We start from the raw sequence: 72,089 nt of genomic DNA, 5'->3' as shown, positions 1-72,089 counted from the left end.
TGAAAACCAATGCAAGCAATGCAACTGAAACCTGGGGTAAGGGAAAACATACCAGTCTATGGCTCATAGGGATCCCACATGGAAAAGAAGAAAGACAAATGGTTTGAAAAGATATTTGAAGAAATCAGACTGAAATTTTCTTAAACCAAAGATAGAACCAGCTATCTCAACACAGGAAGCACAGAGGGTCCAAGCATAATGAACCCCAGTAGGCCTACAACAATATATATTCTAATTTAAATGGCCAAATTTGATAATAAAGAAATGATTCTAAATGCACCAAAATAGAAACAAGTGCATTGCAAGAGAACTTTCTAATGTCTTCAGCTGATTTCTCAATAGATAGATTGGTAATTTTTTCTTCCCTCTTTCATTTTGTGTTGATCTCTATTCCAAGAACTGATGAAAGGCAGATTCCTTCAGTCTAAACAAGATGAGTTGGCAGAGATTCTAAAAGTGTTCAAGTTCTTGGAAGAGGTCATCAGAATCAACACATCTCAAGGGGCTTTTTCAGACAATACAAGAGACCATGCACCAAGCCCTGTTTATACTTTTCCCAGTAGTGGGCCAATGTATTAAGACTTGCTGTTCCTTCACACTAAACCAGCCATGCAGGTATACCCTCAGTCTGCTACTGCAGTTGAATTAGAGCCAGGTCCAATTTTACCAACACTGTAGGGAGAACCTGAGCCTGCTACTGCAAGAGACACAGCACTGTGTCCCATTTCACCAATCTTTCAAGGAGACCCTGAGCCTATTCCTGCAGGAGACTCAGAGCCAAATCACATTCCACCAGCTGTGTAGGAAGACCCCCAAGCCTTCACTTGCAATGGATCCAGGAATGTGTCCAATTCCACTAGCCTTGTAGGGAGATCTTGAGCCTATTCCTGCAGGAGAACCAGATCTCTGTCATATTCCAGCATCCCTCCAGGAAGATGCAGGGCCTCCTCCTGCAGGAGACTCAGGAATGGGTCCAATTTCACCAGTCCTGCAGGGAGACTATGAGCCAATTCCTGCAGGAGACCCAGGACTGGGTCCCATTCCATCAACCATGCACTAAGACCTTGAAGTGGGTCCAATTCCACTAGCCTTGCTGGGTGACCCACAAGCCTGATCCTGCAGGAAAATTAGAGATATGTCATATTCCAGAAGCCCTGCAGGAAGACTGAAACCTGCTTCTGCAGGAGACCCAGGAATAGGTCCAAATCCACCAGCCTTGCTGGGAGAGCACAAACCTGATCCTGTAGGTGATACAGAGCAAGGTACAATTCCAACAGCCCTGCAGGGATATCCTGAGGCCACTTCAGCATGAAACACATGACTGGGTCACATTCCAATACCCCAGAAGGAAGACTGTGAGCCTGCTACTCCAGGAAACCCAGGACTTCGTCCCATTCCACCAAACCTGCAGTCAAACACTGAGACTGCATCTGCAGAAAACACAGAGCGGGTCACATAACACCAGCCCTGTAGTGAGACTACAAACCTGCTCCTGGGGGAGACCAAGCCCTTCACAGAGAACATGAGCCAGCTCCTGCCGAAGAACAAGAGTTGTGTGACATTCTACCAGCTCTGCAGGTAATCCCTAGGCTTGCTCCTGCAGGAGACAGACATCCCAGTCCAATTCCATCAGCCTTTCCAGGGAGAACCCCAGCTTCCTCCTGTAGGAGAGCCAGAACTAGATCTCATTCCACCAACCCTGCACGGAAACACTGAGCTTGCTCCTGCAGGATACCCACAGCCAAGTCATATTCCACAAACCCTGCAGGGAGACACTGAGCCTGCAATTGCAAGAGACCGAGGACTGGGACGAATTCCACCAGCTCTGCAGGGAATCCCTCACCTGCTCCCATAGGAGACTAAGAGCCATCAGTTCTGGTGGGGTCCCTAAGCCTGCATCTGCAAAAAATACTACAGAATGGAGTCACATTCCACCAGCCCTGCAAAGAGAACAGAACCTGCTGCTGCAGGAGACACAGGACTAGGTCCCATTCCACCAACCTTGCAGGGATACCCTGAGCCTTGGACCAAGGAATGGGACAAATTCTGCTAACCTTCTAGGGAGACCATGAGCCTCTCCTGCAAGAGAACCAGAGATGGGTCATATTACAGTATTCTTCCAGGAAGACCCAAGGCCTGTTCCTGCAGGAAATGCAAGAACAGGCCCAATTCCTCCAGCCTGAAGGTAGAGTCCAAATCTGTTCTGGCAGGTGACCCAGAGATGGGTCCCATTCCATCAGCCCTGCAGGGAGACTCTGAGCCTACTTCTACAGGAGACCCAGGAATGGGTCCCATTAAACCAACCCTGAAGGGAGACACAGAACCTACACTTGCAGGAACCACAGAGCCATGTCACATTCCATCAGCCCTGTAGTGACCCCTGAGCTGGGTCCAATTACACTATCCTTGCAAGGAGACCATGTGCCTATTCCTGAAGCAGAACAAGTGAGGTGGTCATGTTCCAACAGCCCTGCAGGAAGACCTGGAGCCTGCTTCTGCAGAAGACCCAGGACAGGGTCTGATTCCACCATCCCAGCAGGGAGAAAACTAGCCTGCTCCTGCAAGTGACCAAGGTCTGAGTCATATTCCACTAGCCCTGTAGGAAGAACATAAGACTGCTGTTACAGGAAACTCAGAGCCATGTGCCATTCCAGCAACACTGCAAGGAGAGTTTGAGCCTGCCCCTGAAGGAAACAGAAACCCAGTCACATTCCACAAGCCCTGCAGGGATACCTGAGCCTGCACATGCAGGAGGCCCAGGCCTGGGGCCAATTCTACCAGCCCTGTGGAAAGACCCTGAATCAGCTCTGGCAGGAGACTAAGAGCCATGGCACATTCCACCAGCCCTACAGGTAATTTATCAGCCTGCTCCTGCAGAAGACCCAGAGCCAGGTCACATTCCATGAGCAATGCAGGGAGGCTTAGAACCTACACCTTCAAAAGACCCAAGAATTGGACCAATTCCAATGGCACTGCAGGGAGACCATGAGCAGTGTCCAATTCCACTAGCCCTGCAGGAAGGCCCCGAGCCTACTCCTGCAGGAGAACCTGAGATTGGTCATATTGCAACAGCTCTAAATTGACCCAGAGCCTGCTCCTCCAGGAGACCCAGGACTATGTCCCATCCACCAGCCCTGCAGGGAAACCCTGAGACTGTTCCTTCAGGAGAACCACAACTGGCTCACATTTCACCAGCAATGCAGGGAGACTTAGAGCCTGCACCTTCAAGACACCCAAGAATTGGACCAATTCCAACAGCACTGCAGGGAGACCATTAGTCAGGTCCAATTCCACTAGCCCTGCATAGAGACCCCGAGCATGCTCCTGTAGGAGACCCAGCACTGGGTCTCATTCCACAAGGTTTGCAGGGAGAAACTCTGCCTGTTTCTGCAGGAGACCAACAGCTGAGTCACATTTCACCAGCCCTGAAAGAAGACCCCAATCCTGCACCTGCAAGGGACCTAGGACTGGAACAAAATTGACTAGCCCTGTAGAGGGACCCTGAGCCAGCTTCTGCAAGAGAATCAGAGATGGGTCATATTCCATCAACCCAGCAGGGACAGTCTGAGCCTGCTCCTGCAGGTGATACAGAGTAGGGTGAAATTGCAAAACCTTGCAGGGACACCATGAATCTGCTGCTGCAGGAGAAAAAGGATGGGGTCTCATTCCACAAGCCTTACAAGGAGACCCTGAGCGTGGTCTTGCATGAGATCCTGAGCTGGATCCTGCAGGAGACACAGGACTGGGTCCCATTCTACCAACCCTGCAGGGGAACCCGAACCTGCACCTGCAAAAAACACAGAACCGTGTCACATCCCACCAGCTCTGCAGGGAGACTGTAAGACTAGCCCTACAGGAGACCTAGAGACAGGTAACTTTACCAGTCCTGCAGGGAGACCCTGAGCCTGATCTTGTAGCTCCTCCTGCACCTACACACACACTTCTATGAGACCCAGAGCCAATTCAGGCATCACCACCCCTACGGGCTGAGATGCCTCTGCAAACACCAACACTGTCATCTAATTCTCAGAATCAACCCACTCCCAGACCCAAACTTTTCTTCCCTTCTCCTGGCATCATTTTTGTTTGTTTTTACTCTAATTTCCTTGTTTTCTTTCATGTCATTTAGAGTATCATCGATTTTTATGTTTTAAGTTTACAATAATAAAATTTAGATGTTTTTCCATTTTAAATTGTGCAATTCAGGAGCATTAAGTGCATTCACAATGCTGTGTAACCATCATCACTGTCTAGTTTCAGACTGTTTCTTTCCTCATAATAAAACCCTGTATCCAAAGCACACATTCTCTTTTCTCCCTCCCCCAGCCCCTGACAAGCCCTAATCCTATTTCTTTTTGTGTGTCTTTCCCTACCCTGGATGTTCCCTATCAATGAAATCATACAAAAGGTGGCTGTTTGTGTCTGCTCTCATATTTTAACAAGGGACTGGTGTTTTTTTTTTTTTTTTTTTACTTGAAGTAGCATTTTGGTTATTTGAAAGGGAAACCCAGGTGGATTAAACATGAGATGTACAAAATGAAAATTTTTAGTAACTATGTGCATAATCTCGAGATAGGCACTGCTATTCTATGTGTGAAACCAGAGCCAGAAGGGAGATGCTTAGCTCTTCCTGTGGCAAAACATAACCTACAAAATAAAAAATAATAATACTCAAAAGCCATGAAAGACAAACCACAACCTGGAAAAATCATTTTTCATAACCTAAAGTCAGAGAAAGGTTTCACATCCCTGTGGTCCAAAAACTTCTTGAAACACTGTGTTCTAAACAGAAACAGAACAAACACATGCAATTCCAACAAGAGGCAATGCAGGTGGCCAGTGTATATTAGAGGTGCTTGACCTCTCAAGTGAGGATGCACACAGATGTACACACTTTGGAGACAGCATTGGTCACCATCACACTGGCAGGACTTTAGCCTGGTGACAACCAGCTCTAGTGACAACATGAGGAGGCAGAGGCCACAGTAGATCCCCTGGAGGGAAGAGTGAGCAGACACTCCTCTCTGGGAGAACAGTATGCAGGATGAATTACAGTTCCACAAGTTCACCCCTTTCCGAGTAGTGCTGATGCTTAGTGTTGATCATACTAAAATTCTTGCACAATTTTTCAAAGATGTCTTTTCAAGGATGTTCATCACAGTTCTGGTTTAACTAGTAGGAGATTGGAAGCAACACTAATGTTCATGGAGAGGGGGTGGGATTCATCAGTTCTGGTTCACATGGAGGAATGATTGTTGTGCAGCTGGAAAAATGACTGCTAGGTCTTTACCTGATGTCAAGGAAGCCCTCAGTTTGGATGCTTGTTAATCCATCATCTACATCCCAGATGCCATCTATGACCACATATGTGTCAAATCATCATAGATTTAAATGAATCTTGTGGTGTGTGAGAGACAGAGGCAGAGAGAATAAGAGAGATAGAGACTGAGAGATGTTCACCAAGCCATTCATGACGGTCACTTCTGGGGGTGGGATTTGCAAATCTCTGCACTTTTCCTTTAGGCAACATTTCAAGTGTTCATAATGTATCTATATTGCTTTACTAATTCTAAGGTATTTAAAGCATATGTTACTTGAGATTCATTCATATTGAATCCACAGCATAAAGTTTATTATTTTTATTTTAAAGTATTTGTTACAAGTACAATCAGCATTTATGAGAGTAAAATGATAAATTCTAAAGAATGAAGAATCAGATAAAGAACAAAACCTTTTGGTGACTCAGACACAGGCCAGCTAGTTGGCAGCAAATGGCAGGGTGGGACAGGTTTCTCTAGAAGGTTGTGTATGTTCTGAATCAGCATCCAATAGAGGCAAGGAAAAATTACAAGACATGTACGCTGGAAACTACAACAGCTTGTTGAGAGTAATTAAGAAAGACCTAGCCCTATTTTAAAATTTGAAGGAGCCAAAGTGACAGAGTAGACAGACTCACAGCTTGACCTCTCCCACAAATACACAAAGAATTACATCTACAAAAACATTGAATTGCACAGAAACCTCCTGAACTCTGACACAGTGTCTCTCATTTTGAAATACAGGAAGATTCTCACAAAATATGGTAAGGAATAAAAAGAAAAAAGACAAATTCAGTGCAGGACTGATCCTGCAGGGAAAAAGTAGCATAGGAAGAAAGGCACCCTCACACTGGGACACAACCTCTCTAGCTGGGAGATCAGCTAGGAAAGAAGCAGAGCTTCCAAGGTTTGGAGGAGACAGTGGCAACTGCATGGCAGGCAGAACTGGGGAATACTGACACAGAGGGTCCCTGTGATGACCAGCCCTAGACATGAACTAGCAGGGATGAGCCAGGACTGGCTACTGGAGTCAGTGAAGAGCCCAGGCAGAGGGCTGGGTCACACTGCAGAGAGGCAGCATCAGGAAACTAGAGTGCAGTGTGAGCTCTGGCTGTGTGTGTGTGTGTGTGTGTGTGTGTGGAACAGAACAGACTGAAACTCTCATAAAAAAGCACCAATGTTGGTATAATGGGGGAGGAATGATGCATGGCTGTGCCAAAGTCACTTTCTCCACTTGGCTCCATTGTTGGTGTGTTCTCATGAGAAGAGAAATGGGGCTTGGTCATAGCCAACACTGCTGCACAAAGGCAGAGCTGAATGTTGAATCCATATCCTGTGCCATTGCAACTTCATAGGTGGGACTGAGATTTGTTTACAGCCCCAGGCAGAGAGGGTGGATTTGCTCTCTCTGGTCACTTTGTGGATCCACACCTCTGGGACTTACAGGCAGTGAGTGGAGTTCTGACTCAAGAAGGGTGGCCAGTGAGGGTATTTACAAGAGGGTGGTGTATGGTTCCATATGTGGATGCGGGATTGGGGTTTGAGCTGAACCTGTAGTGGACCACAAATTCATGTGTGTGACTACACACTTCCTAAGGCAGGTCCAAGGGACTGACACTGCTGGATCTGCACTGATGTTTCCTGGGGCTCAGAACCTGAGGGGCACCAGAGTAGGTGGCTGACATTCCCAAAGCTAAAGCAGGGATAAAGCCAACATCAACAAATAGTACTTTGTAAGTCTGCATAACAAGTGACAGACAACACCACAGAGGGAACTCCCCAGTGGAAATCTCCTGCCTATTTTTCTTCACAACTGAAGTGCTCCCACCCTGCCTACTACACACCACAGCTCAGAAACGGGTCTAGAAGAAATACATAGAGCCAGAGAAATATAAGTAAATAAAGAAGCCAAGGAACCACTTTCAATTAAAAGAACAAGAGAAATCCCCTGAAAGAACAAACAGTAAAATAGACTGATAGTCTACTAGACTTCAAAAAGGGAATGATCAACACACTGAAAGAACTAAAAGAAACTATCAATAGAGACAGAAAACTTTGAAAAGAAAATTTAAACTATAAAGAAGAGCTAGTTAAAAATAGAAAATTCAACTACAGGCAATGAAAAACAGACTAGATAATGCAGAGGAATGAATAAATGACTTAGGAGACAAGATAAAAGAAATAACCCAATACAGCAGACATAAAAGCCAATAAAAACCAATTAAAGCAAGATAATATAAAGTGTGCCAGCCTATGCATAATAGTGGGTCCCAGAAGGAGAAGAAAGAGAAAAGGGGATTGAAAAGATAGTTAAAGAAATCATGACTGAAAACTTTCCAAACCTTAAGAAGGAAAGAATTATCCAAGTACAGGAGGCACAGAGGGTCCCAAACAAGAAGAAACCAAACAGACCTACACCAAGACATATTATAATTGAAATGGTTAAAGTTAAAGATAAAGAAAATATTCTAAAGGCAGTGAGAGAAAAACAAAATGTTAGTTACAAGGGAGCCCCATAAGCATTCAGCAGATTTCTCTACATAAAAACTTCTGGCCAGAAGGGAGTGGCAAGATATATTCAAAGTCCTGAATGAGAAAAGGCTGCAAACTAGGATATTCTATCTAGAAAGACTCTCCTTTAGAACAGAAAGAGAGAGAAAGAATTTCACAGACAAGCAAAACTAAAAGAATTCAGCAGTACTAAATCTATGTTAAAAAAAAATTGAAAGTTCTAATCTAAATAAAACATAAACAGGAAGCTATAGAAATTAGGAAACCATAATTGGAAATGCAATAAATACAGTGAATTGCAAGGGAAAACATGAAGATATAAATAAGCCAGTAAGTCAATAAAGAAAGCAAGAAAGAAAGAGAGAATAGCAAAATCATAAAAGGTGAAAGAGGAGAGCAAGAGAATATAGATTTTGTTCCCTTTTTTTTTCTTCTTTCTTTTTGTCTTCTTTCTTTTTAGGATGCACTTGAGCCTACATGACTATCAACTAAAACCAAACAGATGAAGTAAGGGGTTACCATACTTGAAAGACAAGATAACCACAAATCAGAAGTATATAAAGAGTCATAAAACCCAAAAAGAAACCAAGCTTATAGAAAAGAAATTTATCATATGACAAAAATGAAAAAAATTAAAAGAAACAAATAAGAAATACCAAATCAACTGGAAAACAAATTTCAAAATGGCAATAAAACCACATCTATAAAATAACTACTATAAATGTCAATGGACTAAGTGTTCCAATCAAAAGAAAAAGTGAAGGAGGAGGAAAGATGGTGGAGTAAAAAAGATGCTCAGAGCTCACCCTCTCCCACAAATTCACCAAGAGTGACATCCACAGACACACCCACCACCCAGAACACCTGCTGAACTTTGACAGAATATTGCCTTCTTCAAAAGATAAAATTTTCCACAAATCTGGTAGGAGAAAAGAAGAAAAAGGAAAATAGTTCAGGACCATTCCAATGAGGAGGAAGCTGCAAAGGAGTAATAGCATTAATACACTGGGTCTACCCAACTCCAGTGGCGAGTTCAGCAAGATGGAGAGGGAACATCTGTGGCTCGGATCTGTACAGAATAGCTTTTGACTGACAGAACTAAGTTAATTGGGCACAAAGAGTCCCAATGATCCCCAGCCCTAGACATGAAGCAGCAGAGGTGGGATGGGACAGGCTGTCTGAGTCAAGCAGAGGATTCGGGCTGACTGTACAGAGGAAACCTTGGGGGACTGCAATGTTCTGTGTGCCATGGCTGGGAGAGTATACAGATTAGAACAGCCTGGGTCCCCCATAAAATCCAAAAAAAAAAAAAAAAAAAAGGCAAAGCAACACTGCTGGTGTGCCCTGGGGGGAAGGGGATCCGTAGCCTTTGTGTCCACAGACCCACAGTGCCATTATTGGAGACTTCTTGGGAGAAGAGAGTCAAGGCTCAGCCATAGCCACCATATTTTCTGGTTCATGGTTCTCAGGTGAAGGAGGGGTCAAAAGCCGAATCCCTACCTAGGGGCTCCACAACCTCATAGGTGGGACTGAGATTTGTTTACAGTCCCAAGCAGAGGGGACCATCACACACCGATGCCTCTCTGAATTGGCTTTTCTAAGACAAATGGACAAGAAGCAGTGTTCTGGAACAGAGCAGGGGTGACGGCTAGTGCAGCTGTTTTCTCTGAGTCCACCTATGAAGCATGGACCTAATGCGGCAGGGAAGCTACCTGCCAACTACCTTGCACAAGTGTGGTGCTGGGACCAGGCATCTGGTGGGGGTGCAGACCACCCACAAACTGATGCTGGGACACAGACCAGGAGCACGACTTGAGGGCCTCTGGAACCAGCAAGTGGAGTTTTCACAGCAGGATATGGGCAGGAGTGTGACAACCACAGGAAAAAAAGGAGCTCCTGCTCAATAGCCAGGGCAGACTCAAGCCACCAGAACACCAGCCACACCACCAACAAAGGGGATAACAGGCAAAAGGCATGGAAGGAAGACTTGGCAACCACCCATAATTAAAAACAACCTTATGACAAAATTATTAAGAGTGCATATTCTTGGAGAAAGGCCAAGATAGTGGAGTAGAAGGATACTTGTATCTTATCCTCTCCAATAAATACACCAAGACTGACATTCACAGACACACCCATCCACTCAGAACATCTGCTGAACTTTGATAAAACATTGCCATCTTCAAAAGACAAAATGTGCCACCAATCTGGTAGGAGAAACGGAAAAAAGAAGGAAGAAAATGCAAAATGGCTTGGGGTTGGTCCTTTGAAGAGGGAGCAGCAAAGGAGGGATAGTGCTGGTTGACTGGGTCTCCCCCTTTCCAACGGAGAGGTCAGCAGTTTGGACAGGGAACCTCTGAGGCTCAGATGTGTACAGAACCGCCCTTGACTGACAGAATTAAGTTACATGGGCACAAAGTGTGTCAACAACCCCCAAACCTAGAAGTGAATCAGGGATGGGAAGGGACAGGCTGCTGGATCCAGGCAGACTCTGGTTGACTGTACAGAGGTAACCCTGGGGGACTACAGTGTGCTGTGGACAACTGCTTGGATTGTATACAGATCAGAACAGCATGGGCCCCCCATAAAATAAGAAAAAAAAATAAAGCAAAGCAACATTGCTGGCTTGCCTGAGGGAAGGGGAGTTTTGTCCTTTGTCTCTGCTGACCCACAGCAACATAACTGGTGATTTCTCAGAAGAAGAGAGATGAGGCTCAGCCACAGCCATCATACCCACCCAGGCAGAGGCAGGGTTGAAACCTGAATATGTACCTGGCAGTTCTGCAGCCTCATAGGTGGGACTGAGTCTTGTTTACATCCCCAGACATATAGGAAGGTTCTGTCCTGGTGCGTCTATGAACTCGCACCTCTAAGACAAATGAACAAGGAGCAGAGTTCTGGCAAAGAGCAGGGACTAGGGCTGGTGTGCTCATTTGCCTCAAGCCCACCTACAGAGTGTGGAACAGATGTGAAGTGGGGAGTAGCACTGAACAGGGGAGCAACCAACCCAACTACTGTGCAGGACTGCTGCACCTGGACACGGCATTGGGAAGGGGCAAACCCTGCCCACCTACCATGCAGGAGAGCAGCACCAAGATGCAGCATTGGGAGGAGATGTGACATGTCTACCTACAGGCACTGGGAGCAGCACAGACCAAGGGTGTGACCAGAGAGTCTCTGGAACCAATGAGCTGAGTTCATGAAACAAGGCAGAGGCAGGAGCTGTGACAACCACAAAACAAATAGGAGTCCCCATTCAATAGCCAGGGTAGGCTCTGGTTAACAGGTTAATTGCCACATCCGTAACCAAAGGGATAACAGACAAAAGGCACAGAAGTAAGACTTGGCAACCACACTTATTTAAGAAAGAACTCTTGATAAAATTATTAAGGGCACACAATCTCCACGGGAACATCCTCTCTTCTTTTTCTGTTCCATTTTCTTTTACTTTTTAAATGTTACTTCTTAAATAATTTTTATATTTCTATTTTTAATCCCTTTTAAAATTTTCTTTTAAAATACTAATATTATTATCTTTCAATTTGTCCAATTTCATTTTTATCTTTGTTTTGTTCTTCTGTTATGATGATACTCTGTTCTCAAATATTTTTCTTCCTTTAATGTTTTAAAAATTCATCCCAACTCAATTGTTATCTTGTTTCAATATGTTCTTCTGTTATTGATTATACTGCTTTTAAAACTAATTTCTTTGTGCTTAGTTTTATTTCTGCATCCACTTTATATAAATAAATAAACTCCTAAAGGATGACAGTAGATAACTGATACTCCATAAGCCATAGTGCCAGAGAGATATAAGCAAGATGAAGCAGAGCCACCTCTCTCAATTAAAAGAACAAGATAAATCCCCTGAAAAACAATCAATGAAATAGACATTGATATTCTACTAGATGATTTCAAGAAAGGAGTGATCAAAGTACTGAAGAAACTAAAAGAGATTGTCTATAGAGACAGAGAATATGTCAAAAAACGAAATTGAAACTCTAAAGAGGAGCTAGTGAAAATTGGAAAACTCATTTGCTGAGATGAGAGTTGAGCTAAAGGCTGTAAAATGTAGGCTAGATAATTGAGAGGAATGAATATGTGACTTAGAAGACAGGACAACAGAACAGCTGAGAGAAAACAAATAAAAACCAATGAAAGCAATATAAGGGACCTATGGAATAACATAAAGCATGCCAACCTACTCATAATGGGGGTCCCAGAAGGAGAAGAAAGAACAAAGGGGATTGAAAAGGTATTTGAAGAAATCATGACTGAAAACTTCCCAAACCTAAAGAAGGAATCAGATATCCAAGTACAGGAAGCACAGAGCGTCCCAAACAAGGAGGTCCCAAACAGACCCACACCAAGACATATTACATTTAGGATGACCAGGGTTGAGAATAGGAAATGATTCTAAAGGCAGCAAGAGAAAAAAAAAGAATGAGATACAAGGGAACCCCCATAAGATTTTCAGCTGATTTCTCTACACAAACAGTACAGGCCAGAAGGGAGGGGCAAGGAATATTCAAAGTCCTGAATGAAAAAATGATGCAGCCTACGATACTTTATCCAGCAAGGCTATCCTTTAGAATAGAAGGAGAGATAAAGGACTTCACAGACAAGCAAAAACTAAAAGAATTTAGCAACACTAAACCTATGCTAAAGGAAATATTGAAAGACCTACTCTAAACAGAAAAGAAGCAGGATGCTACAAAAAGGAGAAAACCATGATTGGAAAGGTGATTGCTACAATGAATTACAACAGAATAAACATGAAATCATAAAAGAGGACATCTAAATCATTAAGGGTGGGGGAGGCGAACAAGAAAATGTACAGGTTTCTCTCTCTCTCTCTCTCTCTTTTGTTCTTGGTAGGATGAGTTTGAGCTTATATTACTATCTGTTTAAAACAAACAGATATAGTAATGGGTTAATATATGTACAAAGTAGGGTAACCACAAGCCAAAAAGTTACAATAGAGTCACAAAACTAAGAAGACACCAAGATAATAAAAAGGAAAATTATCAAACCACAAAAAGAAAATGAAAGGAACAAAGAGGAAATACAAAATCAACTGCAAAACAAAGTTCAAAATATAATAAACACATATCTATCAATAATTATTATAAATGTCAATGGACTAAAAGCTTTAATCAAAGGATATAGAGTGCAGAGTGGATAATAAAGCAAGTATCTACAATACACTGTATACAAGAGACCCACGTTAGGGAGAAGGACACACATAGATTGAAAGTGAGAGGATTGAAAAAGATATTCCACAAAAATGGAAATGACAAGAAAGCAGGAATATCAACAGTGATTTCAAATAAAATAGACTTTAAAACAAAGATTATAAAGAAAGATTAAGAAGGACATTTTATAATGATTAAAGGAGTCATAAATGAAGATATTACACTCATTAACATATATGAACCCAACATAGGAGCACCTAAATACATAACAGATAAAAAGGGAAAATTTGATCGGAATACAGTCATGGTAGAAGACTTTAACTATCCATTAACATCACTGGACAGATCTTCCATACATAAAATTAATAAGACAACATAGAAATTAAATGATAAAATAGAACAATTTGTCTTGGTTAATATTTTCAGAATATTATATTTCCCTAAAATAGAATATACATTCTTCCCAAGCACACGTACCACATTTTCTAGGATAGATCATATACTTTGGCACAAAAGAAGCATTAACAATTTGAAGAAGATAGAAAATATTTGAAGCAACTTTTTCTGAACACAATACCATAAAACTAGAAATTAACTACAGAAAAATAAAGGAGAAATAAATGACAGCATGGAGATTAAACAACATAGTACTTTTAAAAAAAAAAAGTGTGGATGATGAAATCAAAGAAGAAATAAAAAAACACAGTGAGACAAATGATGATGAAAACACAACCACACAGAACCTATGGGATCCAGAAAAGGCAGTGCTTAGAGGGAAGTTTATAGCGAGAGAATCAGGTCTACCTCAAAAAAGAGGAAAAACTGCAATAAACAATCAAACTTACCACCTAAAAGAATTAGAAAAAGAAGAGCAAAAAATAACAAAAGTAAGCAGAAGGAAGGAAATAATAAAGATCAGGGAGGAAATAAATAAAATAGAGATATTAGAAACATTTGAAAAAATCAAGCCAAGAGATGGTTTCTTGAAAGAGTAAACACAATTGACAAAATAATGACAAAATAATGCTCTATGCTGGAAATTGACAAATCAATGCAAACTGACTATAACTCAATAAAATAAAAATTAAAAAATAAATATATTAACAAAAGAAAAAAGAAAAGGTAGTTTCTACTCACCAGACTGGAGGAGGGGACTGCACCCCATGCAGGGTCACACACCATGGGAAAGCCTGGGGTCAGGATTGGAGGAGCAGGGTGCTGTGGACAGGATCTGTCACAGGGTTTCTGCAGGAGGGGAGGGTGTGGCATGTGAGCAGGCTGAGGACTGGCCATTTGAGTAAGTTCATGGGCTCTAGGGTGGAGGGGCTCCCCCAAGTGTCTGGACTTGACTCTGGGTGAGTTGGGCAGGTGGACAGTGGCTCAGTGTGAGTCCAAGTCCAGTGGAGGAGGTAGTGCGTTAGATCTAGAAGGACTCCTTCTGGGGTGGGAGGGCCCACAAGGGAGGCAGGAGGCCAAGTCCAGGTGACTGAGAACAGGGTGTGTCCTGCATAGCCCTGCAGGGCAGACGAAAGCATCCAGTCTACAGAAGGTGGAAACACGGTCCATACAAGGGCTCAGCTCAGATGTCACCCCCTCAGAGGAGCCTTCCCTGCCTGCACAGTCTACAGGGACAGCCTTCTCCACGCACATCTCCCCAGCAGACACCTTCTCCATTTCCTGCATAGCATTCAGGACCCGGGCCCCTGCTCCACGCCCAGCCATGGTTCCGCTGCCCTGAGGAAAAGCCCTCACAGGAGCCATCAAGCCCTGCAAGACCTGGGCCCCACCTCTCTGTCTCTTCTGCCACCACTGTCTCCACCTGGCCCTCTTCTCCTCCACTCCTGCACTCCTGACTTCCCCCAGCCCTGTGTGCTCTCCAGAGCACGTGTCCCTCCTAACATGCTGTGTGTGCTCACTGTGTCTCATCCACTGCATGCCTCCCACCCAGGTCAGTATCCAGTGCACAGTAGGGCTCAGTAAGTAGAGAATGAATGACTCTTACCATCACTGCTGGGAAGACTTTTGTCTGTGGCCTACAGTGATCACACACCCGTCACACATTCGCTGACGTCCTACTGTGTGTTGGGCGGGTTCCAGATACCGGGCATAGCAGGTAGTGAAGCAGGCAGGTCTCCATTCTCATGCAGCAGACAGCCTGGTGGGGGACACAGAGAAAATTAAGTAAAATATGCACAGTGTCCGGAGGTGATATGTTCCATGGAGAAAAATAAGGTCAGGGAGGACATTTGAGCAGATTCCTGGAGGTGTTTAAGAAGCAGGCAGAGAGAGATCCTGGCTGAAAGAGCAGCCAGCTCAAAGGCCCTGAGGCCACAGTGGGATGCGCGTGGAGGTTCTTAGTTATCCGTGTGAGTTCTTAGTCCTGCCGTGAGTATGTATGTTGCTTTTATTTGTAAACCTTGATTTCACCTTTATAGCAAATTAACCTGCATCATCAATCTGCATAATTTAACCAATTCTGTTTCAGGTGTTGTGGGCACAATGGCGGGCTAGTTACTTGGGTTGGTAAAGAATTACCAGCGTCTGAGAAGGGTTTAGGAAAGTTTAATAGGGACACTGCTATAGGCAACATCAGGCCACACAGGCAAGAGGTGCCTACACGAGGGCCAAGGTTGAGTTTGTGGGGTCTGTTATTGGGGGGGTGCTGTGCACACAAGGAGGAGGGGGCTGCATGATCAATTCTTGCACAGGTACCTGGTTGGTTGTGAGATCTGACAGGGGCTTCTCTGAACAACAGGCTTTACCACTTTAATAAGGGCAGGATGTGAGGCCTCTCTTCCTAGGGCAATGAGTTTTCATAGGGTAAACACACAGCAAGAGAAGATGTTTTATAGCTTGTGGAAATGCAGGTGTGCAAAGGGTCCTGCAGTGGGGAGTGGGAGGTAAGGTGCCACTGGGCTCTAGGCACACAGAGAGCCCAGGGGTGATGGTGTATGACTCTAAAGAGTGCCAGCTGGCTTCACACCAGGGACTTTATGTGGAAACAGGAGACTCTAGGTTGTCAGCACGTGTCTAATCAGTGAGCTCCCTAAGTCTAGCTCTGCCAGGCACCATGTGAAATGAACATGAAGGTCCCCACCCTGAGGACCCCAATGAATGAACATCTTGACATCCTCAAGCCCCTTACCCTGCACCACCGCCCCACCTCATCTGGGTCTAAGGCTCTGACCCTGACATCAGTGGCACCTTTGTTCCCTATATCCAGCTCCTCTGGACGTCTCTGTGATGAGCTGTTCCATGTCAGTGAGCCCCAAACTGAGCTCTGCCTTTACCCCATGAATGCTTCCTCCCTGTGAAGCCCCTTGTGAAGGAGCCACCACTAGCAGGATCCTTCAGCCCTGAGTCTCTGCCTTCCCCACCCCTCCGATTTCCCCCAGCCCATGACCCCCTCTGGAGGTCCCTATTATCCTCTCCCTCCCACTTCAGTCTTGGGCTGCACACCAAATCCGTCTTCACAATCTCCCACAAGACTGGTCCAGGTCCACTTGGGGACACTGAGGTGACACAGGTGGGTGTTGCTGGGAATGAAGAGCAGGATCCTGGAGCAGAGGAGAGGCAAGGGCTCCCAATCCACCAGAACAAAGGCTAAAGTGGGGGCAAGACACCCATAAAGAGTGAGGCAGGCATCACACTGCAGCCCCGCCCTCTGTTCCCCCAGGGTGCCCTGTGTTTCCTGCTTTGGCCTGGGGGACTTCCCCCCTCACTCTCTGTTAGAGGGGTGCCCATTCATTCATTCACACCCTCATTCACCATGTACATGGGTCCTGCTCAGTGCTAGGCCTCAGCTGGATGACAGCTCATCCTTGGGGACACAGCTCAGATCTCACCTCCTCCACGAAGCACTTCTGGATTCCCACCCCTCCTGAAGTTCCTCTGGCCTCAGTTGGGACCACTAGGGCTGAGACCACAGTCTGATTACCTCCCAAGTCTGTGATCTCTGTGAAAGCCCTGGGCTCAATGTGGAAAGAGACTCAGAAAAATGGGGCCAAAAGGGGCTAAGAAAAATGTTACTAGTTCTCTATTACAGAGAAGGGCACTGAGCAGAGAGAGGGCAGTGTCCAACCAAAGCCACAGAGGAGGGTCTCAGTGAGCCCTCCCATTGCCCTGTTACTAGTTCTCTGTTACAAATGAGGACACTGAGCCACAGAGAGGGAACAGAGCCCTGCTATAGCCTTGGCCCCACAGCCTGTGTCCTTTATGACTAGCTCCATGCTGCCAGCAGGGGTGTGGGCCTTGAATGGAGGTTGAAAGCAGCCTGGCCCCCAGGACCCCTTCATACACAAAGTCAGTCTCAGGAAACACCCCTCAAGACCTACTCTACACCCCTGGGATTGGGACCTGATTGCTATTCCTGGAAGCTGGCTGGGCTTCCCTGTGAATTGGCCCAGGAGATGCTTGGGACAGACACAGGGCCCCTGAGGCTCCCTGTCCCCAGATGAGCAGCTCTGGTCCCCTTGACTGTCCCTGGCAGAGGCCTGATGACACGAGGTATTGGTCGGGTAGCCAGCTGTGGAGATGAGGAAATGGGAGCAACATGCAGGTACATGCAGAGGTTCAGGTATTCACTCAACAATCATTGATTCAGGCCTTGCAGTGTGGCTGGCCTGGGCCCAGGCCTGGGTGTCCTGTAGTGAATACAGTCAACCCCTTGAGCCTTCTGGGAAAGCAGTGCTCGGAGAAACGGGCCCTCAGAGCCCCCATCTTGCTCCCCATGAACAATCACACTGAGATGAGGCTGCAGCCATGGGTCCCAGTGGAGGGTGAAGGGAGGAAGGAAACCCAGAGTGGGCACTGACCATGAGCTTGGACACTGGAAACAGATGGCCTGGGCTCTGTAATCTGGGGTGGTCACCTCCCCTGTTCTCTCTGTGCCTCAGTTACTTCTGCAGAAATGGGTGATAACGCCTGTCCCTGCCCCACAGATTTTCATGAGGAGTCAGTGATCTCTTATGCGTGTAGGACAGTGCCTGGCTATGGGTCAGGATCCTGCTCACCTCACAATAGTCTGTCCCACTTTAAAGATGAGAAAGCCAAGGCTAAGGGGGTTATGAGACCAGCCTGGGCTAGCCCCCTTCTCATGCTCTGCTGTCCAGGTCTCCTGCTTTTACATCATCCCCCTGCCCCCATATCCACCCAGCAAAGTAGGTGCTGAGAATCTGAGCAAACCAGAGTATGAATGGAGACACACCCTCTCCCCAACTTGGGCTCTTGGGGCAGTGGGCAGGATGGGGATATCGGGCTCCCCCAGACTGTCCAGGAGGCCCAGCATGTCCGTCACCTCATTTCCACTCAACACGGAGGTGTGTGTCCAAGGGCCAGAGGGCGATGGAGTAACCCAGGGTGGGTGGATGCTAGGTAGGTGTGGGAGGCACAGAGTGGCCCCTGGAAGACAGTGTCCAGGCAGCCAAGGTGTGGGGAATGAGGGTGCCCAGAAGGGGCAGAGGACAGAGTCCAGCCTGGACACCACCCCCTGCTGGACCCTGATCTGGGGTGAGAATTGGGACAAGCCAGGGCCCCGCTAGGACTCCTCATCCAGCAAAGAGGTGAGGAAAAGTTAAGGAGACAATGGAGGCTGACCCCACCGTGCTCCCTGTGTGAAGGCGCTGCTTCCAGGATCCTGGAGTTTCCTTAGACCTTTGTGAAGTGGCTGCTGTTTCCAGCCCCATGTGGGCAGAAGGACTGAGGCAGGGAGGACAGAGTGACTCAGGACAGAGCTGGGATTCATCCAAGAGTGTGTGCTGGGCCTCTCGCTGAGAGCAGCCTCTGGGCATCATGGACTCAGGAAGTGTCTTGTCCTCCCTCTTAAGGCTCCTGGCATGTTAGGCAGCAAAGGTCCCAGCGCCCATACCTGGGCCTCTCTGGGTGATGCTGACATGTGGGATCATGATGGTCCTGGGAAAGGAGAGAGAATGTAGGCTGGGCGTCATGTCTGCATCAGACCCTAATGATGCCCCTAATGTTGTGTGAACTGGAAACTCCCTGACCTCTCTGTGCCTGGCTTTCCAGCTCTGACTCAGAGGACTGCTGTGCTTGGCACACAGTAGGACCTCAATCAGAGGAAAAAGCCAGCCCTTCCCTAGGAACCTCTCCTCTTACATGCCCAAAGCTAAGCCCATGTGCCACACATCACCAGAGCTGATACTTGACAAACAGGGCAAGTGAAATCCAGCAACCCCTCCCTCCTGCCTGAGGCCCTTCCCTCCTCAATGAGTGGCTCAGAGCAGGTCTCTGCATCCCAGAAGCCTGAACTGAGCCTTGTGACCTGGAGGAGTCCCTGTTCCACACAACTTTTTTTCCAGGTGCTTCCAACAAGACACAAGAACTCCTGGTCAGTCTCTTAGCTGCAAGGTCCTCCCTTTGCAAATTCCCCCATCACATCTGGGCTAGAAGATGTGAGTTCCAGGGCACATGACCATCCAAATGATGACTTCAGGGAAACATCCCTGCCCACACTGCACTCTTCAGAGCCCACCTTCTAAAAGAAGGGGTAGTGACCCACGGTTGTGCACAGTTTTATCACAACACAGCCCTCACTCACCCACCATTGGAAACATGTGAGAAGCAGAGATTCCCAAGTGCCTGGACCCCTGTCATCCAGAAAGCAGAGGTTAGGGTAACAGACAGAAGGGGAGAAAGTACTTTCATACTATGTATCTGATAAGGGGTTAACACCCAAAACATATAAATAACTCTTACAATTCAACAGCAAAAAAACAAGCAATCTGATTTAAAAAGTGGGCAGAGGAACTGAATAGACATTTTTCCAAAGAAGGCACACAGATGTCTAACAGGTACATGAAAAGGTGCTCAACATCACTCACCATCAGGGAAATGCAAATCAAAACCACAATGAGATATCCCCTCCCACCTGTCAGGGTGGGTGTCATCAAAATACAAGAGATAACAAGTGATGGTGGTGGTGTTAAGAAAAGGGAAACTTCTGCAGTGTTGGTGGGAATGTAAATTGGTTCCATCACTCTGGAAAAGAGTAAGAAGACTCCCCCAAAATTTAAAATTAGAACTTCCGTATGATCCAGCAAGTCCACTGCTGGGAATATATCCAAAGGAAATGAAATCACTATGTCAATGAGACAACTGCACCCTCACGTTCACTGTATCATTATTTACAATAACCAAGACATGTAAACAACCTAAGTGTCCATCAACAGATGAATGGATACAGAAAACGTGACACATATATATGTATAAATAATGGAATCTTATTCAGACATTAAAAAAATGAAATCCTGCCATTTGTGACAACTTGGATGGACCTTCAGGGTATTATGCTAAGTGAAATAAATAAGACAGAGAAAGACAAATACCTATGATCTCATTTATATGTGGAATCTACAAAATAAACCAAAACCCATAGAAACAGAGATCAGGTTGGTGGTTGCCAGAGGTGTGTCAGGGGGTGATTGAAATTCGGGAAGATAATCAAAATGTACAAACTTCCAGTTAGAAGATAAACAAGTCCTGGGGACATAATGTACTGCAAGGTGACTGTAGTTAACAATACTGTGCTGTGCATTTGATAGTTGTTAAGAGAGTACCTCTTAAAATTTCTGATCACAAGGAAAATAGTGTGTGACTATGGGTGAAGACTGAAGACAGACGTCAAGTAAACTTAATGCAGTGATCATTTCACAATATGCACATGTAACAAGTCATTATGCTGCACACCTAAAGCCAACAAAGTTATGTGACAATTGTATCTCAGGAATACTTATCCCAGGAAGCAGGGGTGCGAGCCTGGATTACATACTGCAGGAGCTGCCTTTGTCCTCCAACAGCAGAGGGTGGTAGTTGTGACAGGGACTGTAGTTCCCTCAAAGCCTAGAATGTTTACTGTCTGGACCTTCACAGGGAGAGTGTGCAGACCCTGCCCTGGAAGACGGTGGTCATGGCAGCAACAACGGCCTGCCTGTGTGCAGGCTCAGCCCAGACATCTCCTGTGCTCTGCTGTCACCGCATTTACTTCCCTCCACACCCTCAGAGGGAGAGGCTTCAATGTTCCGATTTTACACATGAGAAAACTGAGGCTCATTTGCTTTGAATTATTGACCAAGTGGTGGGGGAAGCTTTGAACCCCAGTGTTCTGATTTCAAAGCCACATCTCAGTCCTGATTTTTAGAAAGTGGAGGTCCAGGCACTGGGGACCCTCCACCTTCCTCACTTGTAGTCTTACTCTAGGGCTGCCATCCCCGAGGCGTCTGGGTGAACACATTTAATCCGCTTACTCTGCACCAGCTGAGCCCTTGGCTGCCAGTCCGTTGTCGCTGCCTGACACCAGCTGAGTTTTACAAGTGAACCATCACCCCCTGCCAACCCACCTGCCCTGCTATGTGGGGTAGACCACTCCTAGCCTGGTCATTCTAAACCCTTAGCTCACACATTTGCACAACTGCATCGAAAGGGCCCTACACCCTGTGTGGATGTATCGACAAGGGGAAGGGAGGGGAGTTTTGGGTGGCCCTTTACTCTGAAGGTGACACATGACAGGGACATGTTCATGTCCATAATGGCACTCAATTTGAAGCTAAGAACATGGTCACAACGAGGGGTAAAAGCTGAGAGGCTACAAGGCTGCTGAGAAGGGGGCTTGACTATTGAATTGTAAATGTGTAATTTAATTTAAAAATTAGCCCCCTGGGTGATAAGAATTTGCCCCTAAGGCCAGAATTGGCCACCTGACCCCTGGGAACCCCTCAATTCCAGGATGTAATCATCTGAGCATGGAGAGGGCTTAAATTGGGGTGCTGTCCTCTCAGTCATGGTGCACCAGCCCACGTATGCACCCATGAACTGCAGTTCTCACACATCAAGGCACCTCTCATGCCCTGCCAAGGAGGTCCAGGTCATAAGGAAGGGATGACAGACTGTGAGGTCACACGTGTGCCCCTGCAGGGGTGAATGTTGTATAGGGAAGAGCCACCCCCCACTCTCACCTCCAGGAGGGGTGCTGGAGGGAGCAGGACTCCTGAGCCCCTAGGCTTAGCAGGCATCCTGGCTGAGGGTGGGGAGGCTGTCCACTCTGAAGTCATAGGTCAGATGGTAGATTGGGATCCCACCCCCACAGCTCACCAGTGAGACCGTCTAGTCTGTTTTCTCTGTAAACTGGAACCCAGTCACCCTCACCCTCAGAAGTGGGGGCAGCCTGTGTAAATTAAAACACAAAGCCCTGGGCTGTTTCAGGTGCCCGGGGGTGTCCAGCCCCCCTAGGCCGGGCAGGTGGGAGAGGAGATGTATGAGTTAGCAGGTGTGAGAGCAGAGCTGAGACTTGGCTGAGTGCATGCACTCTAATATCCAGGAACTGCGAGCTACCACTAGCAAATCTGTTCACTGAGGCCATGTGTACTCTCCCTTGTCATTTACAATCCCCTGTTTGAACAGAGGCCTCTGGAGTCTATTAGCCACATGGTTGCCTGTCACCACACTGTTGCAGTTCCAGGGTCTCCATTTAGCCAGCTTGAAGGAATAGTCAAACTTTTTCTTAAAACCAGTGACCGAAAACCAAAGTGGCTTAAAGAAGCAAACAGGGCAGGAGAGAATGACTTACCTAACTGAGACATCCAGAGGGAGATTGCTTCAGGCATGGCTGTACCTGGTGCTCAGTGACATCAGCAGAAGTCATCCTTCCCCACCTCTGGGCTCTGCCACTGGTGTCATCTTCACATGGCTCTGCCTTTATGAGAGCAAGATAGTCACCAACTGCCACAGGCTGACGTCATCACCCCTCAACTCCCAACTGAAATAGAACTTCTCTGCTCCCAGGATTCCAGTAACTAGGCCTGACCTCCGTGGAGCCTGATTGGGCTGGTGCCCAGCCCTGAGCCAATCACAGTGGCCAGGGAGGATGGAAAATGCTGATTGGCCAGATCAAGGCCATGTGACCATCCTCTCCAGGAAACCTGTGAGCTGTTCACCTGTTTTCAGGTTGGGAGAGTGTGATGTCTCCCAGAGGATCCTGCTACTAGTACAACCTGCAGGTGGCACAATGAGCTGAAATGAGCCTGTCTGCTTGGTGACAAGTGACAGGTCACTTAGTGGTTCCCTGCTCCAGGGAGGGAGGCATGTCCAAACAGTATTGGGGCTTCAGAGCCAGAATGTAGTAGAAAAGCCTCCCAGTCTCCCAAAAGGTGGGAAAGTGAGCAGTGACACTGGAAAGGCACTCCTCTCTGTGGCCCTTGGCTTTCTCCTTGTTACAGTGGAGAGTGCAGTGTTGCCCCTGACAGCCCACTTCCCTGCTGGGAGGCCTTTGCAAAAGGTGGAGAGTGCTTGGAAAAGCCCACTTATTCTGAGGAACTGTTATTGCTCCTGGTGGCATTATTATTTTCATGTCACTTGTGAGGTGGGCCCTGAGGGGTCCCTGATCTGGGGGTACAGACACCCACAGAAACTTGGCCCAGTATTGCTGTTCATTCAACAATGACTTACCGAGCACCTACTGTGTGTCAGATTCCCAGGGTAGAGTAGTGGTGTGGACAGCACAAGCCCCTGCCTCACCTCATCTCTGCATCCCAGGTGGGGTCACCAGAATGGGAGTTCAGGAAGCAGAGGACATGGCTGAAGCCTTGTGGGAACCCCTGGGTTTTTCTCTGTGCTGAGGGCACTAGCAGCACACCGATTGTGGGACTCAGTACCCGCAGGACCTAGCATTGATGGGTAAAGGAGAGAGGCATTTCTACAAGCCCATCCTCACTAACCCCAGGCTCTGGAGGGCAGCTCCAGTCTGCTCAACCTCAGGGGGCATCTTCCACCATCCTGATCACCCTCTTGTATTACTCCCCGCTCAGATACACTTTTCCTTGTGGCAGCTACACTCAGAATATGTGTTTGTTTCTCTCCCATGTGGTTAAGTGGACTTCAGACACATGATAGTGATGGAGTGGCTAAGCCTCTGGGCAGATTGCTGGGTGACCCGCGGAAATTGCTGCACATGGTGAGCTCTCTTCTGCCAACCAATGGGCCAGGCCCCACCACTCTTCTGTCTGTTCTACCTCACTTAATCTGCACAGACACTCTGTGCAGGACATCCTGTTATCCCCCATCTCTGATGACCTTGGGTGGACAAAGCTTGGGTTTGAGAAAGTTGCCCAGGTCACATTGTTGACAAGTGGGGAGCTGGGGATTTGCACCCTGGTCCCAGGAGTCTGGATCATGGAAAGGCCTGGGTGGGGCAGCTTATTGCCAAGGGAAGTCCTGCCCAAGCCTCTCCCATGAGAGCCCACCCAACAGCACATCTAGCAGAGTCAGCATTTCCTGGACCAGATGGACAGAACCTCAAAACTTCTTTGCAAACAGATTGTTTCCATGTTCTTTTGCAAACACAGAAAGGCCACAGGCCAGGGAAGGATAAGGCCAAGAGTGTTTTCATTGGGGAGAGTGAAGGACAAGTGTGAAGACACACGGCACTCCCAGCAGCCTTCTCGGCAGAGCCTGCCACTGGGTGAGCAGCTACCATGACTACCTATCATAACACTGTGAGGTTCATGCCTGTACAACCCTGCCTGTGAGAAGAGCAAAGTGAAGCTCAGAGAGGTGTGGGGACACTCCAAAGACAAACAGATAAGGTGGGATCATCACCACCATGCTGTGCTGGGACAGGCAGTCACCTGTCACACTGCTCATGCATGGCCTGCTTGGAGTAGTGAAGGCCTGATAGGAGCACAGGAACACTGTTGTGAAGGTGATGTTTCTACCTGGGACAGCTGGTACCGGGGGCTCTAGCTGATTCTTCATTGTGCCTGCTTTGAGTGTCAGAATGTTGCAGCCTCATGTAGGGGAAGGGCTGTCTCCTTTCCACACCGGTGCACAAGGAAGAGCATGCACACACTGGCATCACCATAGACCACCGGAAGAATCAGGATCTGGAGCTCAGAGCAGAAACTGCCAACACCAGGAACTGGTGCAAGAGGAGGACCTGAGTGCTCCCTGAAACATTTCTAATTTTAAAAACATAATTAGGGGGAAGTGATAAAAAGTTGATCCCTTCAAAATATTCTGTTTTCCAAGGAACAATAGCACCTCAGCATTGTAAGAGGATTAACTCAGTCGTCAATAACCATCACTATAGGTATGAGAAAACAGTGTTAGGAGTTACAAAAGGGTCTCAAAATCATGCAGGTCAGAACTGAGAACCGTCCAAAGCATGTGCTGCATGATAGCCTCTCTAAGCTACCTGAGGCTTGGTCTGCTCCTGACACAGGGCAGATGGTTCTGAGAAAACCACACTCCTCAGGGGACCCCAGGGAGTTGACAGAGTTGAGTTTGGGTTCCTGATCATATTCTAAGTCTGGAATTTTGAGATTCTTCTGCACCTGTCCTTCCTCCAGAACAGAATCTGATTCAGGTGGGATTCCAAAGACTGAGGCATGTGCCAGGCAAGAGAGCAGGCGTGGCTGGATGAGCGCATCGCCAGTGCCATCAACAAAGAGGCCAGGGCACTGAGATTTCCAGTGATTTAGCATCCTGGCTGGGAGGGGTCATGTGTTCTACAGTGAGTTCTGAGTATACTGCACCGCCCTCGAGGACCTGCAGGGGGCGCGCGAAGCCAGCGTGTCTTAGGTGGCGGTGCGCATACGCAGTCCGCGTCAGCAGCCAGCATCTTCCCTGGGGGCGGAGCTTGTTTTCCTCAGGACTGAGCGGGCGGCGCCATGGAGGCTCCAGGACAGCGCTGCCTGCGTGTCTGCGGGAGGAGGACGCTCCCCGCCCGCTGTCTGAAGTTACGCCGGTTTCCCACTGCCTGCGCCCGCTTCCTGTCGGGGTGTGTGTGGACCTGACCGAGCTGGGGCCCCGGCCGGCTGGGCAGGAGGGGACGGGTGCGCTGGCGGGCCCGCTTCGACTATTCTCCTCGCCCGCAGGGAGCGGGTGAGTGTCCGCGCCCCTGGTCCTCACCGCCCGGGTCCCCCTCCCCCGTGTGATCAGGGGTGTGTACACCGCGGGTCAGAAGCGGGGACGCAGGTGTAATGGGAAAGGGGCTGAGAAAGTACTGAAAGATTTAAAGAGAAGTGTGTAAATCACATTATGTTAATTTTTATATTTTAAGCGTGTCAAAGTCAGAGTTTATCGTGCTTTTACTTTCTTGTCTTTAAAGGCATGCAATGATTTATTTTATACTTAAAATATGCTTCTCAGCTTATCTCGTTTTCAAGTCAAAATACTGCCATGGTTGACATTTTCTCATAATATAGTGACAATCTTCAACATGTGTGAATAGAAACTCATCGAAAAAATCTTGCACCATTCCATGGTGAGTAGTCTTGTTAAAAATAATATCCGGGCCATTACTAAATTATTACAAAAATATAAATTTTTTGAATCACTTTTAGAAGTTCCACACACAGTGGTATTTTTAAAACACCAACCACTGCATAGTGCTTAAGACCATTTAAGATGAAATATATTCAAACCTAAAACTTTAGAATACTCAAAAGGCAGGATAATGGCTGTTTTTTCATTGCAAATACATTTTTTCTTCGTAAGTGCAAAATACGAAGGTATTCAGCTAAATTTTGTATATCTTTATTCAAAAGGTGAAATTAGAATATAATCTCATTTTTTAAGGCTATATTTCCCATAAAAATTGGTATTTTTATCTGTAGGATCTTAATTGTCCATTCATTTGTTTTTTCTTTTGGTTTATTTTCTTTAACAGAGAGTGCATTTTTGTGTCTTGTTAAGAGTTTTTAATTCTCCTAACTTATTCCAAGAGACTTTCTGACACTGGTAGTAAATAAGGGGAGAGGCCTTATAGTAACTGTGCATCTTTTCATGTAGTCAGGATTTTTTTTTTTTTTGGATGACTTTTTTTTACAACTTCCACTTGGTTCACAATATTCCCATTATGACAACTCAATAAAAAATTGTAATCTATTTACACCAAGATACTTATGTCAGCACAGTGCTTTTGCTGATATGATTTTACATTAGATTATAATATTTTATTTGATTTACATATATACTAATACATATTTTACATATGTACACACATATATGAATATCTCCTAAATGCCATTAATTTGCATGGGGTGGTAGCTGGTAACATGTGATCTTTCTGACCATTGGTTATTCTTATGTGTGTCTAACGTACTTCTTAGAACAGATACTAGAACATCACACCTCTCATTATACAGTATTTTAAAGGTTATATTTTATTTTACTTATTTTTAAACATTTTTTATTGAGTAATAGTCATTTTACAATGTTATGACAAATTCCAGTGTAGAGCACAATTTTTCATTTATACATGAACGTACATACATTCATTGTCACTGTTTTTTTTTGCTGTGAGTTACCACAAGACATTGCATATATTTAAGATTCCACACATGAGTGATTTCATATGGTATTCCTCTTTCTCTTTCTGTTCTGCTCCACCTAGAATAACATTCTCCAGGAGCATCCATGTCTCTGCAAATGGCGCTATGTTGTCAGTTTTCGTGGCTGAATAGTATCCCATCATATAAATATCCCACATCTTTATCCAGTCATCTGTTGATGGACATTTTAGGTCGTTTCCATGTCTTAGCTGTTGTAAATAGTGTAGAGAAATCAGCTGAAAACCTTATGGGGGTTCCCTTGTAACTCACTCTGTTTTTCTCTTGCTTCCTTTAGGATCATTTCTTTATCCTTGACTCTGGCTATCTTGATTAGGATGTGCCTTGGTGTGGGTCTGTTTGGGTTCTTCCTGTTTGGGACCCTCTGAGCCTCCTGTGCTTGGATATGATTCCTTCTTTAGGTTTGGGAAGTTTTCAGTCATGAGTCCTTCCCATACCTTTTCAATCCCCTTTGTTCTTTTTCCCCTTCTGGAACTCCTATTATGCATAGATTGGCACACTTTATATTACCCCATAGGTCCCGTATATTGTTTTCATTGTTTTTTATTTGTTTTTCTCTCAGCTGTTCTGATTGGGTGCTTCCTGTTGTCCTGTCTTCTAGATCACATACTTGTTCTTCTGTATTTTCTAGTCTGCTTTGCACAGCCTTTAGGTCAGCTCTCATCTCAGACAATGAGTTTACTAGTTCTACTTGGTTCTTCTCTATAGTTTCTATTTCATTTTTGACATATTTTATATCCCTAAACACTATTTTTTTTAGTTCCTTCAGTACTTTGATCACTCTTTTTTTGAAACCTTGATCTAGTAGGCCATCAATGTCTTTTTCCTTGATCATGCTTTCAGGGGATTTCTCTTGATCTTTTAATTGGGAGTGGTTTCTCTGCTTCTTCACATTGCTCATATCTCTCTGGCACCGTGGCTTAAGGAGTATCAGTTACCTACTTAACCTGGAGATGGTGTGCCCTTAATGATTTGATCGACAGGTCTTTGTATCTTCACCCTGCTTCGCGAACTCAGCTTGCTGTTTCATAGGCCTTCTGTTGGCGCCCTCATCTGTGCTGCTCTCAGTGGCTGTTGGCTAGCAGATTGTGTCCCCTCCTAACACTAGGTCAGGAGCTGAGCTCTTACCCGGTGGGCGGGCAGGTCACTCCCCCTCCTGATGCCACAGTCAGATGCTGTGATCAGGGGGAGGCAGGTGGGCAGATCACACCCAGTCCCAGCACCATGGTCAGGTGCTGTGTTCCTGCCAGGAATGGGGGTGGCTGCCCACCTGCCCTCTCCTCATGCTGGTCACTCTGCTGCTCTGTGCAGCTGCCTGCTCTGCCTTGGGTAGGCGGTCTGTAGGTGGGCTCGGGGAAGACTGCGGAACAGCCCCACCTATGCTCTGTGCCAAATCTTAGCTCCTTGTTTCTCTTGGCAGCACAAGTTCTCTGACGTGTCAGGGTAGAAAGATCCTCTCTGCCTCGGGCTATAAACAAGTCTCAGTCCTGCCTAGGAGGTTGTGGAGCCCCCACGTGCAGATTCAGGCCTCAGCCCCGCCCCCGCCCAGGCACTATGCACAGGAGGAGATGGTAGCTGTGGCTGAGCCCTGCCTCTCTTCTTGCGAGATGTGCCAGTAATGGCACAGGTCTGAGGAGACAAAGGCTACAGCACCCCTCCCCCCAGGGCACATGCCTGTTTACAGTTTTGTTTACCTTCTGAGTTAAAATTTACCTGACAATGAAATGTATAAATTAGGCTTTTGAGGTTCATCCTTCTATCAGTAGTTGATTCTTTTTTATTGTTGAGTAGTATTCCATTGTTTGAATATACTATCATTTGTTTTATCCATTCTCCTACTGATAAATACTTGGGCTTTGGATATCTTTTTTTGCAAGCAAACTTTTTTTTAAAAAATGCAAATATAATATACATGCTTAAATGTGAACACATCTTAAGTATACAGCTCAGTGATTTTTCACAAAGTAAACACATCTATGTAACCTTCATCCAGTCAAGAAACAGGACATTGCTGTTCCACTTTGGGTTTCTTCCCAGTTACTACGGCACCCCTTTGATGGATTCACCATCCTAAATTCAGCCACCATGGATTGGTTTTTTTGCTTTTGAAATTTTTGGTCCCGTACTTTCCACTCAACATTATGTAAGATTCATCCACTAGTGTTTTCTGTAAACTAGTATATTTTTTATTGCTTTAAAGTATACAACTTGTATGCATGTGCCACCACTTATGGTTATTTATTGTTGACAAGTGTTTGGGTCATTTTCTATTTGGGGGTATAACAAATAGTGATTATGAGAATTTTCTGGATGTCCTTTGGTGCTCAGATGTAGAAGTTTCTGAAGGGTACACATATGGGTTACCCTTGGTAATAAGGTGTGGGTGTGTGTGTATGTGTATGTGTGTGTGTGTACATATATACACACACACACACACACACATATAACTTTCATTCAAAAAGCCTATTTCCAAAGTATTTGTAAGAATTTATATTCCCACTGGCCATGTGTAAGAGTCCCCATTGCTTGTTGCCCTCACCAATGCTTCATATCACTTAACAACTAACTATTCTAGTGGATGTCTAATGGTGTTCCAAGTGTGGTCTTAGTACGTATTTCCATTATTACTAAAGAGGTTAGCCCCTTTTCATAGCTTATGTGGATTTTTTTTTGTGTGTGTGAAGCACCTGTTCAATTATTTTGCATATTTTAATATTGAGGTTCTGCCTTTTTCTCCACTGGTTTTTGTTCTTTATATGCCCTAGATACAAGTCTTTTGTTGGACATAGGTATAGCAAATATATTTTCCCACCGTGTGGCTTAGCTTTTCACTTTCTTAATGGTATCTCTTGATAAAAATAATTCTTAGTTTTACTGAAGTCCAACTTAAAACTCTTCTTTTATGTTTCATGCTTTGTCCGGTTTAAGAACTCTTTGCCACTTCAAAGTCATTAAAATATCTCCTACACTATTTTCTAGATGCTTTATTTTGGTGGGGGATTAGGTTATTTATTTTAATGAAGGTACTGGGAGTTGAACCCAAGACCTTATGCATGCTAAGCACACATTCCACCTGAGCTTTACTCTCCCCCAGATGCTTTGCTTTATGTTTCAAATATATTAGATTTATAATCTATCTAAAGTTACTGTTCATGTATGGTACAGGGTTTAATTCAATGCTGTTCCATTGGTCTGTATGTCTAACTTTAGGTAGTTATCACATAGACTTAATATTGTTTTATAAGTCCTTTAACATTGTTCTTTAATATCATCTTGGCTATTTTTGGCCCTTCACGCTTCTCTATGTATTTAGAATCAGCTTGTCAAGTTCTACAAAAAAACAGTAACAACAATTAACTGTTGGGGATTTTGATGTGCACATATAAATCTTTGAATCAGTTGAAGGGGAACTGACATCTTTAAAATGCTGAGCCCTCCAATCCATAAATTTGGATTACCTCCCCTATATTTATTTTTATCACTGCTGTAACAAATTATCACAAATTTTGCAGCTTAAAGCAACACAAACTTATTATTTTATGGTTCTGTAGGTCATGTCAGGAACAGGTATCATTTGGCTAAAAATCAAGATGTCAGCAGGGCTGTATGCCCTGTAGGTCAAAGGAAGAATATATTTCCTTGTCTTTTCCAGCTTCTAGAGTTCACCCACATTTCTTTACCCATGGCCCTTCCTCTATCTTCAAAGCTAACAGCTTTACAGCTTTCTAATCCTTCTTCCAAAGTCTTATCTTTCTGACCACAGCTGGGAAAGATTTTCAATTTTTAAGGATTCCTGTTGTTAGACTAGGCCCATGTAGATAATCCAGGCTAATCTCCCTGTCTCAGAGTCCTTAACCTGATACATCTGCAAAATCCCCTTTGCCATGTAAAATAACATATTCACAGATTTCAGGATTAGAGCATGGATATAGGTAGGGGTCAGTGTGGTGCACTATTCTGTTTATCAAACTGTTTAACATTTGACGCTTTCTGACAAACGTACAAGATAGAAGATCCTGATCATGTTTAGAATGCTTCCTCTGCAAAATATTGGGCACTGAGTTTATTTGAAAGGACTGAAAATAATATTACCACAGGAATGGTTTCCTAATTCTACTGACATTTACTTACTTTATACTTAAATACCCAAAATGGTCAGCCAGGAGTGGGATCTTGGCAAATAAAATAAAAGTATAATTCAAGCTTTTATCACTGAATTTACTAGCTAATTCTATTTTAGAAACAGACAGAAAATAAAACAATTTAGAGTAAGTCTGATTACTTATATATTAAGTGAAAATTAAGTTTTAAAAGCATGTCTGAATATGGGATAAAGTAAGCATCATAAAATGTAATGTTAATATTTAGTACCTGCAAATCTCAAACTCCCAATTTATAAACAAGTTCATACTGTATAGCACAGGGAACTATATCCAATACTGTTTTGTAGTAACTTATGGTGAAAAAGTATGAAAATTAATATATGTATGTTCATGTATGACTGAAGCATTGTGCTGTACACCAGAAATTGACACATTGTAAACTGACTACATATATATATATATGAAAGGGCTGAAAGGACTATATATACCAAGAAAAAAAATTAGATTGATAACCAACAAAAAAAATCTGTCAGTAATATAATGCTAGAAACACAGACACAAAAGAAAATCTCAGGCATACATCTGTTTATAGAGTCCTAGAAAAAATAGTGCCTATGCAAGTCCCTGATAAACATGAGAAAATAGGAAAGGCAATATAAAAGTTCAAAATGCTTTGTTATGTAAGAGCTGCAAGGTGACTCAGACACAAACTTAAGTGGTCAAAATGTTTATATAATTAATGATAAAGTAATTGAGGACATCATTTTAAATGAGATAAAAATAGCTGCTCAATTTTCATATTACTAAGCAAGTCATTTCTGTTTATAGTAGGTTTATATTATTTTTATATGTATTTATATTTTATAAAGACATCAACTTAGATCCTGGCTGATAACTGACAGTGGAGCAACTGATTGATTTAAATGGGTATCATAGACTTATCAGATTTCATATGCTTTAAATATACATTAATTATTAGCTGTCAGGAAGAGTTCAATTTTCATTTATTCTAACATAGCTGTGTCACAGGCAGGTTACTCTGTATTTACAATGGAGGATCATGATAGATATAAAGAAATCAAGCCTTATTGATCTTCATAGGGGTGCTTTTATAAGAAAAGGAAAATAAAATAAGAAAAATCTAAAATACTATTTTTTTTTATAGTGTTCTAACAGTTTTATCTTGTTTTTATTTTTTTACTGAGTTATAGTCCGTTTACAATGTTGTGTCAATTTCTGGTGTACAGCACAATTTTTCAGTACTTTACGAATATACGTGTATTTGTTTTCATATTTTTTCCCCATGAGCTACTACAAAATTTTGAATATATTTCCCTGTGCTATACAGTATAAACTTGTTTATCTATTCTATATATACCTGTCAGTATTTACAAATCTTGAACTTCCAGTCTGTCCCTACTCACACCCTGTAAAATACTATTAAGTCAACATATATTTATGAAGAACTATGAAAAATGGGAAACTATAAGTTGTTTCTTTAAATTGGAGCAAAGAGAACTACTTTAACTGGAAAATAGTTAAAATCTGGCAAGTTTTATGATTTCATGTTCACCCCTGACAGCTTTTTTTCCTCCTTTCTCCTTCAATCTTTTTTGGACCTTCTAAAGAATTAAATTAAAAAAAAGAAAAAAAAAAGAAAGAAAGAAAGAATAAAAGAAAATTAAGAAACAGATTTGCATCTAAAATAACCTCCTAACTGGAAAGATTGTATACTTTGTGAAAAATTTACAGCTGCCAACTTATGATCTTTGTCTCTGTCCACACTGCCTTACTTGTTAGGAAGGGTCTTAAAAAAAAAAAAGTAAAGAAAAATAGCAAATTATAATGGCTTTTACATTTTAAATTCTTTTCTATGTGTCTACAATCTGCTCTATCATGAGTTATTAAGATAAACATTATCAGCTATACTCTACTTTCCTATCATGCACATTGTGACTCTGAGAAGCATGCATGCTCTAACTTACCATCTGCAGGTGGTGTACAGGTTAATGCAGTTCTTTTGACAATATATGGTTTTGTAGTCTAGTTGTCTAACTACTACATAATGGAAAAGATGTAGAACTACTGGTACCACTGCCCTCGGTCTCTGTCATTTACCTTAAACATACCTGGAAAAGTAGATTCAAAAACTCATTGGCAAGAACATTTTTCACACCCCAGATATCATATTCCTCTAGAGTTAAGATGGCCATTCTGAAAGAGAAACAATATTTAAGAATATCTTAAATCTTCATCTTCTTATATTATTTGAATAAAATCTGTTTATTAAACTTGCAATGGTCATTTGTCTGAAAGAAAACTAATGATTTAACGTAGATGCTATGTGTTCATCTGAAAGTAGGCCAGCAAGAATAAGTTCAAAAGTAACCAAACTCTGAAGTAGTCAGTCACAACGTGGGCAATTTATCACCAAAAATCTTCTTCCTCCAGTAAGACCTGGGAAATAACTCACAGTATCTTCTGGTTCAAGGTGAAGTTTACTAACAGAACCCACAAAAGGTTCTGGTTAGAGAAAAAGGACTATTTACTAACTTTGAAAGCACCTTTCCAAACTCTCTGGATTATGCCCTTTGACCCTAACAATTTCCTAAGATCTTCTTTAAAACATCTGGCAATATTATTAGACTTCTTAAGAGATTTAAAAAAACTAAATATATATAATAAATGAGTATCTATATTAACATTTCCTCAAAATAAAATTTAACATTACTTTCACAAGTTGAATAAAGCAGTATTTTTTTTTTTTGGTGTCAAAGTGTACCAAAAATTACATTTATATACAGTAGACAATATTTCTTGGCAGGCAAAAATATAACCAAATGCTTCTTACTTCATGTTTTGAACAATCACCTTAACAATCCTAGATGAATAATAATGTTCTTAGCTTTTATTACTTAATTATATTTTTATTATCTAATGATTTATTATTTAATGATATTTAATATTTATTATTAATGATATTCATGTATTCATTCAATATATAATACCATGTATTATAAGAAAAGATTTTAAAGCACTATGATGGTAATTATTGGCTTTCATGATGCAACTTCCATAAAAGTATATTAATACCAATGTAATGGTACAAAATAATGGGTAATATTGTCATAGTCTAGTCACCAGTGAATATGGGTAATAGGTTTGGTTGAAAGGTCCAAATTCTATTCTAAATTTTTACCATTTCATTATTATGGTTACACGGAGATGGAGCAGCTAAATGATCTTTTTTTTTAATGTTCAAAAGTACAGCCATAAGAAGAAACACGGTCTTACATAAAAATAGACAGCGATGATAACCTCCATACTTATCAAACACCCAGAAAAAAGGCAATGGAAATTGTATCTCTACATAAGGTATTTCCTAACAGAAACTTTCCTATGTTTCTGTTTTCATATATACCAAATAGAAATGGCTACCTTAGTTTTGGGCAGAAAAGTAAATGAAGACGGTTATCTGAGTTGCCAAACAAAGATCAAGCCCTGAAAAATTCATTTCTATTATTTATTTCTGTTGAGTGTCAGTTAATAAGACTATGATGATTTCTTCTGGATTTGTGATTGAAAAAAAAAAGTTACTTATTTTTCTAAGCCTGTATAAGACCACTATGGTCTACATCCTACCATCTGCTACTTGGTACATGTCAACATTTGAATAGAAAGGGTCAAATTAACTCATATGTGTCTCACATATATGGATTATCTTCAGTTTCACAGGGATACATAGACATTAAGGCAAACCTATTATAATATCTTTAATAAATGTTGTGAAACTAAAAAAAATTCAAGGCTTTATTCTTTGTAAAGTACATGCTTGTTTCTGCTATTATACACTTATTCTGGCTGCTATTAAAAAACTTAGAACAGACCCTCACCAATATTATTGAAAAAAAAATTTTAAAACTATATACACCACCCAGATTGAGATAAAAAATAATTTCCATCAGCCCAGATATCCTATGGTCCTTCCCAGTTAAATGACCCATCTCCAAAATCACTATTGTAACAATTATTAACATGAGTTGTCTCTGTTCTAGAACTTCATATAAATTGAATTGTACAATGTGTTCTTTTATTCTGTGGCTTCTTTTGCTCAATATAAGCTTTGTCTTACCATAATGTATTAAAATGGGAGAAGTAAAGGTTATAAACTACAGATGTCAAGGGCTGTCTCTACTTAATTTTTATAAAATGCCTAGCTTTTAAAATATGTTTTTATATAAATAACACTTAATGGAGTTGTTTAAAGGTGGAATGGGCTTTCCTTAGGGACAACTTGGAGGTATTGTAACCACAGGTCCAAATAAGCATTTAGCAGGGATGATGTAGAAGAGATTCAAGTATGTAAACGTAAGGTATGTATACCAATTCAGAATATAATGTATTTTTAGAAAAGAATAAATTAGTCTCTACTAGACTCACCTTTGTGGTGTCATGTGCATTCTATGTGTCTTCTACAATGTTGGATACATCCACATGTAATTCCTTTAAAACCAGAAACCCAAATCAGTAGTTAGGATAGAGAAGGTATCATTTTTATTAGCCAGTAGCTGAAGTATAAAGTATTTTCAGTCAACTTTTTTTTTCTTTTTAATTACAGAAATAGATTGCTTGTTTGCCTTAAAAATTTATGACAATTTTCCAGTGGTTTCATTTTTTTAATATAATACATTCAGCTTATTAAATTTTCTAAGGCAAATTCTCTTCCCAATTTTGCATCTTTGGCTATGAATATTTTGAGTAGCATAATATAGAACCTAGAAGTAGTAAGAAATCTTTTTCTCAACCTGTTTTAAAAAATTCTTCACTCTATGTTCCTGTTGGAAGTTTACATTCAAGAAGATGTATACAATCAGACTTTACCAGGGTATCATCGGTGCAGTTGTCCTTCCAGACCTCTAAATGTGCAACCACGTGTCTCTCAGTTCAACCCTAGAGAGAACTCCATCACCGTCAACATCAAATACCTTGAAGGAAACTAAAGAAAAGAAACTCTTATGGAGGGAAATTACTTTCATATTCTGAACTATAATACATTTTATTACAAGCTGCCCTAGTAAAATTACTTAGTTCCTCAAACAATTACATTCTGGATTAAGTTCTTATTTGGAGGAGATTGTGTCATTAAAGTCCTTTGAACTTGTAGGAATTCCTGTACACTTCACAAGCCTCTCTCCTTATATCATTAGCCAGCTTAGAGAACTCTATCCTTCACCTTAAAATCTAAAGTTAAATTTCTTGCAAACTGAAAAAGAAGGGCCAAGTTACTATACAATATCTCACAGATTTTGAGAAGGTAATTCAAGCTTTTAAATTAATTTCTAATATTTAAAACTGATCACTTCAGAGTTGATTCTTACAATGTTGAAAATATTCCATCTACATTAAGAATCAAAAGCTGGTACAGTCAGCCCCCTGTATCCATTGGTTCTGCATTCGCAGGTATAAACAACAGATCAAAAATTATACATATATATATATATATATATATATATATATAAATTTTCCCAGAAAGTTCTCAAAAGCAAAACTTGAATTTGCTATTCACTGACAACTATTTACATATCATTTACATTGTATTTACAAATAATTACATTGTATTACGTATTACAAGTAACCTAGAGATGATTGAAAGTATACAGGAGGATGTGCATAGGTTATATGCAAATACTGTGCCATTTTACATAAGGACTTGAGCATCCATGGATTTGGTATCTGAGGGGGTCTCAGAACCAATCCTCAGCAGATAATGAGAGATGACTGTATAAAGATTTTGCCTCTCCAGTGTAATTAATGTGCACCCAATATTTTTGCCTAAGAACAATCTCAAATCTTCAATGAAGTTTATATACAACAAGCTAAAAATCCGAAATATCAGCACTTTGCTAATTAACATCAATATCAGCAAAATTGCTCGTTAGTCTAGTTAGTTAACTTCCACTAGTCCACTGGCAAAAAATAAATTAAAAAAAAATTTAAGACAATAATTAACCTCAATTGAGAAACAAAGACTTCAGCCTCTTTAATACCAGAACTTTAATGTGAACAAATAATCTATCACAAAGCCAGGTTAGAGTAATGGTATACTATCAGGGAAGATAAAAGAAATCTAAATTTTTAAGATTAAATAATTATCTACTTCACACACCCGTGTGTGTAATAATTATGTATTAATTATGCTATTAAATTAACTGAGTACATCACAGTACAACATTACTAAAGAATATTGAACTAATAAGTATCATACCCAAAATACGCAGTATTTGTGAAGCTGTATTTTAGAAATATGCAGAGATAATGACCCTAGTGAATATATAAGAATTAGGTTCCAATTAAATGTAAACTGCTGCATTTTCCTAACCAAATATGGTTAAGATTTATTAATGTAATATGCTTATAAATTACGCTATAATATTTTAGCTAGGTTTAGTATTTAATAAAATTGTTTTATCATAAATTTAATTTTGCTAACATCAATATACACAGTGCTAGAAAATAAGTTGGAATTCAAGTTAAGCAAGACAAATTTTCTATATAGACTACCAGAAAATATTTTCTATATGCTTAACATTTTCAAACACATCATGAATGATGTAGTTCATTTATCATGAATTGTACATTCATCTGGAAAATCAACCATTATTAATAACAAAGATCTTAAATTACTCCACAGTAAAAAAGAATAGATGATTGAACCTTTACACTGACCTCAGTAAAACCTCAGCAAGAGATTGCTATTTGCCAAAGGGATGAAAATTCAAGCCTTAATCAGATGATTTTTTACATGAATGGATGCTAATTTTTTTCTCTGTATAGCTTCCAAATTTTGTGATGTTTAACACACTTACATTTCTGTCTTTCAGCCAGAGGTCCTCTGCAACAAGCTGATAACCCACAGGATATCTCCTTAAAATCTATGTGGCTGTCATGATTTTCACCAAAAGCATTAAATAAACCTGTAAAATAGGAACACAGAATAAATCACAGCCAACAAACTTCCTGTTAATAATGACATGCTTATGAAAGGAGGCATGACTCACATAAACTGACTTAGTTTTTAAAAGTTATCAGTAGTTTCCACTGTCTTAGGAAGTTTTTTTTTTTTCCCCCTGGAATAATTATAACCAAAATTTAACTTCCTAGAAGAAAATACTATCATTTAGTGTTTGGTTTTGTCTGCCTACCTGTCTCTATCTTATATTAATTCCAAAAGTCAAAAGTGATTGTAGAATGTAAAAAATAAAAATATATTTTAAAAATTTAACTGGAAAAAGTCAGAGACCACAATTATCCTAATTTGGAAAGACTAAGAAGAAAAAAGAAAAAAGAAGAAGAAAAGTTGAACTCTATCAAAGTTATACTGTGTTGTTATTAACAAGCTTCATACAACTCCTTCATGAAGCAAAGAAAACTAACACACTATATTATAAGAGAAAGAAATTCTGTACTGCAGTCTTCATTGTACCACTTAATCTGTATAAATAAATATATTAAATTTCAGAAATAAAGGGCAATTTATAATCTAATCTTGTGATTTTTAAACTTTTCATAAAAAATAAATGGAATCATTTTGTTTTCAAATGAAATGATTTCTCAATCTCTAATTCTAAAAAGGTAAAAACATAACTGCACTGCTGAAGTGGAAGCCCTGTCTGTTCTAGCTCCCCTAACAAATATTTCTAAAACACACTAGAAACCTGAAGAATACAGACTGTCTATTTCAAGAATCTAATTCTGTGCCCTCAAAGAGCAGAAAATTGAAGCTAAGAAGTAGTTAAATGACTTGCTAAAAGTAAGAAATTTTTTTAAAAAGGTCTGAATCAGAAGCAGAACCCAAGCTTTCAGATTTCAAATACAGTTTTTGTGATTATCAGCCACAACTACTCCTTGTAAACCTCATTTAATATATATATATATATATAGTAGTGAAAAGTTTAGAGCTAAGTGGGGACCTTAGAGATGGTCTAGTCCAGTGGTTTCTTAATTTTTTAAGGGTGGGGGAAGGATACAGCAGTGGAACCTTCTATATAAAAGAAATACAATAGACACTACTCAGCTGAGGAAGAGGTGAGGTCACGTGTGGAAGCTAGAGCTTTGCCTATTCAGTGTCCACCACCCTGACCTTGCACCAGATGCTGAGGCACCGCACTGGAGCACAGTTTCATAATGATTGTCTTGGTCAAACTGATTTTATATATGAGAATATTCAGGTGCAGAAAGGTAAACCGACTTACACAAGGCTCCAAAGGTGGAACAAGGCTCACGTGTTTACCAAAGAACATTTGTAGAAAATAGAAGGATTCCCACCTTCACTCAGAGATGGATGAATTGGTGGTGAAGCCAATGGGCCAAATGTCTCTAAATCAAATCATCCAGTTCGGGATTGAGCCCTCAGCAACCAACAGCATTTCTCCAGATGAATGATGTCTGATTCCTCCACTGACAATCAAATCAAAAAAGATTATAAAATCTCACTCTTCTCTTCTGGACAATTAATTAGTTCATCCTGATAATGTAACTTCTAAAGATACATTTTAATTTCCCAGTTAAACTGTTAAAAAACTACCTAAAACAAAAACTCTGAAAGACAAATATATTGTATCTAATACAAGTGGCATGCAAATTAAATTCAAATTAACATAAAAGAGGCTTTAAAATTGGAAAAAAATTTGCAATTTCCCATTAAGCAGGCTGTTTAATTCCAACATGTAAAATAATAAACTAAGATATTTATTTCTTGCTTCCCACACTTTTATCTGTATTCACTTTGGTGATTTTAATCTCTATCTTGGATTTGAAAATTCTTGATCATAGTCTCTCCTGGCTACACAGGTAACACACTAATAGCAGAATCTCTGTTTGATTTATCCTGTCATTATGGTAACCACTTATACATTTAATACTTATTAAATAAATGTACAAAGGGGATAGACCTAAGCTTCTCCTTCTTGGTCCTAAAATTCTTACTACCCCTCCTATAAAGGCAGGAGCCTCCTCTGTAGGACAGAGTGTAAATGTATCTCCTGAGAAGGATTCCCCAACAAGGGCTGTCTTTACAGTGTGCTTTTAGATAAGATGTTTTTATGGGACATTTCAATAAAAGGATCAAGGACCTAAGCTTCCCAGTATGGTGGGAGTTGTGATGGGCATGGGAGGATGCTCACTTGGGAGGATGAGATGTTAAAGACATTAACAGTGAAAAGGACAGGGCAAGATGAAGGGCGATTGGGAAACAGGACCACAGAGATGTGACATCTAATTCCCACTGTCATCTAAGTGATACCTACTTGAAAGAAACATTTCTACAGTTAAATTCTATAATGGGGGGTTATTTAAATGAAGCACACATATTCTCAATGAGTAGATCACATAATTTTTAGAGATTTAGAGTGCATTAGCATTTTCAGAGTAGTTTTTACATCAATAACTAGTATTTATAAATTCCTGTGTGCTAAAATAAGTATGTGGAATTATTTCCATTTTGCTTTTAGACTTACTAGAGCTTAACCTATTCACTGCACTGATACAGAGAAATTTTTCTAATGAAAAGTTAGAAAAGTATAAAAGTATAAAATGTAGAAAAGTATAAAAATGTAGAAAAAAGTAGAAAAGTATAAAAATGTAAATGTACAAACTTGTTAAAGATTCTTTAATTTCTCCATCACCAGATTTATGAACATTTAGGCCTATGTGTCAGGCCCCGTTTCTTACCAGCTTTTTCACCAACACCTTACATTTAGGTTATATTGCATTACCCAGAGGTCAGGAAATGTTCTTTCACACATCCATGTCTTTATTAGGTCTTGTGTCCTCTGAGGAGAAACCTTCTCCCCACTTTCACATCCTTCCATTTTACAGCCTAACCACTAATCCTTCTGTGAACACCTTCTAATGCTTTCCAACCTCACCAGCTACCCCAGAGTCTTAGCTTTTCTCTTCCACAACTGTCCTCCACTGTATATAGTATCCAATATTCAAGTGAAGTATGAGTCCTCATTTACAGGTCTGTGGCCTCTCTAGATTACAAAGTATTTGGATTCAGTAACCTTGTCCTTTTATCACTGTTGTTGCTAGAATTCATTTCATAGGACCTGATACATAGTAACCACACAGTAAATACTTGCTGAATGAATGAATGAATGAATAGCCAAGGCAATCTTCACAGCCAAGGCTTCCCCATCCCAGCTCAGTATTCTTTCTGTTACATCAAAGAGACTCTGCCCCATGAAACAACAGACCCTGCACATTTTAACAAATGTATACAATTATTAGGAACTATTATTAGAACAGAGACTAGCACTACTGTTCTCATAGTTATGTCACATAAGAAGTGTATTAAAGCTCGTTCTGATTTGTTATTTATACAAATCAGCTATGTCTGTCACCAGTTTAAATATTAGTAATTTAGAAAACAAAAGTTATTGACTTATCTACTCATCAGAAAACATTATGACAGATCTATTTACATACCTCTTTTGTCAGTTTATATACCAACTGGAAAAGAAGAGGTGTACAGTCAACTCTGAGGGTATAATTGCCTGCAAAATAAATAAGAGAGTATTTTAATACCTCCAAATGGACTTCAAACCTGTATTTAATTCTAACTTTATTTTCTAATTATAAACAAGATATAACAGATTTCAAATTGAAGGCATCATTCCTGGAGAATTAAAAATAGGGTGGACCCTACAGATTATCATATTCAGTGAAGTATGTCAGACAGAGAAAGGCAAATATCAAATTATATCACTTATATGTGGAATGTAAACAAAAAAATGATACAAATGAACTTATTTACAAACCAGAAATAGATTCACGACATAGAAAAGAAACTATGGTTACCCAAGGAGAAAGGGGGAAGGGAAGAGAGATGTTAGGAGTTCAGGATTAACAGATATACACTATTATATATGAAACAGATAAACAACAAGGACCTACTGTATAGCACAGGGAATTATATTCAGTATCTTATTATAACCTATAATGGAAAAGAATCTAAAAATGTATATGTATATGTATATGTATATAACTGTGTAACTTTGCTGTACACCTGAAACTAATATTATAAATCAAATGTACTTCAGTAAAAACAAATAAATAAGATTTTAGAATAGATAGATAGGTAGGTAGATAAATAGACAGACAGACAAACAGTCTGGCTAAAACTAAAACACAAGGTGGAAATAACTCTTCAGGAGCCAGAGAGGCTGCAGCACACACTCGGGATAGGAGACTGCAGAGGCGGACTCTGCTGCTAAGGCCGCAGCTCCTGCAGTAACAGTAAGGGCCATTGCTCATTACGGCAGCAGTACCTAGGGGTCTTTGGCAAAGGAAGTGGTAAGGCCATAATGTTCATGTTTTTATTCATTCATTCAATTCAATATCAAGACTTTAGACTAGAGCATGTCAGTAACTAACATGTGTCCTGTGACACTTACCTAGAAATAACCATAATATGATGAAAGCCTACAGATGCACATGCCACATGTCAGGGTCAAAAGGAAGTCTGTAGTCGGTGCTTATTTCAGAGTTGGTCCAATACATACAGGAACTATTTCTGTATGAAATATTTTACCCCAACTTTTAAAAATAGCTCCACAGGAAGAATGTCAAAAGTACTAAAGTTTTAAGTAGTAATCCAAGATAGGCAAATGGTAAATATTCTAAAGAAATTAGGATCAATAGCTTAGTTATGAATCATATTGATTCATTTGAATCATAATAATGTTCTCTCTGGTAAAATGGAGAAATGGAGGTATTATTGAGGCATCTCATAGAAAGAGGATAATCCTAGTTTATGAGTTGGAGTTGATAGACTTAAATACTGGTATACTATTTAATGACAATCTGAAATAAAATTTACCTTCTGTGTATGAGTCTGCATTGATATATGCAACCTCTCTCTCCTGGAGTGTTTTCACATTCTCCTGTAGTTGAAGCAAAGCAGTCACTTAACTCACAGCATTTACAATTGTGGAAATACAAGCAAAACAAACAAATTAATTCAGTAAAAGAGTGGTTTGCAGATACCATTATAAATCAAACGCCTATGCCTTTGACCATAATTTTAAGAAAATGCTATTAACTGCTTCATAATATTAATGCAATTAAAACAAGAAAGAAAAATATTCGTGATGCTGTAGCCACTTTTCATAGCAACAGCACGGAGACCCAGAGGAAAACTGCCCCTGATCCCCTGCACCATAATATGAAGAGGGAAGGCTCGGAGATGCTCAGCCTCACCCTGGATCTACTGGAAGAGAACTGCTCAAAGTAAGGCCTGGAAATCTGTACTTTTAAAAGGTGTCCCTGGCAATCCTTACAGACATTAAAGTATGAGATCCCTTGACGTTGGGGATCCAAGTAACTTTACCATATTAAAAGTGAGGAAGTTGGAAATTTGATTTATCAAGAATTTTTTGAAAGAGAAGATATTGATGAAAAAGAAAAAGAAAGGAGGGCAGAATAGAGAAAAAACTAGAGGGAGAGAAGAGTGGCTATTAGGACAAAGACAAGACATTTCTCTCTCACACATACATGCACACACGCACACACATTCTAGAAAAATACAGCAGAAGAAGACTAATGCCATCACACACATGGGAATATGCAGAGAGAACTCTTTTCTTCTCTCTGTTTCTCTCTCTCTCTCTCTCTAGCTTGCTACCTTATAAGAGCAGTTACAGTAAAAACATTTAAAGCTGTGAGTGGTCATCCCACAAATGAGAATTCTCACCTCTGCACTTGGCCACACGGGATAGATGACAGCTGATTCTGCTGCAGAGTTTCCATTATGACAGAGCTACAGTAGAAATAAAAAAGATTCCTTAAATATATGTAAAGGTAAATGTGCTGCTGAATATGATCAAGAAGCTAGTAGAAAATGGGAAACAATATTCAAATTGTCTTTTAACTCACATGAATTTAAATTAATGTAAGGCATATTATCTTGTATCTTGGATTTATTTTATCTGTATTCTAAGCTGCTTAAATTATAGAAAGACACATGTATTTCTATATACATGTATTCACAAGAAATTACATATTTCTAAAAGTAAATGACCTTAATGAATAAGATCTGATTCATGTAAATAAGTGTATTATGAAATGCATATTCATAACACCAACATAATAATAAGACTTTGCAATATACATGGAATCAAATGTGATACAAGTAACTGTGATTTTATTCCCATACTTATTTGATTCATATTATTATTTTAAAGTATGCAGAAATGAGTCAGAAGGAAAGCATTTTAAAAACCAGACACAATGATAAGAAAGATATGACATTCTTCAAATCAATTCTATAAAATTTGGACTCATAAATGATGAACAAAACAGAGGATAGTCACAGGAAAGTGCTTTTTGGTGCACCTGCCTTTAAAAAAAACACACAAGCCTACCATGAACATGTAAGAACTTAGAGTTACTGGACAGAGAGCCTAAGGGAAGAAGACGAAAGAAGGGGGCCTATGAAAGACACTTTAAAATAAAGCATTAAGAGCCAGTGACAAATGAAAATTAATCATAATTGAATTAAAAATAAATCCTTGAAATTTTAGAGTAATTCAATTTACAAAATCATTGTATTATACTTCCCAATCAGGCACTTTTGTAAATGGTAAAATATACCTATGGTTACAATTTAGTACGGAATCCATAAAGGAGACACTATAATCAGAGTATAGTCATCTTAAAAGAGCATGTTGTTTTCCTAGATAGAAGAAATCCAAGGAAACTGTAAAAACTTGAAAATTAATGCCAAGGATCTATATCAGATTTTCAATAAGCTAATTCACTTGTCAGAAGCAGCTTCCTAGGTTTGACTATTTTCTGAGCTTACAGATTTTACTTACTTATCACAAAACAAATACAAATAGAAACTAAAATATTTTAAAAATAATGAAAAACTTGGTTTGTACTTACTAATTAAGAGGTTGTTTTGTTTTACCAAACTGATGTAAAAGCAAAAGCAACCTCTATTTCTTAAATTTTCTTGAGTATTTATCCAAATTAAAACAATATCAGGTAATGGAACACATCTGTGATTACCCTGAGATACTTGTTGACCAAGAAGATACGTTTTCTGTCTTAGTTACCTCAGCCCATTTGTGGAACCCAGAAGTCCAAATTTTTCTGCATCCCAGCTGGCAAAAATGGTAGTTCTTCTCGGTCTCCAGCCTGTAATCATTGTTAACATACATGGTTAGGTACATCTGCCTAAAAACAAAGGAAAATTCACTCAAGTCACTTTCTGTCATCACTTGCCAAGGAAACATTATTTACCTCTACTAATCAGTTTTCCAAAATTCTGGACAACTTCTTATAAATCAGCAGTTCCACTGGTTAGGTCAGTACCTCCAAATACCCAGAAGTCCTGATGATCTCCCAGAATAACACACCTGTTTGGAAAGGAAGGCATTCAAAAGAATGACAACTTAGAATGTATTATAAAGAGCAGTAATTTATGTTTTTAAATTAAACTTCCTCCTGCTTGAGTTTCCTCCATAGAAAACCATCAAGGTAGTGTCTCCTTTTAGAATTTACCTTTTTTCCCCACATTTAATTATATCACATCAACCAGGAAAAAAATATTAAGAGTTGATTAAAATTTATCTTCCCTTACTCCTGTAATCTTTGTAAAAACAAAATGTTTTAAGACATTTTAAAAAATCCACCAACTCACCAAGTTTCACAGATCCTCAGGTAGTTCTGATTACATCGTAAATGCTTGTGATTTTCTTGATGTTATGAACATGCATTTTAACCTTCCTAGAATTTCACAAAGGGAACAAATTACTTCACATAGAGCATTATGTCTAACAGGTTCCTTCCAATGTTTTATTCTAAGTCTCAGAAGTACAGAAAACTGTTTAATAGGATGATAAATTCCCATATGCCCACCATCTAAATTCAATCATTGTTAATACTGTTGAACTATTTGCAAGCGAGTTGCGCAAATCATGACAGTTTTCTCCTATGTATTTAAGAATGCACCTTACGGTGAGATTAAAAAAAAAAAATCAGTATTTTATATTTTTCCTCCCTCATAGCTCTATTGTTGGTATTTATTTAAACTTCAAAATCATTATTCAACATGAAAAAGAATCTTGTTGTTAGCAATTTAAAAAAAAAATTGTGTATTTGTCCATTTAGAGCTCAAATCAATTAAAGGATATAAGCCCCAGGTGCTTTTTTTGATATTTTGACTAGGGAAAATTTCTGTTTCTGACTTTTCTCTTAAACTGTTACTGAAGCTACATACTCTGTTTTCCTTGTGTCTGTATGTGTCTGTTTATAAATCACATTTTTCATTGTGTACCTCTAGAGGGTATTAATACATGAGATAATAAAGTCTATGTTAAAGGAACTCAGTTCTAATTGAGTTAAACACTTTTTAAAAAATTCTTATAAAATAAAACTGAATTTCTAATATCTTAAGAGTTTTGAAATTTTAAAACAAGCTTCTTACAGAACTTATAAAATACTTGCAGAATCCAAATTCACATTGCTAAGGCAAATCATTAACCAACAAGGCTCATTTAACCATTTTAGTTTAATAAAAACAGCTATCTCCTCTCTGATTCATCAGTGTGAAGTTTCCCTTTCCCTCTACATTTCAAGCCAGTCAAACTAAAGTTCTGATCATGCCATGCTGTTTCCCAACCCTGCACAAGCTGTCCTCTGCAGCTGGCGTTTACTGCCTGTCTTGATTCTGTGGAAATCTTAGTTTGTGTAAAATTAAGCTCAATGAGCACACGGTCCGTGGTCATGCCTCCTTAACACCAGTGCTGTCCGGGGTTAGTAACAGTAACGACTATGCTGGTAAGCGCACGGGGCCATGTAGCAGTTAAGCGTTCACCACTGTGACCATCTAACCCACCCCCACAGAAGTGACCAGTGAACTTCGCTCCTTCCCCTCTTCTCTCCTACTCCTTCCCTTAAGTTAACCTAGGGTTTTGCATGCATAGCGTTTTGACAGTTATCTGAAACACTGTTTTAAACCCTCAGTTGAAAAGGGAAGACAAAATGTTACACCTGGCCCGGAGAAGGAGGGGGTGGGGAGTGGCCCAAAGGAAGCCGAACGGGACGCGCGGCCTCGGATCACAACACAGCCCCGTTCCTTCCCGAGTTTCGCAGCCGGGAAAGCAGAGGCCTGGGGCCCGGACCGCCTCGGGGCCTTCGGGGGAGGCCGAGGGAGGGACGGAGACCCGCGCAGGGCTGGGGAGGGACCCACAGGGACTCACCGTCTGTGCAGCGGCTCCTGACCCACGGTGGACGGGCGGCGGTGGCGGTTGAGGCTGCGGTGCCGGCTGAGGGGGCTGAGGCGGCGGCAGCTGCGGTGCCGGCTGAGGGGGCTGAGGCAGCGGCGGCGGCGGTTGAGGCTGCGGTGCCGGCTGAGGCGGCGGCGGCTGCTGTGCAGGCTGAGGGGGCTGAAGCGGCGGCGGCACCGGGTGAGGCGGCGGCGGCTGCGGTGCCGGCTGAGGGGGCTGAGGCGGCGGCGGCTGCGGTGCCGGCTGAGGGGGCTGAAGCGGCGGCGGCGGTTGAGGCTGCGGTGCCGGCGGCGGCGGCGGCGGCGGCGGTTGAGGCTGCGGTGCCGGCGGCGGCGGCGGCGGCTGCCGTGCTGGCTGAGGGGGCTGAAGCGGCGGCGGTACCGGCTGAGGCGGCGGCTGCGGTGCCGGATGAGGAGGCTGAGGGGGCTGCGGTGCCGGCTGAGGCGGCGGTGGCTGCGGTGCCGGCTGAAGGGGCTGAGGCGGCGGCGGTACCCGCTGAGGGGGCTGAGGCGGCGGCGTTACCGGGTGAGGCGGCGGCGGCTGCGGTGCCGGCTGAGGGGGCTGAGGCGGCGGCCGCTGGAAGGACTTGAGGGACTCGAGGGCCTTCGCCAGCTTTTCCAGGGTCGCCATGGCGGCCTCCCGCCCCGCGGGGACAGCCCACGGAGTCGCCAGGCCGACTGGCGGCTCCGGTCAGCAGCGGTGGCAGTTAACGGGGCTCGAGGCCGCCAGCAGGTGCGGACCCCAAGCGCGCGGCCATCTTGGAGCCGTCCCGACAGCCCCCGCGGCCCTGCGTCCTGCCACGCTCCGCCGGTGGGGCGGGGCCGGGCCGCGGGATTGACAGCCGGAGGCAGCGGCCTCCGCCAATGGCTGCCGCGCCCGCCCCTTGGGCCCAAAGAGCCGCCACGGCTGCTGGAGTCACTTCTTCCCGGCGAGGGGCAAGGGGTACTGCACGGAGATCGGGAGGGCGGTTCGGGGGCGGGGTTGCGTGGCACGGCGAGGAGGGTGGGGAGGGCGGGGTGACTTGTGATTGAGGGTCTCTCTCGGCAAGGGGCGTCCCCGGACGACGCCTAGCGGGTGGCGGGGAGGCGGGGCAGTGGGCTGGGAGCCCGAGACCCCCGCGGGGCGCTAGCCCACCCCGCGGCGCGGGCGGAGGGCCGGCTCGCCGGACAGCCTGCTGTAATATGCTGACTGTTATATATTTGGCCTTACCCTTGTTAGTTGCCTCAAATCACTCCTTGTTCACCTTCATGATCATTACCATTACCATAGATATACGTCTTACAATCCTCGTACTTACTATGTTCCCTCATGCTACAGGGCCATACACATGCTATTCTCACTCTCAGAAATAATCTTTTACACATCAATGCCCTACTCCCCTCAAGAGATTTGCCTATCTAATTCCAATCACTCTCAGTGCTCAGCTAATTTGTGAATTCATAAAGCCCATTACATTAACATAATTTCTTAACACCATGTCATTCTCCTTTATCACATTATTAAAGTATACGTTATAATAACATAAAAACTCTTCCATGCATGAAGGTAGATATTAAACAATTAAGTTCACAGTATAAAGTTGTAAGTACATATACTGTATATTATGAAAAATGTTAAGGAATAACATACTATAGTTAAATGCATTCATAATTTTTCATAGAAATATGGGAATATTTATTCCAAGTTGGATCATCACTATATGTGTGTGTGTATATATGTATATATCTCTCATCCTTCATTCACATTAAAAGTTCTGATAAAATATTGCCAACAATTAACTTTTATACCCCAAATTACCAATAAAGGAATAGGAAAGAAGGGAGAAAAGAAGAAAGGAAAGAAGGAAAGAGGAAGGATGGAAAGAAGGAAATTGAGGGGTTTTAGAACTCTTGAGATTGAGACATATTAGATAAAGACTCAGATGTGTACATTTATATATGATAATTATTTTCCTGAAATTATATAAAAACACATAAAGAAAACTGAAAGCTAAATATAAAATTATTTACAACCCAAATTTGAGGTTAATTTATATCTTCAATTGATATGCAATTTTTAAAATTTAATATTACACTGTTCCATTGCTATAATATAATCAAATTCATAAACAGAAAACTATATATGATATATACATCCTCTCACCATTTATAACATCTCTGAAAGCATTTTTGAAGTAGAATATTTTATGTTTAAAGTTTTTATCATTAGAAAGGCTTAGAATGTTTTCACACTACTAGATTTAATTTACTTCATCGTATAATATTTTTCCAATACATGAGAAATAATATCTTATATGGTTTTGATTCATTCTTTAAGCAGTTTGTTAATATTGTGTAATAAGTGAATTCATGGAATATTGTTATAGAGTTAGACATTTTTTGTTTGAAGATGTCATCTTTTGTAGTATAATAATAAGGCCATTATTGTAGGAATGTGAAGGAGTCAGACATTGCTTTTAGTAAAAACATCACTCTAAAGGGCATATTGGCAATAGCAGCATGTGGTTAAGATCATGTCAATTTTTTGTAAATCTTTAACAAATTCTGAAATCACTCTGGTTGCTTACAAATTTATAAAACACAATTACTTACAGGAAGAACAAGGCTATAGTCACTGCATGACAAAGGAATGCTGCTTAATAAATAAGTGAGGAGAAGAATTAAGTTTAATTCAAGGAAAGCAGCATTCTTAAAATATTTTGAATTGATTTGAGAAACAGGGATTTTATGATTATTTATTTAGTAGAGTTTATATAGACATTTATGTGTGTGTGTGTATCCTTCATCTCTGTATCAATTCAAATAAGATTTTGCCAAAAAAATAAACTTTAGAGCAAAAAATACCAATCAAAAAGAAAGAAAAGAAGAGGGAAGGAAAGCAGGAAGGCAACTTAACATCAAAAAATTTCATCATTATTTAGAGTAAAGATCTATATCAACTAAACATGTGTATTGTGACCTCCACATTCCACTAAAACTTATGCCATTTACCTATAAATATAAGCTTTTATTTGCTTCTACAATAAATAATACATAAATTTAATGAAACTGCAGCTCTAAAGAAGGAAATAACATTAGAAATTCAGTCATCCAGTGCAGTTGCTAAATTATGGGTATGACCTGACTCTTAGCAATCAGAGAACAACCAAGAAAATGTGCCAAACTGTTGGATACCCAGATCTGTTCCCAGGGCAGGGAAATAGGCATATCAACATAAGTAAAAGAATATACCATGTTTAAAGCTTAATTATAATGCAAAATAGATATTTATCTATATCTATTTCAAAATGTTAAATTTAAAAGTGGACCAGAAAAAAATATAAACAAAATTACTTCTCTAGAGAAAACAAAGAATAGCCTTGTCTTCTTCTATTAAAGACTGACTAGCCACAATATATTATGGAAATAGCTATAAAGCTTTGAGGAAAATATTATAATTCTATAATTGTGTTACCACTAAGGCTGTTATGTTTGTAGTTAAGCCAAAGTAATACTAAGACATTCAAAGAATCAGAAGGAATGGTAACTATATATTTATCCTAAAAAAATAATAGTAAGTACTAAGAAAAGGATACATTTTTTAAAATGTAAGAAGTAAGACAAGATTATATAAATGCTTTGTTAAAGGGTATTGAATCTACAGGTAGACAAAGTGAGGATCACGTCTATTTTGAAAATATTTCAAAATAAATGCCAATAAATAAAAATAATTCTTAAAATGATATTTCAGTCTAACTTGTTTGATTTTGTAAATGCATGTTACTTTATATCAATTTGCATTATTGATTATTATATGGTTAATAACACAGATACAATTAAAAGAAAATGTATAAAAAAGTTGAGATAGCAAAAATAACTTTCTTTTCTAATATTTACAAATAAAAGATTTAACAGTGAATTTTTATCAATCATAAGTCTTTATATTTTCAAGTAAAATATAAAATTACAATGGAGAAAAAAGTAATCAAAAATAATTCAAATAAAAATGTTAAGGAGAATAATCATTTATACCATTTGCCATCTACCTCTGCTTGGTACTGTAACCAATCACGAGCCACTGTAGCCGCTGACCTCCAACACTCCCTGAAAGTTCACGGTGGAGATTAGGAATGGGGCACTTTGTGCTGTGGGAAAACTGACAAAATAGAGATTCAGATAGATGTTTTCAGGAGAGAATTTTATGAGCCCCAATTCTTGCATCTCCTTATATCTAGAAGAGCACTAAATTCATTAACAGTGATGTCTGCTCCTCATAACTGGCAAAAGAACTCAATGTGTGTTTGACTGCACATACTCCCCTTCACTAAAATTACATATATAATACTGAGTTTCCCCCTGCCTCTTCAGAAAAGTTCCTCAGAGCCACCTGAGGTGCTGTCTCCTAGATTATAGTCCTCATTTAGCCCCAAATAAAACTTAACCCACAACTCTTACGTTATACAATTTTATTTCAGTAAACAGCATGTATATTAAAATTGTTCAAAACATTGATGTCACAATTGATGAAAAGATAGCTCTGCCTATATAATTTCGAATTGAAAAAAAAAAAAAACTGAGCCACCGTGATAATGAATCTGTGTAAGGAGAGACATTTTCATCATGATGAATGGAAGATAAATCACTCTAAGCTTAAAACTATGCATCTGGACAAATTAGCAGTTGTGAGAGTGATAACCAAATATACTTCTAGAAATAAAAAGGATGCCAAAATTTTACACCCAGACATCTTCACAGAGAGAATTGCTGGAGGATGTACTTCAGCCCAGTCTGCTTGATGATCCACGAACTGGTCCAACACAGAGGGGAAGGAGAGACCATAGGAAGAAGCAAAGCACTGCAGTTTAGTGGGTGGCAGGTCTTATCAGCAAGATAACTTACTTATGAGACTTGTCTTGAGCAGCCACAAGAGTCTCCTTGCAACCCCACCAGAATCTTAAAAGTTTATATAGAAGCCTTAAAATACTGTCCAGGTAGTCTTGGCAACAAGCACATTACTGTCACAAGGCTGAGTACTTGGTGGGGCTTCTTCAGAGAAGGCAAGTGAAACACATTCCAGCAGTCATGTCCTCTTGATGATCCCTTCAAGACTGATCCATATCAGGTATAAGTAGTGGGGAAAAAGAAGAAAAGGAAAACAGAGTTAATGACTTCTTGGATATGTAAAATATTTTAAAATTTCTGTGCAAAATTTATGATTACAATATTGAGTATATTTTTAATGATTCCGTTCTGGAAGTCTCTATATCAAAGATTAAATTTAGTTAATTATGGGCTTGTGAGTAATATTTTTTCTGTCTCTAAATTTCATAACCTATATTATTCACTAAAGATTTTTGAGAATTTAATTACAAAGTTAAAGTCGTTTCAAATGCATAAATAAAGAGATATTAGAATGGTTATTTTAATAGAAAAATGCCAGTGTGAAGCATTAAAAACAATGTAACAGCATCAGTAAAGCTGAGTAATTATATTTCTTATGGTTTTCACAAATAAAAATTTACTTTGTTATTAATTATATTTAAAGTCTTTTAAAACCATAAGGGATTCTCAATATAGAATGTCTAATGTTCATAGAGCAAAATTGTGTGCATAATTTGATTCTAGGACAAAATCATTCATATATATAACATACACACACATAACTAATACCCAGGAATTACATGCAAAAAAATGTTTAATTATTTGTTACATTACAGTAAGATTTGATTATATTTTTTTATTTGCATTTCTAAATTATGAAACATTTGATACATACAGGTTATGATTATAAAATATATATCCATTACTCTACCACCCAAACTGAGAAATAAAACATGACATTTCCAATATATTTACCCTTGCTCTTTTATGTTGCTTAAATCTAAAACTGATATAACTACTTTTTATAGTAATAGGTATTTCTTTCTGGTGTTTCTTTTTCCATATTTTATTTTCAATAATTTTTGTAGCATGTTTAAGTGTTCCTCTTGCAAATATCATAGAGATTCCCCCCGAATATCTGAGAATCTATGCATTTTAATGTCTTTTAATAGGAAAATTGACTCAATTTAGGCTTATCCATATGTATTATTGACTAATTTATTTATGACTGTCTATTTTGTTTTCCACATAAAACTTAGTTCATTTATTTTCATTTTTTTGTGTGACTTTCTTTTGTTTTTCCTTCAGATGTGTTTTTCAGGCATTAAACCCCTCATTCTTTATATCACTGAAGATAACTTCATTTATTTCATACTTGTATAATATTTTGGCTATTTCTAGAATATAAAATTCAGGATGACTTTTCTACAAAACATAAATTTCAAGAAGCTGTCTTTTTAATCCAGTTTTGCCAATATTATATAAAAAACAACCTGTTTGTTGTTTTTTCCTGATAGTTATTATTCTGTAGTTAAATTTTTTCTAATTATATATTTTTATGTATTTTCTACTTTATATCAAGAAACTAGTCATTTTAACTGGTTTTTATATTATAGGTACATTATTTTATTTTGCTCCATCTTTGGAAATTTGGTTCTGTTATTTAAAGGATTATCTAGTCCATATTTTGACTTTGTTCACTTTTCTTTTTGATAAAGCACCAAAGGCATGATCAACGAAAGGAATAATTTCAAAGCTGAACTTTTAAAAAAAATCACAATTTGTTTTCTTTGCAAAAGACATTGTCAAAAGGATGATAAGACATGCCACAGATTGGGAGGATGTATTTGCAAAAAATATATCTGATAAAAGACTATTAGCCAAAATATACAAAGAATTCTAAAAAGCTCAACAATAGAACATTAAACAACCTGATTTAAAAAATAAGCAATTTACCTGAGCAGACACCTCACCAAAGGAGATAACAGATAGCAAGCAAACATATGAAAATATGTTCAGCATTATATGTCATTAGGAAACTACAAATTAAAACAAGAAGTTACTACTACATACCTATTAGACTAACCAAATCTAGAACACTGACAACACCAAACATCCTGCCAAGATGTAGAGCAATAGGAACTCTTATTTATTGCTGATGGAAATACAAAATGATTAAAACAGTTTGGAAGATAGTTTGGCAGTTTCTTACAAAACTAAATGTGCTCTTACCATAAAATCCTTCAAGTCAACTCTTTGCAGTTTACATAAAGGAGCTGAAAACTATGTCCACATGAAAACCTACACAAGGATATTTACATCAGGTTTGTTTGTAATTATCAAAACATGGAAGCAACAAAAATATCCTTCAGTAGGAGAATGGATAAACCATAGTACAATCAGACAATGGATTATTATTCAGTGCTGAAAAGAAATGAGCTATTAAGCCATAGAAAGATAATATAGATCCTTAAATGTATAATGATAAGTGAAAGTAGCCAATCTACAAAGGCTATGTATTATATGGTTCCAACTTCATGATATTCTGGAAAAAACAATACTATGGAGATAATAAAAAGATGAAAAATTGCTAAGTGTTATGAGAAAGGGAAGATTGATTAGGTAAAGCACAGAGGATTTTTAGGGCAGTGAAACAATTGTGTGTGGTACTGTAATAATGGATAAATACCATTGTACACTTGTCCAGACATATAGAGTATTCAACACCAAAAGTGAGTCCAAAGGTAATTATGAGTGATTATAATGTGCCAGTGTAGATAAATATATATTTATATATGCTGCTGGGTCCTATAGATCCCAGGACATGGGCTTCCTCTGGGAAGAATGATTGTGGCATCAGGGTCTTGGTCCTCTCATATATGTAGATATAGGGTAGACTGATAAAAAAGAATGTCGGGATATTGAGAAACTCAAAATTAAAGTGAGAGGATTTACAGTAATAAAAACAAACAAATCCCTTGAAACTTTCTAGATTAATTAGACAAAAAAAGTATAGAGAGGATTTTCTTATAGAGTTTCCAACTTTTGTCTAACAATTTGTACACCTCACAGAATATATATTTTTAAAGGTACATATAAAAATGACAAAAAGTAACTATGTAGTAAGTCAGAAAGAAGCGTCCACAAATTTCATAAGGCTAAAGTTGTACAATTTTCACAAACATAAGTAAGATAAAATTTTAACAACAAAAGTGGATAATTGTCTGGCTAACTGAAATTTATGAACCTTCTTTTTGAAATTAACTAAAGCATGTACTTTATTATTAAAGCCCCTAATGTGTTTTTATTTTTATCCTATTTACCTCTCTTTCTTCACTATGGAGGTATCCTGAGATTTTAAAATGCATTCTCCTGCTTTTCTTTATAATTTCTTGAAAACACATATATATAAATAAAATGATATCATTTAGTTTAGTTGCCATTTATATTTATTAAATGTTATATTTTTGTTCAATTTCCCCCAAAACATTCACTTTACTACAATTTTTATATTTAGAATTATTAGTTTTTATAAAACTGAAATTTTTAGAATGCAACTTAGAAATTACTCCATTAATCCATTTTCCAAAAAGTGGATATTTGAGTTATTTACAATGTTTGATTACTATAAGCAATGATGTTATGAACATACTTGTATATTTATCTTGGTGAACACAGAACACATGCAGAAGGTTGAAGGTAACTTAGGAAAAAAATTGCTGGAGTTCGTGTGTGTACACCTTTAATTTATAAGGATATTATAATTTTCTGAAGTTAATGTAATAGAGGAGAACAAATCTGACTCTATATTAGATCTGTTCCTTTAGTTTTGACCACTGTGCCCTGTTTCCTAGGCTTAGTCTTGCTAGCTCTGCACTCACATAAAGATAAGAAGCTGCAGAATAGAGAATAACACTTGTTTGTTGGAGGTTTACAGGGACACCATGAACTGACCCACATGGACAGCTGTAAGAACAAAGAATTTCTACAGCAAGAAGTTTGCAACAACCAACCATACACCCTCCCTTGTTTTTGTTGTTTGTTTTTTGTTTTTGTTTTTGTTTTGTATAAAAGAAGCCTGTATTGTGACTGGATCTGGATGGTTCTCCAAGACATTAGTCAGCCATCCTCTCGGTCTGCCAGCTTTCCAAATAAAGTCGCTATTCCTTGCCCCAACACCACATCTCTTGTACTTAAAGTTTAAACTTAAAGTTTCACATTTGTGTGTTTTTCTATCTTTTCTGCTAAGTGTTACTGGCTAATATTTATGGCTGGAATTTACACTCACCTAATTTTCTTCAAGAATAACTTGACTATTATTGGCTGTGTCTTTTTCTATATAAATTTTAGAGTAAGTTTGTTGAGTACCATTCAAACCTCTGCCAGAATTTAATCATAGAGATTAAATCTGAATCACTTTGGTAAGATTTTATATGGTTAAGATATTGGCTTTCCATTTTCATGAAGAAGCTATATTTATCCAGTTACTTTTGTATCTTTAATGCATTTCCACACAGTCATATTTTTTTTTTGGATGGCATGCAAGACTTTTATTTGGTGAATTTCTTTTCTTCATATTTTTCTGTGGTTAAAATTGTATCTGTTTATTGCATTTCTAACATTTTGTTTCTAGGCATAGAAATACACCTGATACTTAGTCTCTGAAGACTACTCTTTTTATACCTATCTTTTTGGTTTTTTTTAACATAAACAGTTTAGATTACTTCATTCAGATTCTAGTAAATAATACACTTGATTCTGTTTCTTACTAAGGTCTTAAGTACCTCCCTTACAATGATGAATGGAAGAGGTCATAGAGGTTATTGTTAACTTGTTTCTAATTTTGAAGTTAATGTTTTTACCTTTTTTGTATTCATCACAATAGTTTACTTTGTTGTTTTTTTTTTTTTTCAGGTATTCTTTGTCAGAATAAAGAAGTTTTTTCATTTCTTGTTTTCTAAGAGCTTTTTATTAGGACCAGTATTGGACTTTAATCACATATTTTCTCTGCATCTTCTGAAATGATCAATTGCTTTTCCCCTTGTAGTTTTGTAATCTATTAATGTGCCATACTACATTAATTTATTGTATACAGGCAAACTAATTTGCATTGTTGGAATAATCCCATTTATTTTTACAGGTCAATTTTGCCTACAGATTTATATTTTTCTACTGTATTTACCTATTTTTGTTCTGTTATTTTGTGTGATAGTAAATATGAGACAGTTTACACTTTAAGAGTTAAATATGCAATGCTGAATCTCGCTTTTTTCATAAGGCGTACATGAGCTCAAACTATTTAAATTTTGAGTTGTGAACAAGTCACATTTAGTCAACCTGAGGTGAAAGGGTCACGGTGAAAAAATGCCCACTATAAAAGTATGTAGAGTGAACGCTAGGGCCTTTCTTCACCTAATCCACACAACTGGATATTTACATTTGCTTTTCTCACAGGAGGGTACATCCTTCTTTCAATTTTATATTTATATATAATGTGCTGAAAGAAGCATTTTCTTGTCAGAGATTTTACAGTTACTAATAATTTAATCTAGTTTTTAAAAGGTCCATGTCAAAGTGTACCAAATAACTGCTTCCAGAGATTTGAGGTGTGACTATAATCACTGAAAATACGTTAATTTATGCCAGATGACTTTCTATTATTAATGTACATATGTACATGAAAAGGTTGTTTTAGTAAATTTAGTAACTTATACAAGGACTAACAATACAAAGGTCCCTAAACATTTAACTTTTCATTAGTAATATATTTATGTGTGATCATTGTTTGAGTCACATAATACTATTTATTGCTCATACATGATATACCAACATCATGAAAGACATAGCTCTAAGGACTAGAGGTGTATAATATAAAATAAGAGTGTGCTTTTTTTAAGGAGTTCACAATTGCATATTAATGGCTTTAAGTCTAGCACATATTTCTTTCTCTTAGTGTCCTTGAATTTTTATATTTATGTTGCCTATTTGTCATTTTTTGAGCCAACTCAGATGAAACACAAACACAACTCTAAAAAATTACCTAAACACGCTGACACAACTTTTTTTTTAAATCAAGAAGCAACTCCGTCACTGTCTTCCATGTTTATGTAAACTGGTTAACTACACAGGGAGCTTACAGGGCGTTCCAAGGAGAATAATTTGCCTATACTTTGATGATCACTTAAGAAATTGTCATGGATACATTTGGCAGAATAGAATCATTCATATTATTACATTTATACCATTGATGTTTTCACTGTTTCTGCCTGTGTTGCTTGGTTCTTAAATTATAGTTAAATAATGATGAAGCCTCTGTTTCCTTAAAACAGAGAACACATATTTATACTCTTGTAAATATTTTTAAATACAAGATCTAAAAAGAAAAACAGATCTGTTATTGCAATCACTATAAACCACAGATTCATTTGTGTCTGTCAGCTATGGGTCTGCAACAAAACATCCCAAAGCTTAGAGGCTTATAAAGCTAAGTATTCTTATGCACTGACTAATTGTTCATCTGGGGTTCTACCTCAAACTGCTGACCCACTGGGCCAGCTCTGCTGAGAACTCTGATGCCCTCACTTAGGTTTAGTTCCAGGACATGGGTTCAGTTCAGGTCTAATCTTAAGTGCCTTTGAATTGTTTGAGGCCAATCAGTCTACTCAGCATGTCCTCATGGTAGAGGTAGAGTACAAGACAGAAAGCCCAGTGCATAAGCACATTTCAAGCCTTGGCTTGCATCACATCATATCTGCTGATAGCCTACGGGCCAAAGCAAGTTACAAGTTCAAGCCCAAAAGTAGGAGAAGATAAATACTCCTCATGTGGAAATAGAATGCCAAAGGATATTCTAATACACACCATAACCTTCTCTGAATTCCACTCAAAATTTCCCCACGGAAAATTAGAAGCTTAAGTTAATTATAATGGTTAGTAATTTAAGAAAAGATCCTTTTGAGAAAAAGGTCTCTATATTAACACTTTCTATATCACTAACATTTAACACAGTGCTGGTCACGTATTAGGCACTCTCTAAATGTTTACTGGCTAGCTGACTGGGTGACCTGGTGTAAGACATCAATATAATAATGTCCAACTAAAAGAAAGTTACATTACTGTACCAAGAACTGGATTGTCTTGCCCACAAAGTTTTTAAAAAATATGCATATAAAATATAATATACACTATAATTTACTCAATTCACAATATGAAACACAACAATGAAGATAATATTCCCACTGGATATTCCCCATTGACATTCTCTAATGTATTAACTCTCCTGGAAGGAGTTGCATTAATTATTAGATATTTAATTAGATTTTCACTAATGGTGTAAACACAATATGAAAATTCACTTTGATTTGCATTGTCATTTAGAATTACTAATCAACTGAGAGGTATGAACAATCATGGCAGGAGACTGAAACTTCAGCATTGAGGGGTTTTTAAAATATGCTTGGCATCATTAGATGAACATATAGTCTCAATTACAGAATGTGAAATTCCATTAAATTATCCCATATGAGCCAATGCCCAGAGGACCATTTTTGATCAGGGTAGAATAACTCATTTTTGAGGACCTTAGGATGGAAAATTTCATATTTTAATGAAAAGTCACATCATGGATACTCTTTATTCCTTCACTGTAAAAGGCAGGAACTGTTATTCCCCTTCACTAAGAATAACAGTAGCTTGAAAAAATAAACAGATTTTGGATTTAAAAACTAGAAAATCTCTGTAATTTTTACTTATTTTACCAGTGTTTTTCTTTAGAATTATTAATAGTAAAAATCACAAAGTCACTTGGGATCTATGTCCCACCCCTTGTTTTTAGTATTGGCTAAACGAGCTAACCCTGCCAATAACACATACCTTTGCCCACAACAGGCATGTGTGTGTGTGCCCCCACATGCACAACACAATGTATCCACACATCCTCCTTACTACTATTTATTGTAGTATAAAATCTCCTAAGTTTAGGACCAAAATCATTGTTTTGAACTCTATGTCTCTGATGAAAACACAGAAATGAATTCTTCACTGCCTCTCCTATGAAACAGTCATTGTCAAATACTTGCACTGCTCTGTAACTACTGACTACATGTCTTTCACTATCTTAATAAGACCACATACTCCCAACATCAGGCACTGTGGTTTGAACCTCAGTCTATATACCATGTACATAACAAGGCTTAGCCCAGATTTGTTAAAATCTGTTTTCTGCAATAGGGCCATAGGTTTGATTGGGATAGTATCTTGCAAGGTCTCCTTTGATTTTTGTTTAAAATGAATTTCTAATTCCTCAGTTGTTTTAGTTATGATTAGGTTTGCAAATCCAAATGAATTTGGAACAAACCATAATCAACATTTGTATGACTGAATCATAGAAATATGTGCACAATTGGTAACATATATACCAATTGGTGGTTGGTGTAAGTAGTCAGTTGTATTACAAAAAGCAATAATAAAATAAAGCAGGCACATGAAAAGTTCAGTAATTTATACAAAAAGTTTATTTATGATCTATATAATTTTTCTTACTTTTTCTGGGTAATTTTCTTTTTTTATCTATCAAATGATAGGATTAAGAAAGATAATTTTGAAAGTTCTCTTCATTTCCAAGAAAAATATAGTAGAACTTTAAAAATCTATACATTAATGGCATTTGCATTTATTTATACACAGTTCCTATGTGTTTCTGGCCAGAAGTAGAAATTACCAGCTTAAATGTGTGTTGGTCTCCACTGTTCATTAGCTAAAATTGAAGTAAATAAGTATTAAAAATCATAACTATTAAAAACTCAAAGCACTGAATTTCCTTCCAACTAATTTTATCAGAGCAGCAGTTACATAAAATTCAAATCTATATTTATAATTTTCTTGGTAGTACAAGAACTTCAGAATTCCATGTAATAGATTTTGTAAGCTATCCACCTCTTTGTCTGTATGTGTCATGAACATTAAATTATTAATGTATTATCTTATAAGTCACAAGTAAGGATTTAGTTAACAGATGATTATTGAATTTTTTATGTAAATTGTGCATACTGCACTGTAAAAATTTGAAATCTACAATCATAGACTATAGAACAAGCAGATATACACAAGACAAGTTAAGCCCACACTGTTTCAAGAGGCTTCTATTTTTAAAATGTATGAAATATTTATTTTCACAGATTGATGTGTTTAGGCAAATCATTTTAAAATATGTTGTCACAATTACTTTGAAACAACAATAATTTTTATCATTATTGTAATTTTCAGTGTATATTCACATGTGATTCCAACAACTATGACACTGAGTTGCTGAAGCAAAATCAAACATTTTAGAAATAAAGAAATTAAAGGACAGGAAAATTAATTGACTTGCAGCAATTTTTTTATACTGTCATCTTGGCTAAGCTAGAATAGTTTACAAGAATCCCCTATCCTGTATGATAGTTTGTTAACTGGCCCAAATAAGAAATTCTTTTTACAAATTTTGGAAGGGGAAAATAAAGCAGCTCATCTGAAATCTGTTAATTTAAAGGTATGAGTAACAAAGAGATACATGTGGATTCTAGCTAGTTCTTGCTGTCTTTGGCTCCACACCCACATCATCTTCCCAAATGAAAATCTTGCTGACCAAGAGCCACTGAGACCCAACAGATATGTGGAGACAGCAGCTTTCCATAATCTTTTGCACCAGGTCTCCTTTGCAGACCCACTTGGGCAGCCCAAACTGCTTTATTTCAAAGGGTTGGTTATTGTCTTTTCCATGAGCCTCCAATTCTCCCTTTTAGAAATTTATGACCCCAGCAATACACACAATTTGGGGAAGTGCTATCACGTATCTAACCCCTTTTCACATAATACTCATATTTGTTTTCATTTTCAGATTGAATCTGACTGAGACATAACTTCGATGAGATCACACTGCTATTAAACGTCAGTATTGAAAATCAAATATTTCATACTATTTCTCAATCTTGAAAGAAAGAGTATTTCCAAAAAAAAAAAAAAAGGAGTTGTTAAGGTATGTATTTACTAAAAAAAGAAGTTGGGAGCAAGGAATAAGAGGTTTCAAGAGAGATAGAAGTGAGAAAAAAGGAGATAATCTAGCAGGAGAGAATGATTCATGCTTAAGAATGTTTTCATGGTAGCCAATACTAACTACCAGGTGGCTGATTATATCAGGAAATACTGGTATAATTGATAACATGGAAAACTTTCAAAGCTTCATGCCCTTAACTTTCATTGAAGATGAAAATGTCCTGATTTTGTATATAGGCTAAATGTCCTCATATATGTGTGTGTGTGGATTTAATCCAAATTTCAGTGGATTAAACAACAAAGATTTAGAATTTACTCTAGCAAAGTCTGTATCCAGATAAGAAGCAAGATGAACTGTCCCACAACCAGCAACTCAGTGATTCAGAATACAAGGAAAGTACCACCATCTTGAAGCAACATCATATGGAGCTTACTGCCTCCTGATGGGCATCTCAGAAAAAGAGGCACCTGCAGAGCCATTGCTGGTTTTTCCATGCTTTGTGCCAAAACTGATACATGTAAATTTGACTCATGGCCATTGGACAAAGCTAATCACATGACCTTAATGATCTTCAAGTGGATAAATAATGTAGTCTTGCTGATGCACAGAAAGGATACTGATGAACACTGATAATATTCTTTCCATAAAGCTTAATATTTGAAATAATTGACTTTGGCATAGGGCTTTATGATATTGGTCATATTAGTTAAATTATATTTTCCTCAATTTTCTCATTAATAAAATGGAAGGCAGTAATATTCCCCTATTAGAACAATTAGGGAATCAAATGTAGGCATATAACACTCAATAATATTAGACATTATCAAAATCATCATTATCATCATCATCATTCTCTATATCTCTAGTCTTTGACAACATGTATCACTGAGGCTGATAGATTTTGACAAAAAAAAAATAAAATATTAGAGCTGGAATGAATTTTAGAAATTACCTACTCTGATCCTGTCCTTTCATTTATGAGAAAAGAGATGTCCATCAGTTAAGTGACCTACCTGGGCCCAAATCTCCTTAACAGCAAAATTGGAAACGGATGTCTAAGTCCAGTGTCCTTTGTTCTCAAGATAGGGAAATTAGAACTTTCTATCAAGCATAGACTGAAGATATCCAACTCTTTCGTATACTGCTAAATCTGTTCCATGTTACCTTTGTTCATTTTACTCCATCAATTAATTGACATTTTGTAATTAATTAAAATCTTCCCAAAGGTGTCAGCTTAATGATTTTATAAGCATGGCAGAAATATGTTGATATAGTAAAGCCCTTATTGCCTGAACAAATGCATTTTCCAATTTCTAAGATCTAGTCACCCAAGGAAATTTTGCTTACTGTGCTAAAAATTAGGGATTTTCATGGCGGGAAATGAACAAGAAAAAATTAAAAAGTTAAACTGTTAATAGGTCAGTTTACTTAAAATATTTAATTATTGAAAGAAAGTAGTATTTGACTTATAATGATACAAATGATTTTTTATTCTCCCATTTCCACCAAAAAAGAAAAAAGATGCTATTAGAATTGTATGGTTCAATAAAACCTTACAGAACACAAAGTCAAGAATATAACTAAGATTCTTGCCATTATGAACTTTCTTTGGGGAAGAAATTTGTACCATCTGCAAATATATGAATAAGACAGAAAAGGCCAGGTGACAAAAACACATTAAATTGCTTAATAAATGGATAAAACTTAAAATGTTAAATGCCAAAATGTCAAAATTCCACTTCAAGTTTAGAAATGCTATTTTGAAAGACTTTCCAAAGCATTTTACCAGTTTTTCTATGAAATCAAAAATTTCTTTTTAATCAGTCACTTACAGATGCATAAGAACCTCATTCAGACTCACAAAAAGACCAACCAAGAAATATGTTTGCTATATCCATGGCATGTTGCTGACACAATTGAGAAAAAAAGAGAGTGATGACTCTGTGTGTGTGTGTGTGTGTGTGTGTGTGTATGCATGTTTTTGGGGAGGGGCAGGAGGTTTGAAGGTGAAGTAGACAGGGAAAAAAGAGGCTTTGTTTATGGTGTTTTAAACTTAACAGATAATAAAAACACTGATGTAAATTTATTTAAATCTGCAATGTTTCATCATTACAAAGAATGGAAATCAAAATGCATTAAGGTTAAAGAAACCTAGATGCTAAAAATAGAAAGATGTGTTGCATAAATGAACTGCATCTAAAAACTGTTATTCTCATTAACGTGTATTAAGAATCACAATTTCTGAATGACGGCCATTCTGACTGTTGTGAGGTGATACCTCGTTGTAGTTTTGATTTGCATTTCTCTGATAATTAGTGATATTGAGCATTTTTTCATGTGCATATTGATCATTTGTATGTCTTCCTTCGAGAATTGCTTGTCTAGGTATTCTGCCCATTTTTGGATTGGGTTGTTTATTTTTTTCTTATTGAGTCATATGAGCTGCTTATATATCCTGGAGATCAAGCCTTTGTCGGTTTCACTTGCAAAAATTTTCTCCAATTCCATAGGTTTTCTTCTTGTTTTATTTTTGGTTTCCTTTGCTGTGCAGAAGCTTGTAAGTTTCATTAGGTCCCATTTGTTTATTCTTGCTTTTATTTCTTCTAGGAGAAAATTTTTTAAATGTATGTCAGATAATGTTTTGCCTATGTTTTCCTCTAGGAGGTTTATTGTATCTTGTCTTATGTTTAAGTCTTTAATCCATTTTGAGTTGATTTTTGTATATGGTGTAAGGGAGTGTTCTAGCTTCATTGTTTTACATGTTGCTGACCAGTTTTCCCAACACCATTTGCTGAAGAGACTGTCTTTATTCCAATGTATATTCTTGCCTCCTTTGTCAAAGATGAGTTGACCAAAAGTTTGTGGGTTCATTTCTGGGCTCTCTATTCTGTTCCATTGGTCTATATGTCTGTTTAGGTACCAATACCATGCTGTCTTGATGACTGTAGCTCTATAGTATTGTCTGAAGTCTGGGAGAGTTATTCCTCCAGCCTCTTTCTTTTTCAGTAATGCTTTAAACAAAAACAAACAAACAAACAAAAACAAAGCATAAGTAAAGGACAGAAATAGACTCACAGACAGAGAATACAGACTTGTGGTTACCAGGGGGGTGGAGGGTGGGAAGGGATAAACTGGGATTTCAAAATTGTAGAATAGACAACACTGTATAGCACAGGGAAATATACACAAAATGTTATGATAACTCACAGAGAAAAAAATGTGAAAATGAATGTGTATATGTCCATGAATAACTGAAAAATTGTGCTGAACACTGGTAAAAATAAAAAATAAATAAATAAAAAAAAGAATCACAATTTCAATTTATTTGTCAATTATTCCTGAGTTAAATGAAGAATAAAATTAAAAAGTCACAATACACTGTATTATATCTTACAGAACAGAATGGGTCTTTAAACAGAACAGCAATGAGTTGGGGGAAGTACACAAGGCAGAAGTCAGAAAGGTTAGTTAGGAAAGTACTGAAGTTGACCAGGAGAGAATGTAAAGGGTTATAAAAAGGTGGATTTATTCAAGAATTATTAAGGAGATAGAATTGATGGGCTTATGTACTATTTAAAAGTAGGACATGAAGTTGGCAAATATAGATTGACCTTCATTCAAGATTCTTGCTGGAGTAACTGAGTCAAAGGAGTGACTTACAGCAACAGAGAGTGGGGAAGAGATAAGAAGATAGGGAAATGCACCAAGTGTACTGAATTCAGTTTTAGATATGTTGGGTAGTCTGTGCCTGATTTTAGAAGACATATGCAATTTTGGTATATAAATGAGTACTAGTTTAAACCACAGCTTTTGATATTATTCCAAAACTGTATATAAAGGACGATCCTTAAGAAGACCAGCATTTTAGGCATTATAGGGGATGGTAAATCCAAATTTTTTAGAGACATAATAAAGATGAAAGAGCCTGACAAGAATACTGGATTTGATAAAGAAAGGAAAAGGCTATGTATTAAACGATGAGGCCTGTATAATACCACAAACTACATGGCTTAAGCAGCGATTTATTGATTAGGATGCTAAAAGTCTGAGATCTAGGTGTTAGTGGGGCTGATTCCTTCTAGGGTTTCTCCCCTAGTTTCTGGTGCTTTTCTGGCAGTCCTTAGGGTTCCTTGGTGTGAAGAAGCATTGCCCTGATCTCTACCTTCATTTCCACGTGGCATTGTCCCTGTGTCCATGTGTATCCATGCTCTAATATTCCCTTTTCACAGGGACTCCGTTCGTATTAGGTTACAGACCCACACTAGCCCACCATGATTTCATCTTCACTAATCACACCTTCAACAGCTCTATTCCATATAAGGTCACATTCTGAGGCAGCCAAGTTTTAGACTTCAGCATACAAATTATACAGGGACACAGTTCACTCTATAACAAAATTCTAGATCAATGGTAGAGTGCATGCTTAGTATACAGAGGATCCTGGGTTCAATCCCCAGTATCTTCATTTAAATAAACAAACAAACAAACAAATAATAAATAGATAGATAGATAGATAGATAGATAGATAGATAGATAGATAGATAGTTAGATAGATACCTCCCCATCAAAACAAAATTTAAAAAATATGACCACAAGGAAAGTCATTTTTACTAACCAATTTCAATTGGTAGTAGAGGCTGATGTTGAAAATTATTTACTTAGTTTAAAAGATAAACTAGAGACAATAAATTTAATCTCATTTAAAAAGGCACTTGGATTTGAAGTGAAGGTCAAATATAAAGACACATTTAGAAGAGGGAGTTTGATCTTGAATTAAATATGAGAAAAAAATAGATGTTCAATTTTTTATTTAATTTGGCCTACCTGAAATTTCTTTTGAGAAAGTATCCTGTGGAGATAGATCTGGGCTGCCTGGATCTATTTCTGGAAGTAACATGGTCTAGCAGAACGAGTAAGAGATTTGGAGTCACAAGATTCACTGTGTGGTTCTGAATCTGAAATCTAAAATGTGCAACTTTGAACATGTTTACTGACCTCTCGGACTCACTTCTCTTCAATTGTAGATAATAGCATTCCTGCACCAGAATGTTATGAAAATTAAATATTATTATGTTGTCTAAATGCACTTTTTATCAAAATATTATATGTGTATACTATTTTTTATATTGCCAGCATCATTTTATTCTGTCTTATGTTCCCTCATATTAAAATTATTTGTGGTATCTATAAAGCTTTTATAAACATTTAGAAAATGCAGAATTTGACTTCCTCTGATTGCCAGAGCATAGGAAGGATTGTTAGAAACATAACCATATTTCCAAAATACTACATCTTTTTGTCTTAAAATACGAAAGGAATGTATTACTATAAAAATGTGTTTTATTGTGGCAGTGGCAGAAACAAATCTTAAGAAAACTTTATGAACATCACTCAAGACACAGAATGTGCAAACCAAATGGCAGCAAAAACAGAAACATTTTTGAATTTAATAAAATAGTACAATTGCATTCTGGTGCATGGACATCAACCCACAGGAAATATTAATAGCTATTTTACTCACATTTATAATTCAATAAAATGTAATTTTATATCCTTTTTAATATCAGAAAACACTAATAAGATGGATTGATTAAATTAGATTTGAGTAATGACAATATGTCATAGAGAAAATGGGAAACCACGTTGTTTCAATCACAAAAGCCCTCATTGTTTGCTTCCCCAAGCTAAAAGCAGATAGTGGCCTTTAAAGATTGATATGAAAATTTTGAAATTGTGAATTTTCTCATGTTAAAGTGTTCTATTTTTTCTACACAGGGAATTAAAATGTGTTAAATTTGTATTCTATTTACCTGTAACATCAGGTTTTCTGACAGACTATAACACTGCATAATTTGTCCAAAAGTTTAATTGAATTAAACTAAATACCTAAGGAGATATATTATATATATCTATAATACTATTATATATATAATACTAAAAAGTAGCTTATTTTGGGGGGGGTACACATTGTAAGAGGAGTAGTAATCTATCGTGTCATATTCCAGAGCATTCTGTGCCCACCATCCCCTCCAGCCATCCACAGGTAGTGTGATTGCCCTGATCACCTACTCCAATTACCCCGCAAGCATGCTGCATGTAAGAAGCATGACCTCAGTGTTTCACATACAAAAGGGAAACTTAAATCGTCTTAGTGTTGTGCTTAGACATTTACACTGAATCTGTCATTCTAGCCAGTGGCAGAATTCTCCAGTTGAGTATGCTATGGAGTTTCCTATTGAAACACTTATCTTCACCCAGCATCTTCATGATATGTATATGTTAGTGATCAAAATGCTCAAGTACACTTCTGCAAGAAAGTACATGTATTGAGGAACACATAAAAAAAGGAAGTACCCTCAAATCATTTGTCTTATTGATTGAGTATATTTACACCTTGTCTCTTTCCCAAAACAAGTGGAAACATTTCTTCTTCTACTTTCCCTTTGAATGCAAATTACTAAGGATTTATCTCCTGGAAAATGGGAAGAATGTATTACTCACTTCTACAGTAAAGTGTATAGTATAATACACTATAGTATAATATAATATGTAGCATATATGTTGTAGCATGTATAACATAACATATTCTATATGTGGCATGTGTATGTGTGGTAAAGTTGTTCATGCTGGTTGTTGAAATACTTGTCATCTTCTCATTGTACTATGAGTGTCTGGGGGTCTGTAACACATCACAATTTGATCTATATTTTGTTCTCTTCTAAAGGAATTATCAGGACTAACACAGATCTTGATATGCATTAAGTCCGACCAACATTTACTCAATGAATAGCATCATCCAAATATATTTAAAATGAAATACAGCTACCTGTCCCATGCTCTAAGCACAAACTTAAAGGAACCAAAAATAATTATAACAATCACAAAACATCCTGAAGGCCTTCAGTGTCGAGGACTGAGCATTGTCTAAAGTTTCTTTAGAACACACTTCAACTCTTTCACAATAGATCAATTTTGCTTTTGGCATCTGAGAAATATTTTCTCCTCTGAATGAGCAGCTGACTTACTGAGAGCAAGTGACGTTAGAGCAGAGGAAGGCAGGACACAAATGCTTACTCTTGATTGTGAAACTCACTTTTCTTTTCTGTGAGACAAGGGTTGAGAGTCATAAAACTACAGGTTTGTAAGAGGATTTACACTGATTATTTATTAAAGGAGATGTGGGCCAGACTGCCAGTTATCTATCATTCAATGTCCACTGCTCCTTTCCTGGGTAGAAATGATACTTGTACTTATCTGGGAACATTTCCCAGCATGACTTGTAGCTAGATTTAGTGACTAAATTGTAGTCAGTCACATATAAAAGTAAGTGTCACTTGTTCTTTGAGTACAATTTTAAAGGGTTTCAATGCCCTTCTTCATCCTTCTTCTTTTCAGCTGCCCCAGATACATATGCACTGGCTTGAGGACCAGCATATTGAAGGAACTTGAAAATGGAAGACCACCTCCACCCTACTGCCCTCTTCAACAGAAAAGCAATGGGACTGGTTCCTGACATTGTGCCCTGTGGAGCTGTCATTACAGCTTAATCACTCCACTCACCAGAGAACTCGACATATCACATCACACGTCTTAAGACTATTTAGGATGATGGCACACATTCCAAGCCAACTTTATGATTTCCTTTTTGGTGATCTCCTCCTGTTGAAAAGTAAAATGTCCTCCCAAAGGTTGTTTTCTGACGTTGGTTATTTTAAGTGTCCACTATCAGATTGCCATTCTCCCCTCTCTTTTCTCATGTTCTCCTCTGAATGGATATCCATCCCTTTGTCATCATTTTGTCTAGTTTTCTGATATCCTAACCATTCTCTTAATTTCCAGTTCCACCTCCTGTATACAAGGAACATTATTCTGGAAGACACTTCCCTGAAACCTGAGTTTCAACAGAAACTTGGGGCAAGGGTTCTGCCCATACAGTGAGAACAAGCAATTATAACCTTAAGAGAGTATGGGAATTCTGATGTCACTTCTCCGTGATTCTTTATTTTCAGTCAATAAATAACATGTACCTCTGATGATGGCTGTATGGTCAGGCAACTCAAGATGGCTTCTCTCTATACATCTCCTGCTTGACTGGTGCCTGCTTCACCTACACACAACTCATAAGACTGATCTTCCTTCATATTCACCCCAGGCCCCAGCTAATGACTGTTCTAGATTTAGATCAGAACTCACCACTATGCTTATCCAAGGGGTGGTGAGAGGCATGACCCTGTGCTTATTACCCTCGTAACCAATGAGCCAACCTGACATCAACTCCCCTATGACTGGTAACTGCTTCTTCCCCACCAGGAGCAAAGACTGCCATCATGTCCTGCCCTCCAGCTCCCACACATGGCAGGATGTTGCTCCAGGACTTTGCTTCAGATGTGTAAGATCACCCTAATCATTAAACTATTAATTATCTCTGTTGCTGACTCTGGGCTCTTTCTTAGGTCTTGAAGCTGGGCAAGTACAGGGCTTGTAGACCTGCAGGGTGCAGTCCAGTGCTGACATAGCTAATTAATACCCTCACATAAAACACTTTGTTTATATAAACATAATGTAACTAGTAGCCAAATTGGGTTCAAAAGAATGGAAATACATGGAGATCAGAAGCAACCTTAGCTCTAGGGTCCTCAGAAAGCCCAGATTCAGTGGGATATCATGGTACAGCACAAGGCTTGTGGGGAGAAATGAATAGCGGGCACAGCTTTGCCCATCTCTTATCTAATTCTCAATAGTTCCTTCTGCTATTGGACCAACCTGGGATGTGTCTATGTCCATTCAAATACTATCCCTTTCTGAAACTCTTATGAAAATTTCAGTGCACATCATGTTAATTATGATGTTTCACTCATGATGCCACTTAAACTTATCATCATCTTGCATTGTTTCAAAATATTGAATGTATGTAATTACTCTAATTATTTATGTTGCCTTATTTTAGTTGTGATGGTTATATATTTTTCCAGGTTTATTTTCTTCTCTTGTAAAACTGTGCTCAAGCAAGTAGATCTACCCAATGTTTCACAATGATACCCTGTACATTTTGCCTTCCCAAAATGTCACTTTAAATATTCTATTTGAAGAGTTTTCTCTCTCTTCTCACTCTGTGTGAATAGTGTTCATCCTTCAAAAACCAGTCAATGCCAGTGACTTCAAAAGGGTCATTCCTCTCACAAAAGTGTATCTGACCTTGTGAGTATGCTTTTTCTCAGAAAAAAAGAATCATGAATTTGCATAATTTGTTTGGCAGTTTCTATATGCAGGTATATCTTATTTTATTGTGCTTCACTTAACTGTACTTTGCAAATATTGAGTTTTTTCTTTACAAATTGAAAGTTTGTGGCAACCTGGTCTCTGGCAAGTCTATCACTGCCATTTTTCACATTGTATCTCTCTGTCACACTTTGGT

At 39.1% G+C, this 72,089-nt stretch overlaps 1 protein-coding gene and 1 long non-coding RNA gene across 5 annotated transcripts; both read right to left on the bottom strand.

Moving 5' to 3' along the window:
• Positions 1 to 13,706: 13,706 nt before the first annotated feature.
• On the bottom strand, positions 13,707 to 22,741 carry LOC141575578 (uncharacterized). Its single transcript, XR_012503238.1, has 3 exons — positions 22,605 to 22,741; positions 15,027 to 15,179; positions 13,707 to 14,269 (listed from the first exon to the last, which is right to left on the bottom strand). It is a non-coding gene; the product is annotated as an uncharacterized LOC141575578 (long non-coding RNA).
• Positions 22,742 to 27,172: 4,431 nt separating this feature from the next.
• Positions 27,173 to 48,707, bottom strand: LOC141575577 (uncharacterized). Of its 4 annotated transcripts, XM_074355114.1 has the most exons (12): positions 47,756 to 48,707; positions 46,195 to 46,280; positions 45,795 to 45,910; positions 45,608 to 45,689; positions 44,242 to 44,307; positions 43,369 to 43,432; positions 41,976 to 42,043; positions 39,813 to 39,944; positions 38,354 to 38,461; positions 36,369 to 36,483; positions 35,928 to 35,990; positions 27,173 to 33,701 (listed from the first exon to the last, which is right to left on the bottom strand). In XM_074355114.1, exons 1-2 carry the CDS (start codon positions 48,410 to 48,412, stop codon positions 46,272 to 46,274), a joined length of 666 nt encoding a protein of 221 aa, XP_074211215.1. In that variant the 5' UTR covers positions 48,413 to 48,707; the 3' UTR covers positions 27,173 to 33,701; positions 35,928 to 35,990; positions 36,369 to 36,483; positions 38,354 to 38,461; positions 39,813 to 39,944; positions 41,976 to 42,043; positions 43,369 to 43,432; positions 44,242 to 44,307; positions 45,608 to 45,689; positions 45,795 to 45,910; positions 46,195 to 46,271. The 4 variants fall into 4 exon arrangements, with proteins under 4 accessions (XP_074211215.1, XP_074211213.1, XP_074211212.1 ...); XM_074355112.1 differs by lacking the exon at positions 46,195 to 46,280 and having other exon boundaries at positions 39,740 to 39,944; XM_074355111.1 differs by lacking the exon at positions 46,195 to 46,280.
• Between the last annotated feature and the right edge of the window lie 23,382 nt (positions 48,708 to 72,089).

The sequence above is a fragment of the Camelus bactrianus genome, chromosome 29, assembly GCF_048773025.1.
Source record: "Camelus bactrianus isolate YW-2024 breed Bactrian camel chromosome 29, ASM4877302v1, whole genome shotgun sequence".
NCBI classification, from domain to species: Eukaryota; Metazoa; Chordata; class Mammalia; order Artiodactyla; family Camelidae; genus Camelus; species Camelus bactrianus.
Note: the sequence above shows the minus strand (reverse complement) of the source record. Positions and strands in the feature narration are given on the sequence as shown.

Bases quoted from the DNA above. Each gene is read 5' to 3' on its own strand.
- LOC141575577 (XM_074355112.1), bottom strand. From the start codon at position 48,412: ATGGCGACCCTGGAAAAGCTGGCGAAGGCCCTCGAGTCCCTCAAGTCC. The intron at 45,911-47,755 runs GTGAGTCCCTGT...CTTTCCAAACAG, and splicing joins CAGGAGCCGCTGCACAGACG to GTGTGTTATTCTGGGAGATC.